Source organism: Silene latifolia, chromosome Y (assembly GCF_048544455.1).
Source record: "Silene latifolia isolate original U9 population chromosome Y, ASM4854445v1, whole genome shotgun sequence".
Classification (NCBI taxonomy): domain Eukaryota; kingdom Viridiplantae; phylum Streptophyta; class Magnoliopsida; order Caryophyllales; family Caryophyllaceae; genus Silene; species Silene latifolia.
The window spans coordinates 365,291,133-365,363,221 of record NC_133538.1 but is presented as its reverse complement, the minus strand read 5'-3'; the positions used below and the strand labels follow the sequence as shown (position 1 = coordinate 365,363,221).

General features: G+C 37.6%; 3 protein-coding genes and 1 long non-coding RNA gene across 5 annotated transcripts; 1 reads left to right on the top strand and 3 right to left on the bottom strand.

Annotated features, from left to right (window-relative positions):
• Window positions 1-7,428: 7,428 nt before the first annotated feature.
• Window positions 7,429-10,754, top strand: LOC141627221 (uncharacterized). Of its 2 annotated transcripts, none has more exons than XR_012536783.1 (3): window positions 7,429-7,736; window positions 8,343-10,212; window positions 10,397-10,754. It is a non-coding gene; the product is annotated as an uncharacterized LOC141627221 (long non-coding RNA). The 2 variants fall into 2 exon arrangements; XR_012536784.1 differs by having other exon boundaries at window positions 7,448-7,736; window positions 8,343-8,459.
• Window positions 10,755-31,642: 20,888 nt separating this feature from the next.
• Window positions 31,643-33,603, bottom strand: LOC141631782 (uncharacterized). Its single transcript, XM_074444405.1, has 3 exons — window positions 33,301-33,603; window positions 32,549-33,223; window positions 31,643-32,212 (listed from the first exon to the last, which is right to left on the bottom strand). The coding sequence occupies exons 1-3, from the start codon at window positions 33,601-33,603 to the stop codon at window positions 31,643-31,645; spliced, it is 1,548 nt and encodes a 515-aa protein (XP_074300506.1).
• A 2,666-nt stretch (window positions 33,604-36,269) lies between these two features.
• LOC141631781 (uncharacterized) lies at window positions 36,270-37,655 on the bottom strand. Its single transcript, XM_074444404.1, has one exon. It carries the CDS (start codon window positions 37,653-37,655, stop codon window positions 36,270-36,272), a length of 1,386 nt encoding a protein of 461 aa, XP_074300505.1.
• A 14,543-nt stretch (window positions 37,656-52,198) lies between these two features.
• Window positions 52,199-53,602, bottom strand: LOC141631780 (uncharacterized). Its single transcript, XM_074444403.1, has 2 exons — window positions 53,085-53,602; window positions 52,199-53,003 (listed from the first exon to the last, which is right to left on the bottom strand). Exons 1-2 carry the CDS (start codon window positions 53,600-53,602, stop codon window positions 52,199-52,201), a joined length of 1,323 nt encoding a protein of 440 aa, XP_074300504.1.
• Between the last annotated feature and the right edge of the window lie 18,487 nt (window positions 53,603-72,089).

Sequence of the window (72,089 nt, the reverse complement as noted above, 5' to 3'; positions counted from 1 at the left end):
CGATATCTTCAATAGCCAAAGTTTTAACCACGTAGATGTCATGCTTAACCTCACTATGAATGGTTAAACCTCCTTCCAAAAGGGTATTTGCGAAGGATGCATTCTAAATATTGTTTATATTTGAAAATGACATTACTACACATCATTATGACATGAGTGTGTTGGAGATTTAAAATCTCTTTCCGTAAGGTTAAGATGAGACCACTTCAAAATAGGCATTTTGAAAGGATATGATGGGAACATATATGGTTTTTATCCTAATAACTTGGCAATGCAATTTATATTACAATTCTTGATAAATTTCGATTGAGAAGTCAATTTCGAAATGTGTAGAATTGAGTGGGAGTTAAGGAAATCTCATGTGAAGACATGGAATTTAGTGGGAGCTATCATCCTTTGAATGTTTACAACTCATCACTCATTAAAGAATGACGAGCTAATACCTTCTTTCATAAAGAAGCCTTTGAGTTTTCAATTCTGGATGAAAATGGACAATGATGGATCCAATTACATCAAGGGATGTTGGATTAGTATTAAGAGATACACATCACATCAACATACACATAGGTTATTCATATGAATGAAAATGGAATTACCATTAGCAGTCATGGTCGTCCATAGAACCCACGAACGGTTGATCTCATGATTATTAGTAACTAATGTTTCCGCCATTAGAATAATCATGTACATGTCCAATTATGAATCATATGCATAAGAGCATGATGATAGGATTGGTGAGCCATAATGGAAACGTCATGTATTCTCAAGAAGAATCCGATGAGCGATTTCGGTGTTTGACGGAATACTCCATTATGTGATAAGAGGTTGCACATATTGTAGAAAACCCGAGCACATATGAGGATTTATGAGAATCCCAATTCTTTCAAGCCTTGAAAGAGAAATGAGAAGTTTTGAAAGATGCTTGGTTGAATAAGAGGTTATTCAAAAATAATCTTTCCTAGTAAAGCTAGGACTTGTGAGAAGTACTAAGCTAATAATCTTGTCAATTGTTACAAGATTCTACAAAACGTATACCTAGTGCATTATGTGTGGATGGAATACTTGATCGGTACAAGTTATGTCATTCATCACAAATTCGTTCGTTATGTGATAGTCGATTAGAAAGTTCTTTCAAGTTAAAGAACCGAAACCAAGGTCGGGAACCTTGATGTGTACTTGGTAGGATTCATGCTATAAGAGAGAACATGAATGCAAAAGAAATTGCAAGTGCAAGAAGTTTGAACACATGGACACATGGGATGTTAAACTTCTATTGCAATCAATAAGTGTTTACACTGACGATATACATCACAAGGTTGTAATATGATATTGACTACCCGAGTGTGATGTCGACATTTGTCGTTTGAGTTATTATTAACTCACCTTGTACTTTGTTGTATCCAAACGGGTTGTGGAGACAATTGAACCCCGTTAAAGTGAACACGGATTAACATAGTATTTGCCCATAGTCACTTGTATGAGGTGACGTCTCGAAGTGACTAGAGTGTGAGGCGATTGATGGCAAGTTCAAGTGCCATAGAGTCATGTGAGATGACTAGTCGATCACATAGGCAGACTGTTAGGAACATTTTGTCGGGCCTTATGACCGCTTATAGAGTTCTGGCAAATTTATATAGCCTGGTCGTGGCGAGAGCTACTATAGTATTCAAATGAGTCGATTCTTTTGACTAAAGACTATTCTCCTAAGATGGCACAGTTTCAGATTAACTTTGATTTGTGTTACTACGACCTTCGTAAATGGGGTCAAATGGGCATATTTTGGGTTATGATGGTTGTGGCTAGACGAAGGGAATGAGTGCGATAGGAATTGTCCACCCCTAGTCAGGGTTATAACAATATTTCAGGGCCACTCGAGGAGTAATGAACTGGAAATGCGTGGCCACGCTCGGATGGCATCCAGAGTGGATAAATCCGGTCAATCAGTTATTCTCCAGATCGAGGAAACCACTCTCGATATGATCACTTGCAAGTACGACCTGAAAGACACCTTGCATTGAGTGGGAGATAGTAATAGGACAAAATAATTGGTGACGCACACTTGTCGAGGACAAGTGGGAGATTGTTGGAATATGTGTCCTCCGACAATAATGCGATCACAACTGTTGATCATGATGATCACATGTTTAAGTCTCATTATATAGAATACAATTGGGGAGTAATATTGTTTTGTCAATCTGGTCAACATATATCGGTAATGATTGGTCGACTAGAGTTTGACATTACTGTCGTGTGACGGTGGTGATCAGTTGACCCCCTAGGTCATACCTAAAGGGCAATACTCTTAATTGATTATTTAATTAATCGTATAATGTTGCGAGTTAATTAAATTACTTGAAAATTGACGGACGATTTTGGAAGTAAAATTTACGTATCATATTGAAATGTGATTAAATAAGATACGGTCTGAGTAATTGAATTGTATCATTACTCGGATGAAATAATTGTTTAATGTAACAATTAAATTGAATGAATTGTTATAAATACAATCAGTTGTAATTTATAAATGGTAAAATATTTTGGCACAAGTAATTATAAAATTACAAAGTCGATTTTTGTATGTGACGTATTTTTATTAATACGTTGATTTTTAATATGTTAAAAATACATAACAAATTTATATCACATATGACATGTGACATATTGACAATTGACAAAAATAATATGGAATCCATATTATTAAGTGGGCCGAAAATTAGAGGATTGTTGAGCTAATTATATGTTGATTGTAATTAGTGGAAGGCATGATGATTGCACTAGTCACTAGCCATGCAAGCCTATTGTTCATTGTGAAGAACAATTTTTCCATGCATTGGCTCCCTAAAGCCCTCCTCTTACACGGTTTTGGGAAGAAAAACCATCATTGTTTTTCTATAATTTTTACCTAATAATATACTAAGTGTAGTGTATTATTCATTCACTCTATCCATCATCCAAAATACAATTTTAGAGAGAATAAAAATCCTCCTCTCTTTCTCTCTAAAAACCGAAATATTCAAAGTGTTAAAAATATTTTGGTTCAATTTTCTACTTGATTAATATTATACTAGTATTTGTAATATTAATTAAATTAAGAGAAAGCCTTGGGTATTAAGCTTAGGGAGAGATCTTATACTTAGATCTTGTTCATCCATAAGGGAAAGCTCAAGATCAAAAGAGAAAGGTGATCTCTTTTGTGCCCTAATAACCGAAAATCACCAATGTAAGGACATGATTTCTCCTCTATTTTATTATTGTTTGCATGCATAAAATCCGCATTTAATTTTATGACAAATTAATTATGACATATATGAGTATGTTAGTATGTATATGAATCTACATTTCCTTCACTAGCAATCTTGGAGAAATCTTTCACGAACCGTCGATAATATCCTGCTAAACCCAAGAAACTCCTGATCTCAGCTACATTCTTTGGTGCTTCCCACTTGGTAACTGCCTCAATCTTTGCAGGATCCACAGCTACCCCTTTCTTTGAAATCACATGCCCCAGAAAAGCAACTTCCTCCAACCAGAACTCACACTTGGACAACTTTGCATACAACTTATGTTCCCTCAAGGTCTGCAACACAATCCTCAGATATTCTTCATGCGCCTCCCTAGTCTTAGAAAAGACTAAGATGTCATCTATGAAAACCACCACAAACTTGTCCAAAAACTGACTAAAGACCCGGTTCATCAAATCCATAAACACAGCTGGTGCATTAGATAACCCAAACGGCATCACCACTTACTCATAATGACCACACCTCGACGTGAAAGCTGTCTTTGGTATGTCCTCCTCTCTAATCTTCACCTGATGGTAACCCGACCTCAAATCAATCTTAGAAAAGACTGTTGCACCACTCAACTGATAAAACAAGTCATCTATCCTTGGCAAAGGATACTTGTTCTTCACTGTCACCCTGTTCAGTTCCCTGTAATCTATGCACAACCTCAGGCTCCCATCTTTCTTTTTCAAAAACAAAACTGGTGCTCCCCACGGTGATACACTAAGTCTAATGTATCCCCTCTCAATCAGATCATCCAATTTCTTCCTTAACTCCTCCAACTCCTTAGCACCCATCAGGTATGGTGCCTTAGAGATTGGCCCCGTCCCCAATTTCAGCTCAACACAGAAATCTATCTCCCTCTTTGGTGGCAACCCTGGAATCTCCTCAGGAAAGACATCTGGAAACTGCCCCACAACTGGTATCTGCTCAACTGTCGGACTCTCCACTCTATGATCCCTCACATGGCATAAGATCAACGGGCACCCCTTTCTCAGATAGGACTTCAAGGTCACTATTGCAATCAACTTAACTTTGGGTTTGACAACAAACCCACGATAAGATACACTAATCCCCTTAGGACCTCTTAGAGAAACTTTCTTTTGATGACAATCTATCTTAGCTTTGTACTTTCCCAACCAATCCATCCCGACTATCATCTCAAAACCGTCTAAAGGAAACTCTAACAAGTCTACAGGTAGATCAACTTGCCCAACTATCATGGATACACCCCTATACAACCTCCCACAAGATACAGACTCACCCGAAGGTATAAAAACTTCCTCTTTGACAGACTCAAACTCACTCAAACCCAACTGTTTAACATGACTCGAAGATACAAACGACTGTGACGCTCCCGAATCAAACAAAACAATGGTATAAACACCATTAACAAGAAATGTACCAGTGATAACATGAGCATTGTCCTCAGCTACTTTCTTTTCCATCATAAACAGCTTACCACTGGTCTTCTGCCCACCTCCCTGGCCAGTACTAGCTGAGGTAGTCGGCTTAGCACCCGACCCCTGGTTGTTGTTGGTGTTCGTAGCTGGTTTCAGATAAGAATTACCACCATTGCGGTTGCCCCCACCGTTGTTGTTCTGACCTCCCCTGTTGTTCCATGACCCAGCTGGCCTGTTACTAGCATAACTCTGTGCAGGACCCTGTGAAAAGCTCCCTTGTGGCGGTTTCTGGAAACCCCCACCCATCGCACTGGTGCACTCATGTCTCTTGTGGCCCACCCCGCCACAGTTAAAACAGGTCATACCCCAACTACTACTACCACTCCCTCGGCCACACCCATATGAAGCCCAGCACTAAACCCTAAACCAGATGAATATGCTCTCGCCTGATTATGATTACTCTTCTTATAACTGGACTGACCACCCCCTTCGCTCTCAGCTTTCCTCTTCTCAGCACCTCTCTCTTTGGTCATCTCAACCAATCTCTCAGCCCTCCTAGCTCGCTCATAAACTTCCTTCACATCTGTAAGGACTCCCACCGGTAGCTTCTCCATGATCTTGGGGGTCAACCCCTTCTCAAACCTCAAAGCTAGATTCTCCTCACTCAGCCCCATATTCTCAGCGTATCTGGACTTCTCATTAAACTTACGGTAGTACTCAGTCAGCGTCATATCAGATGTCATCTTAAACTCATCGAACTCCTCCCTCAGCTTACTCATCACATGTTCTGGCACAAACTCACGTCTCATAGCTCTTCTGAACTCATCCCAAGGTATTGCAGGTAGTCCCTGCTTCATGTACATCTCCCTAGCACTCACCTTGACCTTATCCCACCACTCACCTGCCGCTTCCCTCAAGTAGAACGCAGCTTGTTCCAGTTTCAACTCATTCGGGAAGTGAACTAACTCCAGGATATTCTCGATCTCCCTATGTCAATTTTCTAGAAGGATTGGCGCCCCAATTCCCTTATACTCTTTAGGATTGAACCTAGATATATGGATGCTGATATTGGAGTGATCAATCTCCTTATCCTTCCCCACTCTCTTCAAAGCTTCCGTAAGAGCATCTTGGTGCTCCAACATCTTTACTATGTCATCAATGTTCATACTCTCAGCTCTAGCATACAAGGCGTTTCTTTTCGGCGGCATCTTGTAACTATATAAGAAAAGGTAGACATAAATACTCATACTATAACCCAAAACACGCATAAGACCTGTATAAAACTCACTCGATCGAATCCCAAAACCCACTCGATCGAGTTGAGGCCACTCTATCGAGTGCCACCTACTCTATCGGGTGCCACCTACTCGATCGAGTGCCTCGACTCCAGAACCTGATCAGAACACTCCCCAAAAACACACTCGATCGAGCTGACTAGCCACTCGATCGAGTGCCCCTACCTACTTGATTGAGTGCCTAAAAACACGCTTCTGCCCAGAAAACACAAAACTATCTACTCGATCGAGTCAGACCCACTCGATCGAGCCTCTCACCAACTCGATCGAGTTTCCCCCACTCGATCGAGTCATGGAGACTCGTATAACTACCCGCATGCTTATCTTTCCTTTCCCACTATACAATACAAGCTTTATATATCAACATGAAACTGTTGGGAAATGTGTCCTCAACAATAGTGCGATCACATGATTTAAATATCATTATTAAATCTCATTTCAAAAATACGGAAGGGATGATACATAATATATAGTCAACTGGTCCACACATATCGGTAAGGATTGGCTGGCTAGAGTTTGACATTACTGTCGTGCGACGGTGGTGATCAGTTGATCCCTTGAGGTCACACCTAAAGGACGATTCCCTTAATTGAAAAGGTTAATTAATTGTATACCGATACAGATTAATTAATTCCTTAAAATTGAACAATTTTTATTATAAGAGAGAAAAGTGACATCTTATTATAATGTGATTAAATGAGATTTTATTTAGTAATTTAAGAAGTTATATTACTAATATTAATCGGTGTCTGCGAAACACGCGAGATGAGAATGATAAGTTAGTTATAATTACAAGATATTGTGAATTATACTAACTGGTAATTAAATGACCATTTTATGAGAAAGTAATTTTATATTACTAGTCAATTTGTTAAATATGATTTATTTAATTTGTAAATGATATTTAATTTGTTAAATATGCATTTTAAATTAAAACATGACATCAAATATGTCACATGTCACATGACATATAATTGTACAATTGACAAAAATAAAATGGACTCCATATTACACTATGTAAATCGAAAATTGGTGGACTATATGAGAAGTTTTGTCTTTTCCATTTGTCTTATTCATTTGTCCATAAGACTTGATAGTGACATGACAATGCAAAAGACTTACACCTAGTTGTCTTGTGAAGACAAAAAGAAAAATAATGATGGCCTATAATGGGAGCTAGTAGAAAATGTCTCATTGACATCGCCACGTTAACATCACTTTTTACTAAAACCGATGTAAATATTATAACCTTAACTATTTACATCAGTTTTCCTCAAAAACGATGTAACTTATTTTTTATTTTTTTATTTACATCAGTTAATAACATCGGTTATTTGAAAACCGTTGTTAATTTATTCCTGTTATATCAATTTTAGCAGAATCGATGTCAAGTTTTTAGATAACACGAAGTAGTATTAATGTTACATCGGTTTATTGAATTGATGTAACAATAACATTTTATTATTATTCCAAAACTCCAATACACGATTAGATTACTCGGCATATCACATGACTTCTCTTAAGATAAAAAACCCTTCGCCTCTCGAGAAGGAAACCCCTTAGCTGCAAACACCCTCGCACGCCGTCGCCGCCGCCCCCTACCGTCTCCCTACCACCCTCGACGACCATAGTACAGCCGCCTCCTCTGCCATCATCACGTCGTTTTCCTCACCATTATCGCGCTTCAACTGTTACTCATTGTACTGTCGTTCGAACACCTACGCCCTAATTTTCGACCATCAATATTCTCGGCGGTAAGAACCCTAATTTTCAACTTCTTTTTTATATGTAATTAATTGGGGATTGAATTTGAGTTTTTCGTATGTAAATAATTGTGAATTGAATTAGGTAAAACCCTAATTTTCAAATTGAAATGGCTCGTGATTCAATTTGAGACTCAATTTCTAGTGTAGTCTAAAATTAGGATGGTTAATTTACTGTAGAAGGATAAAGAAGGTATATTAGGATTGTTATGAAGGGTTCAAGTGGAATTAAGAGAAATGAGGGCTCTGGTATGTGAGATAACATGCTGAATCCATATTTCTGTGATGTTTTTTTTTGTATAGCTATTGTTTTTTGCCTGGTTTGTTTTAAGAGGTAATATTGTTCTCTTCAATAGCTACTGTCATATAGCTAAATAGTAATGTATTATGTATATATCATTTTGTTGCATCAGGCTTCATTGACTTCAACCACATTTATAAGAGAGATTTTGATTCCACTTATCTAAAAATAATCTCGTTTGTGACGCGTCATAAGCTTGTGATGTCTTACAATTGGTTAAAATAATGTTAAAAAAGGGAGGTGGTTGTGAGATATTATAAGTTACAATGCATCTAACACATTGTTGCTTTGGCCAGGATTCCATCAATTAAGTTTCTTTTATGCAACAACGGTCTTATTTAAGGATCGGTTAATTTGTAACTCTGACTCCAAGAGCTAGGACACCTCAAATGTTAAGGCTATTCAAACATTTGGTAAGTTTCGAGCATGTTTGCTTTTTCGCTTTTATGTGCAATCTCCATACATCAGCGTACATTGATTGCGGCTTGAAATTTTGAAACTATGTCGATATGGATATGTAACTGAGTAAGTGTTCTTATTTTGTTTGCAAATTGTAATTGTCAACATTGAATGTTTTCATGCAAATGTCTTCTTACTAGTGACAGACTTCCGTCTAGCTTTGTGTTAATGTTTAAGATACTATGCTCCCTGTTCAGTTAAATTTCATACGTTTGATTGAAATAAATCTCACATATAACATTATTGTTTGAATGATGGCAACATATTTAAAACTTGAAACTTGATTGATTACTTTGTATGACTCCAAAGGAAAAACAAACCATTTCATAGATAATTATATGATAGAGCCATTCCTTAAAATGCAGTTTCATGAGAATTACATGATTTGGTCTGTCTTTGGTGGTCTTTTTAATCCTACATGCATAAGACTTAATTACAATTGTTTTTTTCTTTTTTTTTCTATTCCTTGAACATGTTACTCTTTCCGTCTCAGTCAATTGTTTACCTTTTATATTCGTTAGAATTTTTTAATCTAAGGTAAGCAAATGTTTAGAACGGAGGGAGTAACAGTCTTGAAGTGAGTTAAGTAATATAAGTTGGGCTTTGTTGAAGATTTGTATATCAGATAATTTTGAAAATTCATTTTGAACATTGAGTAATTACGTTTTATTGTTTGACTGTTTGTTGTGGGTTTGTTTGGTGATGGAAAATGGACGCTAGCTGTTAGATGATCAAGATTATTATAGTATATTCGCAGGTATAGCTTATTTATAACAAAGATACATATGAGGTGTAAGTTTCATTAAGCTATGTGCACTTTGGTCTGTTCTAAACTATACGACTTTTGCAAAAATTGAAGGCTTACTACCATTTTTTTTATTCTAGAGGTAGCTCAACTTCAATCTGGAAATTATGTGTAATCGGTATATGTATAACATGGAACTTTGTTCATGGGTGATTTTAGAAAATATTGGATTTATTTGTTTGGTGCTTACTTGTCATTTGGGTACCGAATGGTTGTGGTGCTTGCTGCTGGTCTTTGGTCGCCTACTAGTTCTTGTTGTACATATTGGTCGACTGTGTTATAGCTATTGTCATGCTGCTAAACGCTACTAGTACTACAAGCTACTAGTACACATTGTCCTTTCTTGCTGCTATCCACATTTATAATGTTCATAGAAGCCTTTATTTGGTGAGTTTTCAATATTTTTTCATTCATACTATACCTTGATGAATAAGGATTACTCCGTATATTGCATTTAGAAACTGTCAATTTTGTTTTTGGCGACAGCGTACTCATGTATATTTGTTCGACCGCCTCGAGGATCGAGTAATGTTATTGTTGTATAACTTGATGATTTACTGGTTTGGAACAATGCAGAATATAAATTCTTCCCTTGTCTTTTTTTTCCCCTCAAAATAATGCTAGGTGAAAATAGAAGTTGTTTTTAGTCCAGATTGAAGCATAATTGTTATCAAAATGGTGTCTGCATATGATCATATTTCCTGAGTCGGCAAAGTTATAAAACAGCCACTTCATAATAGTTGTTAATGATACTTGCAGCTGAGTATGTCACATTTGCTAGTTGTTCAGGCACGACACTTGTTCATGCACGAGTTAATAGGGGATATAGCGTACTGCGATAATGATGGTTACTTTACATACTTGATTGGTTTAAAGGGATTGCTAAATACAAGGGTATCTAGGTACCATTCTTACTCATTGACATATCGCAACATTTGGCGATCCTTGACTATCTTGCAGTAGTACAATCTTTGAATTTTGTATGTAGATTGCCTGATTTGAAATCTGTTTTGATATTCTCCTGAAATACTTGATGCTGAGCTATACACTCCTTATACACTTATACATATTATCTATTTTACTTAGGTTCGGGACACGAGTCTGTTGAGCCTGAACTCGACATTACTCAGCTTTTTTAGGCATGGGTAGCCTGTCCTGAACTAGGTATGGTATACAGGTGTTGTGCATGACAGATATATTGTTGATACTGATGATGAGCTACGAGCCTTTCCAAGCTGAAAACTGGATGCAATCTTGTTAGTTAGAAGGAGCTCGGATATAAGGAACTAACGAGGAGTATTAAACTATTATGTTGTTTTTTTTTATGACATTTTGTATCTATAGGTATCTGTTTATGTGTAGATCTAATTATTTATGTTCAAAACACATGTATATTTATAAGTTTGGAGTATTTATTTATAAATTGTTAGATTTGGAAGTGTAATTTTTTTTAATTGATGGCAACTCTCATTTGAGGCGTTCTACCCATAAAAAACGCCTCACAATAATTTTTTTTTTAAATTAAAAACAGCCTATTAACATCGATTTTAGTTAATAAATGATGTAAATAAGAGATATTTACATCGGTTTTGCACCAAAACCGATGTAATTGAGACTATTAGCATCGCTTTTCACCTATAACCGATGTTAATAATATACTATTTACATCAGTTTTAGACCAAAACCGATGTAATTGAAACACAATTAACATCGGTTTTCACCTATAACCGATGTTAATTGTATACTATTTACATCGGTTCTAAAACCGATGTAAAAGTAAAAATACTAAATACGTCGCCCCCAGAAACATCGCCACAAAAGCGATGTAAATGGGGTAAAATAACCGATGTCAATGAGACTTTTTCTACTAGCGAGAGGCCAACCGGTTTTGTGTAGTAAAAGAGTGAATATTATTCTCTTAATTTTTACTCATAATTCATTCTAAAAAAACACATGCAAAAGGTTCATGTATATTTTCTCTCTTCTCTCTCTTTAATCTTCATCAAAAAGATGAGATTTTAATTCAAATTGTTCATGGAAGATTACTAAAATTATTAATGTAATATATGAGTATTAGTAATCAATTTTAAGGTAAACCACAATATAAATATCTTATACATATTAGTTTGTGGGTTTGAGGGATAGTCTTGGGTGCAACTAATTGGAGGGCTTCTATTTTGAGGTCATGTATGTTCATCCAATATGGAAAGCTCAAGAACTAACAAGAAGGAGATCTTGTTGGTGCCCAATATGACCAAAATTCATATGGTGAGAAAATGTTTTCTTATCTTCTTTTATTTTAGTTTGCATGCATAAGATCATTTATTAATTTTATGACAAATTAAAATAAAATATATATGAATATGTTAGTATAGAGATCTACTTTTTCTTCAATCGGTATCAAGAGTCATGGTTGTTTGCATGCAAATCGGTTAAAAGTTTTTCCGAGTTATAAGAATAACATATAAAACTTGTATAATTTGTGTTATTATGATATATCACGAAATAAATTCATGCATGTTAAGTTTCTGGTCCTAAAATGTTATTAGGATATTTTGGTTAATTTATGGATTTTATTGTTCATTTTATATAATATTGGCATTAAAATGTGATTTTTATGATAAAAATGTCATTTTTGGACGAAAATTAGCTAAACTTCGAATTTTCCAGTGGTTTTTGGATATGTTTTCACATATATTATTTTTAGTTGATCTGGAAATTTTCATAATTTTATGAGTTCTTATGCTCGAAATATGGATTTTTCATGTTAAAAATCGAATTTAAATGAAAAATAGGTTAATATGAGAAATATTTCGAATCTGGTCATAGAAATTTAGTATGTTATCACATGCAATTTTACAAGATGTGTGTAAAATAATAGGCTATAACGAAGTCTTCATGCATGATTTATGGATTTTTGATGAAAAATAGCATAAATAGTGACTTAATTAGTGAAAAATTGCTAAAACATACTTCATGACTAAGGAAAAACGTCATATGTTGCATTTTATTATCTTTTTCTGATCTAAAATTGAAAAGTTGATGAATATAATTTTTCTCATGTTTTTATGATTTTTATTGATAAATCCGATAAACCGCAACATTGTTTTTCCCGATAACTTTTGAAATTTTTTAACCTAAGTTTTTGAATATTATGAGTGTCATGGTATTTTTCCATAATGTTCATGAGTTTAAATTTCAAATTTCAAATTTATTTGAAATTTTTGTGATTTATTTGAAGTTTATGGCTTTATTTTGTAATTTTAAGTCCATTATGAACAATTTTAAGAAATATAAGTTAATTATAGTCAAATGGTTAGTGGAGACTAATTTTGAGTCCTAAGATGGTTAGGGTAATTAACTTGTGCATAAATATGAATTTATGTAATTATCGTGATTATAAAACGTTGAATCACGCAAATCCGTAAAACCGTGTAATATACGATATTGGCTCCTTAAAGGCGATTTAGCATAAAATTGGGCATGTTCATACATATTATAATGCTGCATTTTATTTATGATTGTCATAATTTTTATTTTACGTAATTTTTGAATTATGTAATTTTTGCTTAGTATGGCCTTAGTTTTTAATTGGTATTACCCGAAATGTATGGGAATATCGATTCGGTTGTAATTTATTGTGATCTCGTATCACCGTTTTGTAATTTAATAGATTTATTTTATTTTAATTACAAATGTATAATAGGAAATTATGTAATTTGTTATGTAATTTAATTATTCCGGAGTTCCATAAAGACGGAGTCATTCAAGAAGGCGATACATAAAGACGGTGTTACCTCGAGATGCGTGCCACAACCGAAGTTCAAGGGACCAATGGAGTTGGTTTCCGAATGTGTAATAGTTAAATAGTTTTCTATTTTAGGAAGGCCATACTAGGATTTTATTTTTATTTTTTTATGCTTTGCATTTTATTTATATGTCGCATGCATCGCTAAATCGCCATAACTAAAACATGCATCTTCTTTCATCGAGTTTATCGACCGTGTCAATTAGAATTATCGTAGTTCACCGCTTTAATTCACTTAAAACGTGATAGATAATAAATTGACATGACCTCTCGCTAAAACAATTAATTGAGACATAGCCTTACCAAATAGTAGAACCCATGAAAACCTATTTCGCGAGGGAGTGCACTCGGCCCTACCGGGGTACAAACCTTGTTACGTAGGGGAAGTGGGTGATAAATGTCAATCCAACGAATTCATGTTGATAAGGGATGTATCGGCCACACCGTGCCCAAGTTGATGTGGATTTGGATCATGGACACATTTATTCGAAATTTGGATTGAACACAACAAAAGTTTTTCGATAAGGGTTTTATCGGCCACACCGTCCCCTTGTTGAATGTGTTTTGGGCTAAAGATAAAAGTTAATGTAATTTTATCGACCAAGAGTTCTAAAAGTAGAATCGATTAAAGAGTTGATCCATCGAGTTATATTGATAAGGGATGTATCGGCCACACCGTGCCCAAGTTAATATGAATTTGGATCTTGGAATCATTTATCATAGTTGGGTAGAGGTCACTATGTAAATGCTTTACTTGTTGTTTACAAGTATTAGTAAAACGATAAATGTTAAGTTTTCCACTATTCCGTTGTTATATTGTTCTATTTCTTTACCACAATTCATATACGATATCATTTCGTTTTTGATTCAAAACTACATTAAAACATCGTAACTAAAGACAAAATTTGAATTTTCTTCTAAAGACCTCGAATTAACCATTGCTAAGGATCTCTTGCAAAGAGTATAGATTAAAGTTATTCATTATCAAACAGGTTTTTAATTCTAGACTAACACATCTACTTACAATGGATTGTTTTTCATGTACTTAAATGAATTAAGTACCTTGAAGCGATAAATTGTTTTGGCAATTAGTTTTGTCAAGAATTCGTAATTGACCAAAATAACGCAACCACTTCAATGAAAGTTTTAAGACTAAAACGAACAAATGAAGAGTGATCTTCATGAATTCAATTTTGCTTCTCAAAGCAAAGACTCATTGAAATAAGTGGGAGCATTTTCTTAAACCGTTAAGATGAGAACGAGGTTCAAGAAGTAAAGATTATAATGGAATTGATACAAGGTAATGTTAAAGGTAAAGTTGTTGAGAATGACGATACTAAACCTATCAATCCCGAACGATAAAGTTTCCATTGTCTTAAATGTTGGACACAAGAAAGGAAACTACCCCAAATTATTGAAGAATCAACAAGTTAGTTGTGGGACATCTAATGGGACCTTCTTTAAATGTTTATTTGATTAAACATAAATTTTGCTAGTACCACTTCGTCAATATTAGAAACCAGTGGAGGTTTTCATCATTGTATTCGACACATAAGATGATTAGAATATGACGACTAGCAACAATGAAGTCGAGAGATAGAGTCATTGTGTACTAAATCTAGTTTTTGGGTTTGGAGTTGTACTTAATTGTGACTATTAAGTACATAAACTCTAAATAAGAATACAAACTTGTTAAGATACAAAAGTTTCACTTTTGTGACCCTATACACCACGATTTGATGTATGGCTAGCCCATTATCAAGGTGATTATATTCTAAACCAAACTAGAATGATATATCATGAAGATGATGCAAGACTCAAATTGGTAACCCAAGATTAAACCTTGAATTTTGGAATGATGAACACAAAGAGTTATCGAGTACTCTTGAAACCATTAGATTGTTAATGGTATATGCGTATCTTGTATTCAAAGCAAGATATCTCGTGCCTTTTGGTTGAAAAGGAGATCGAGGTTTTAAATCATTGATCCAAAATAGGTTAATCATTTTCTTTTACCAACGATTTAAGTTGACGCTAATGTGTTCACTTAATAAGGTAAATAGAAAAATCTTTGAAGAAGTTTAAAGAGTTCAAGGAATCACGATTTAGTCGTGATGGGATTATCAAAGTGAAGACTTTGATATAAGCCAAAGGAAATGTGATATAGTATCACAAGTTAATCTCTCTTAGCACGCATTATGGAATAATGTGTGGTTGGATAAGAAATCAAACGCTATTCGATATGGTTTGGACTTCAATCAAGTTACTTTGAGTTACTTGATCCTTTTGGGGATTTTATCATTTTTTGTCTAAATTATTTTTCCACTAAATCGAATCATATGAGATATGAAATGGTAAGGGTACCATGTTTGTAAGTTTTCACAAGAAACAAATGCTCATTTTTCCCTCTTCAATTATCACGAGTACGACGGGTTTGCGGCTCGTGAAGCTGTCTTTCTAAAATACAAGTTTATTTTTAGAAGACAGAGTGGGAGAAATTATTCAAGAGCCACAAAGAATGCCACAGAGAATGTTATGTCGCAAGAAACTGGTCTTTCTTGGCTACATGAGACGTTTTGTGTAAGACATTGTTTCTTCAAAACCTAGGAGGTTAAATTCGTCACTTGTTAAAGATGATGAATTCATGCTACTTTTAAGAAAGTAAAGAGCTTATAACTTACAAAAGAAATAGTTTGATTCAAGTTGATTACTTCTGGAAAGTAATGAACATATGACTTACATAAGACATGAGAGTGTTTAAGTCACAACTCAATACAAGGCTTAGAGCCATGAAAATCCGAAATAAAAAGACTTGATTAGTGACAAAGGGTTTTGCACTAATAAAGAGAGATTTCAAAGCTTGATTGGTGGCAAAGTGTTTTGCACTAATTGAAATGCTTAAGTCTATTTGGATCTTCTTAGGGATTGTGTTTCATTATGAGGATACGCATACAGCATGTGAATCTAAAACCCACTTCTTCAAAAGAAGGAATGTATTCAATACATGTCATGAGTTTTATAGATTCTTGCAATCCTAAGATAATGTGCAACTTAAGAGATGGTATTAAGTAGGACATCAATGAGTTGGAATCAATGTTTTGATCATGTTATAAAACTTTTCTCGATATGTCGAGAAGTTGTGTTCATACATGGAGTTTAGTGGGAGTTACGGAAATTTTATTTAGTCCGATATGTGGATGACATATTGATCATTGAGAATGATTTAAGACTTTTGGAGTAATATAATACATCTTTAATATCCAGATTTATGAAGATAAATCTACATGATATTAGCGTCAATAAGAAGTCTTATGTTGATAAGATTCATGACTAGTTCAATTAAATTGAACATATTTGATTGATTCCATTTGCTTCCGCTACCGGATCAATTAAATGAGTAATGATGTATAACACTTCATATACCTTGAGTATGATGAATTATTTTCAAAATCGAATTTAAGTAATCTTTACCAAGTAAGCCATAAAGATTACCCTTAAGTGCTTGCAGAAGCATTAAGGCTATGATGCAAAGTGTTTATGATGCAATTTTGTGTAAGGGTGTTACACAAGTGACAATTGACAATTGAGATTGCGCATGGTTTCTGACAAAATCATAATCAAAACACATTAGGATGGTTAAGATACCATTGTGGCAATGTTAATTAAGAAGTAGATTTTCTAGAATCGTTCTAAGCAATAAAGAACAATGAGAGATATTTATAACGGAAATTGAGTACACTTGCAATCATGAGATGTGCAAAAGGATGAGTCCCGCACACTGTGAAAACAGTGGGAGCTATTCTTAGGCTAAGAGGGCATATGTCTTGATTGGATCTTGACACGTACTCAGAAAGTTTTGTGATGCAAATGTATACATTACAAAGGAAAACGAGTATGTAGTAAGGTTGAGTAAGGTACAAGAAGTTGATAAAACCATCGACCAAAGCCTTCTCATAGGCTTAACATGATGAGTCATGTCATTTCAATTAAATTGAGATGAATAACTACATTCAAGATCAAATTAGATTATAGAATATGAAATAGTAATCAGGCATTGACTATTCATATGTGATAATCGCATTTGTCGTTCGAGTTTTACTTTAAAACTCTTCTATTATACTTTGTTACATCCAAACGGGTTGCAGAGACAACGTTAAACCCCGTTAAAGTGAACCCGGATTAACATAGTATTAGCCCATAGTCGCTTGTATGAGGTGACGTCTCGAAGTGACTACAGTGTGATGCGATTGATGGCAAGTTCAAGTGCCATAGATTCATGTGATATGACTAGTCGATCACATAGGCAGACTGTTAGGAACACTTTGTCGGGCAGTGATCGCTTATAGAGTTCTGACAAATTTATAAAGCCTGGTCGTGGCGAGAGCTACTATAGTATTCTAATGAGTCGATTCTTTTGACTAAAGACTGTTCGCCTAAGATGGCACAGTTTCAGATTAACTTTGATTTGTGTTACTACGACCTTCGTAAATGGGGTCAAATGGGCATATTTTGGGTTATGATGGCTGTGGCTAGTCGAAAGGAATGAGTGCGATAGGAATTGTCCATCCCCTTGTCAGGGTTAAAACAATATCTCAGGGCCACTCGAGGAGTAATGAACTGGAAATGCGTGGCCACGCTCGGAAGGTATCCATGGTGGATAAATTCGGTCAATCGCTTATTCTCCGGATCGAGGAAACCACTCGATATGATCACTTGCAAGTACGACCAAAGACACCTTGCATTGAGTGGGAGATAGTAATAGGACAAGAGAATTGGTGACGCACACTTGTCGAGGACAAGTGGGAGATTGTTGGGAAATGTGTCCTCAACAATAGTGCGATCACATGATTTAAATATCATTATTAAATCTCCTTTCAAGAATATGGAAGGGATGATACATAATATATAGTCAACTAGTCCACACATATCGGTAATGATTGGCTGGCTAGAGTTTGACATTACTGTCGTGCGACGGTGGTGATCAGTTGATCCCTTGAGGTCACACCTAAAGGACGATTCCCTTAATTGAAAAGGTTAATTAATTGTATACCGATACAGATTAATTAATTCCTTAAAATTGAACAATTTTTATTATAATAGAGAAAATTGACATCTTATTATAATGTGATTAAATGAGATTTTATTTAGTAATTTAAGAAGTTATATTACTAATATTAATCGGTGACTGCGAAACACGCGAGATGAGAATGATAAGTTAGTTATAATTACAAGATATTGTGAATTATACTAACTGGTAATTAAATGACCATTTTATGAGAAAGTAATTTTATATTACTAGTCAATTTGTTAAATATGATTTATTTAATTTGTAAATGATATTTAATTTGTTAAATATGCATTTTAAATTAAAACATGACATCAAATATGTCACATGTCACATGACATACAATTGTACAATTGACAAAAATAAAATGGACTCCATATTACACTATGTAAATCGAAAATTGGTGGACTATATGAGAAGTTTTGTCTTTTCCATTTGTCTTATTCATTTGTCCATAAGACTTGATAGTGACATGACAATGCAAAAGACTTACACCTAGTTGTCTTGTGAAGACAAAAAGAAAAATAATGATGGTCTATAATGGGAGAGGCCAACCGGTTTTGTGTAGTAAAAGAGTGAATATTATTCTCTTAATTTTTACTCATAATTCATTCTAAAAAAACACATGCAAAAGGTTCATGTATATTTTCTCTCTTCTCTCTCTTTAATCTTCATCAAAAAGATGAGATTTTAATTCAAATTGTTCATGGAAGATTACTAATATTATTAATGTAATATATGAGTATTAGTAATCAATTTTAAGGTAAACCACAATATAAATATCTAGTACATATTAGTTTGTGGGTTTGAGGGATAGTCTTGGGTGCAACTAATTGGAGGGCTTCTATTTTGAGGTCATGTATGTTCATCCAGTATGGAAAGCTCAAGAACTAACAAGAAGGAATTCTTGTTGGTGCCCAATATGACCAAAATTCATATGGTGAGAAAATGTTTTCTTATCTTCTTTTATTTTAGTTTGCATGCATAAGATCATTTATTAATTTTATGACAAATTAAAATAAAACATATATGAATATGTTAGTATAGAGATCTACTTTTTCTTCAAAAACAACAACAACTCGTATATATACAAACAACTCTTTATATACTCAAGCAAGATAACTTTACTTCCATATTTCTAGCATGCCACATTATAAAACAAACAACATGCTTCATTCATCCAATCATACAAGTCACATATCTATCAACATTTACTCCGTACCTCCTATCCTCCACATTCACACATCCACAGTTCCACACCACATGTCACTATATAAATACTCACACAAGAAGATAACACATACAATCCCGACACGTATCCCATGTGACCGGTTCAAAGTTGTAAGGGCGAGTTCGCGACTTTAGGACGTCTCCCAAGCCTTTGCATTAGCTCCTACAACTTCTACCCTGGGTTCATTTTAATTTGACTCCCTATATTCATTAGATTCATTGGTTACAGGTTTCAGGATCGTCGCTCTGATACCACTTTGTGACACCCCCATACTCCAAGTGCTTTACCAGGACCACTCAGGTATAGGAACGTCACCATCTCGGTTACCCGAGGCAATGATGATCAAAAGACAATAAAGAAACGTACTTTAAAATTAAATATAGTTTAAGTGATTACATGTCTCAAACCAAAACTGTTAAATGAAATACAATCCTAAAACCAAAACTGTCTACTAGCAAAACTGAACAACTACAGACATCGTCTGACACAGCGGAAGACTCTTCTAATGGCAAGTGATGACTCATCCCAGCTAGCCCAAACGCATCGTATCAAACCTGCTCAACAACTGCTCACCATCCCCGAATGGATCACCACAGTTTTACAAAACAAACAATGGGGTCAGTACTAATTACACAATACAAATCAATACGAAACAAACGCCAAACAGTTTAACCAACACATCAAAACCCCAGTCTCCATCACCAAACTCCACACAACTGACTACACACTAAAGTGTGTAGCCCTGCCAGAGTACCCATCGCAACAGATACTCCACACTGCCAGTGGGGGACCGCAGCCATTCCCACCTAAGCCTCGCTCATCTCCATCGAGCGATAAACCCATGTTCATTAATGTGCACATCCCTCCTGTGGCGGGTTCTACAGAAGGCGAATCAAGGGTGTGAAGCCACTCCCACTAGTGACTCCACTCAGCCAGGGACGCACCCCGAAGACCGCAAACAGATACAACAATAATCAACGATATTAATCAACGATACAACCAACAATATAACCAACAACCATCACAACCACCAACAATATACTTTAACAATAATCACAATGAAACCACCAAACACATCATATAATTAATACTGAGTAGGGAAAACCTACCTGAAATGCAATCACAGAATCAGACGATCTAGCAGCTATCTCAAAACCTTTCTTCTACGAACCCTCCTCCCTTGACGTAAGGATCCCAACGGTATAAAGAACAAAGAAAACCGACACCTCTAGCTCCGGTATTTGCCAATAATACGAACAACGTAACTTGCAATCTCTCCTTTTTGTGTTTTTAGGTTTGTAAAAGTGTGTAGGAAAAAGAGGACGGAGTATTATATATTAATCCGCATTATTAATAAACCCCTCGCAAATCACCTGATAACCAACTTACTCGATCGAGTAAGTCAAGTACTCGATCGAGTGCCACTTACTCGATCGAGTGCCAAGGCTACTCGATCGAGTACCCTACAGGCAGACTACTGTTTCGTATACCAAACCTACTTACTCGACAAAGTAAGCCCCACTCGATAGAGTACCCAAAGACTCATAAAACCGTAGTATTAGAAAGACCAGGGGCACGGCCAGAAACTGGTCGAGGTGCAAGAGCAAATGGGGTGACAGTGACAGAGGGTGTCGACACCAAGGATGGTATAGAGGCAGCAGTAACAGTAGCAGCAGCTGTAATAGTGATAACGGGCGTAATGACGGTGGTGGCAGCAGGGACCACCATCTCAGAGCTAGACGGAGCAGCAGTAGAACTAGAAGCAGGCATAGAACTACTATCCATCCTAGTAATCAAGTCAGTCCTAAAATCAGAAAACAATCCAACCACAAAACGATTTTTCCCCTAATTTCGAAAATTTTGAAACCTAAATGCTAAATTAAGGCCGCAAAACTGCAATTAAACAATAGGAAATAGGGAGAAGGACTTACTTGTAAAGTACCCAAGAAGAAATGCAATTAAAATCAACAAATAAGCACCAAATAATCGGATTAAAACCCGATTTTTTGCAAACCCTAAAATCCTCAGAAAACCGCAAAAAGCACGAAATTTCAAGGGGAAACAAGGGGCTTTGGTCGAATTTATTGCAAGAAGTAAAATAGGGTAATTGATTTGGTAGAAAAGGGAAGAAAAATGGAGGATTTAGGGGAATTATTTGGGGTTTTCGTAAAAACAAAGGAAGAAGGAAGAGTTAGAATGAAAAATAGAATAGGGAATAGGAATACTCCCGTGTGTATAATCAGTGTTTTCACTCGATCGAGTGATTTGAAACCACTCGATTGAAACCTTTCTTCTTCATTCTGTTCGATCGAGGACTTGAGATTTGTTCGATTGAAAGGTTCCTTCTCCTCCTTGGATTCTACTCGATCGAAAACAGCAGAATGTTCGATCGAGGACTTTAGCTCCCCATTTCTTCTCGATCGAGTACAGGACAACTCGATTGAGGAACCTTCAATATGGGCATTTCGATCGAGTACTCTAGTTTACTCAATCGAAGGCTTTGGTTGGGCATTCTACTCGATCGAGTACAAAAAGTGCTCGATCGATGTCTGTTTCCTTTGGCACGCATCCCAATGCAGCATATCTTCCCCAAACCTGCATAAAAACACAGCAAAATACTTCCCAAAAATACCAAATCCAAAATACGCTGTCTATATTCGATCTTACGCTAAAAACTAACTACGCTATTGTCTAAAAGGCAAATAAAATGTCTAACAAAAATTCAAATTACAAAGTTTTTACAACAGGACATTTCTCGTTTATCTTCCGAAGCACTTTAACAGCCCAAAAGAGGGCTTCTGACTGAAGGAGGTCCCTTCAACCGTCCTCTTGGATCGCCATGAGCTTGAACTGATTGAAGAAGAATAGTTCACGTCCACATACGCCTTCACTTTCTTCTTCCCTTTGTCATTCTTTTTGGCACCTTCTTTTGCATCATTCCCATCATTGAGCTTGGTTTTCACTACACCTTTATCGACGTGATCTCCAATGTCCGCTTTGTCTATACCTGCAGTAACAAAAACGACAAAATGGTCCTCCATATCGCTCTCAGTCTGAGGCGGAGGTATTAAAATCGCAGCACATGATTCAATATTATCAGTTGGAGAATCTGTGTCAGGGTCTGTAAAGGGTAAGGCATTGCAAGGTTGAACCTGCATAGGAGCCCTACGAACAATAGACTGATAGAAAATCAGCTCTTCGTCACCTACCTGAGAAGCAAGAGTCTTCCCCCCGACATCGATTACTGCGCGAGCAGTAAATAAAAATGGTCATCCTAATATGATAGGAGTGTAAGAATCTTCGGGGATGTCTAAGCCTACAAAGTCAACGAGAATAAAAAATTTTCCGATCTTTACAGGTATGTCCTCTAAGATACCTAGGGGCCGTGATAAAGTACGGTCGGCCATCTGCACAGTCATGTTGGTACAGTGAAACTTGGTCAAACCCAGTCTCTTAGCGAGAGACAATGGTAGGACACTCACGCTAGCTCCCAAGTCACATAACGCATTATCAATAAAATGAGTCCCTATATGGCATGGAATAGAAAAGCTACTCGGTCAGACTGTTTGGGTGGTGTCTTATTCTGAATTAGGGCAATGCCCACTTCAGTCAAAGCTATCGCCTCGGAAAAGGGACCGTAATGGGAATTTCCAAGCCTTTATTTCTTTCTGCCAAAGTTTCAACACGATCATCATCATTTCTACTCGATCGAGCAACTTTTCCCTTCGATCGAGTAGTTTCTTCATCAATTTCACTCGATCGAGGACTCCCATCTATTCGTTCGAAATCTTCTTTTTCTACAGTACTCGATCGAATAATAGAGCCATTCGATCGAGCGTCTTCCTTAGCAATTCCTCTCGATCGACCACCTAAAATGAGTCGATCGAGTACTTTCTTTGGATTCAGCATATTTTCGTCAAAGGGCGACTGTTCATGAGCAGCAACATTGATTTCCGGGTCTGTTTTGTCATTATCAGTCAACATTTTAGGTCCTTCATAGGAGAGACCACTCCTTAGATTAATTAAATTCACCGTCTCATGATGTTCTTATCAGGTTGGGACGGTAAATGACCCGGCTGCCTTGAAGCTTGAATAGTGGCGAGCTGAGCTATTTGAGACTCAAGTGACTTTATTGATGCATCTTTTTGTTGGTCACTTTTCTGCAACTGAATTGTCAATGACTGAATCATCGACTTCAACTCGGCCATTTCACTTACGCCACAGGAAGAAGCACCTTGTTGTGGCTGTGGAAAAGATGGAGGCTTTTGAAAGCCTTGTTGAGCTTTATAAGGTGGAACATATGGTTGTTGCTGCTGCGGTGGAGGTGTAGGATTCAATACATTCTGACTAGTCCATCTCAAGTTAGGATGGACTCCACTCTGATTGTTTTAATAGGAGCCCCCTTGCCTATATTGTTGAAAGGCAAAACCCTGCTCCTTCTCAACTAGACAGTCAACAGTAGTGTGACCATCATTACTACCGCACCTCTCACGTGAAACGGTTTCTTGTCTAGTCAACAAGTGAATCGTTTGTTGATCTTCAGTGTTCTACAACTCTAATTTATCAAACCTGGCATTCATGGCTTCCAGCTGAGCCACAACTGCACTATTAATAGAATAAACTGTTCTAATTCCTCCTCTTGGGTTCCCATATTCAGCACAATGGGTAGCCATCTCCTCTATGATTCCCCACCCCTTGTCATCATCGATATTCTTTTGAAGCCGACCATTTGATGCAGCATTCAAAATAGCTCGGTGATCGTCATACAACCCATTATATAACTGGTTGCATAAAAACCACTGATCGAAACCGTGATGACGAACGGACCGCACAAGCTTCTTAAACCGACCCCATGCCTCGTACAAGTTCTTATCTGGCGTTTGCTTGAAACTTGTAATCTTTCCTCTTAGCTGATTAGTTCGTTGTGGAGGAAAGTACCTTTTATAGAAGGCTAGGGCCAGGGTCTCCCAGTTAGTGATCTCGGCTGCAGTCCTATCAAGATCAATGAGCCACTCTCGGGATCCATCAGTCAGAGAAAATGGAAATAAAACTTCCTTAATCTTGTCCTGCGTCACTCCCTTAGTAGCGGGAATGGTAGAACAGTAGTCAATGAAGACTTCCATATGTTTCTGCGGATCCTCACCAGCTACTCCACAGTACATATTCCTCTCGACCAAATTGATATAAGACGGCCGAATGTCAAATGTACTGCCATCCTCTATTGCAAGGTTGAAACCTTTAGGAATGGAAGCAGCTGTAGGCTCAGAGTGACTCGCGATATTTTGCATCTTCACGGAATTGGCTACAAAAATAGAATTGTCTTCTTCAAAAGACTGGTCTTCTGCAAATAAAAAGTGTTCAAGTTCGGGTTCAAAAGTAATCAAGGCTTCATTTTGATTCTTTCTCAGCAATCTTTGTCTATAGCGAAAAGTCCGCTCTGGTTCAGGATCTGCTGGCACTAATTTTGACATGTTAGACCTGGGCATAAACAACACTAGAGAAAATAAATAAGAACTGTCTCAAGGAATTAAAAATTCCCTGAGACGAAGACAAACGAAAAATGCAGACAAATAGGCTAATTGCCTCCCAGGCAACGGCGCCAAAATTTGATACCGTCGTTTTAGTACCAAAAATAAATACCTAGGACAACTAACAGAAGCTAGCTGAAGTAGGGTCGATCTCCACAGGGAGGCTATTATATCTATCCGCTATCTAAGTCTCTCTGGTAACAAATGGGGTTTTAAATTTATTTCTAACTACAAAAAGGATTAAAGCAAGAGAATAAGACAAAAGAGCAGTAAAAGTAAAGAGGATTAAAGCAAGAGAATAAAACAAAAGAGCAGTTTTTAACCCGTGCAAAATTGCACGGGTATGTTATTCAATAATGTAAATTAGCAAGATTATTTATAAAAAAAAAAACATAATTACATTTTCTATGTAGATTTGAATTATAAATTACATTTGTAATTATCAAACAGGACGTAAAATATATGATGTCTTAGGTTTATTGTCTGAATACTGATTAATTATGATTTGTCCTCTTGATAGTTAAAGTATAAATACCTACTTAATATAGTAATCAAGAGACTGAGTAAAAACCGAGAAATAAAATAAAAGGAGATTTTTGTATGAAGATTAACATCTTTTAATGCATTTATGTGAATGTGCGTGAAAACTAATTAGTGATTCTGTTTATTAAAAGTTTTATAATTGACAAAGTTAAACAACAAAGCATGTACTTGTTAATATTTAACCCAACTGAATATATTTTTTTCCTGGGTCTTGACTCGTGAAGCTTGATATGTCGATTAATTCTAAGTAACTCATTAACTTACGTCGAAATCTGATCCACTATATGTCTATATTTGAGGATTAAATATAAGTTTATCTTAATATAAAATATAGTATAAGTTACTGTGGACCATGGAAAAACGCTCCACTCAAATGCTTTTTCAAAACATTTTTAATTTTAAAAGAGTCGCCACTAAATTTTTAAATGGAATTTAGAAACCAATTTTAGAGATTTGAATTCGTGTGACTTTACGTGTTAGGAAGTTAATTTAATTTCATTAAAACAACACCCAACCCCGCCCGTTGCAATAACAGTCTCTACTAGGTGAAAGATGGCTATTTCGGAAAGATATCGCATGCGTATGCAACCATTGAATTTAAATCCTATCATGCGAATTTCATTCTAAGTCGTTTAAAATGCATTTAACTTCGTCGAAGTGGTTTAGCATGTGAGGTTCATTGATTAAACTAGAAAAACACATCCAAAGAGAGGGATAGGAAGGCTTACGCTTAGCATAAGATGTATTAACAAACATTAGTGGTTAGCTCATACATACAATATAAATTATAAATAAAGTAAATTAAAATCTAAAACATAAACTAATTAAACTAAGGATTAATCAAACAAAGTCAAACAAGGAAGCAAATTAAAACACAAAACCTGGACAAACCCGTGCACTGCACGGATCTGAAATTTTCGAAATATGTCAGAATTGACCCGTGCACTGCGCGGGTTTTGAATTAATACATTGCTAATTACAAAATAAATACTAAATCAATGCAATAAATTACGAAAATCTACCTAAATTAAAATTACAAATTATAGGTCTGGAAAATCATAAAAAATCAATTTTTATATGGTTAAAAATAAATACACGTAAATTAAATAAACTCGATTTATTAAATTGCCCTATTCCAACACGAGGATATGTAAATGAGACGGGGTGTACGACCAACCGATGTGGCGGATTTCTTTCCCATCTCAAGTCAACGCGGGTGCCGGAATGATACTTTAACTCATACTCAAACTATTCTAGTTTCGATATTAGTTAGACGATGTTAGACAACGGTTAGTAAATAAACAATTAAAAGACGAAATAAAAAAGGAGAGAAGGGAGTTTTAATGCACCCTCAACCTACATGTATCGTTGACACCGTCTTGGGTCGTAATCGATCGTAGATTTTATCTCGAGGGGCCGTCGTCGACGAAGACAATTGAAATTGAATTTTGAAATCACGAAACAAAAACGTTCAAAAGGCAGACTTGAGCAGCGATTTTCAATCGCTCACCACGACTTTGTTTCTCAACGATTTTTCAAACCGAAAGATGTTTTGGAAACTAGAAAGACTGAATTTTGTGAATATAGAAACAAATCAGAAGTTTTAATAGGATTTGTGCATGAGAATCAAGACCAAAGACCACGACAGAAACTCGAAAACAAAATTTGTGTCCCTGTTTTCGAGCGGCTGTCACGGCTTTAGTTTAGGGTTGTTTTGGACGATTGATGGTTGTTATTTGTAGTATGTTGTGGGGAGAACTTAGAGGAATGAATGTATGGTGAAGGGGGGTATTTATAAGGAGTTTCGAAGGGTAGAAGTAGGGCAACAAGCAGTCGGGCCTGTTTCGCATAGCTGCTGTCCATCAGCTAATTCGTGGGGTTTTTAGGGTTTGTATGGGGGTTTTCTTGGTGGTTAAGCTAAGGTAATATGGGTAGAATATTAGGGTATGGTGTAGGGTTAATGGGCACGGGTTTGGTAGCTGTTTGGAGCGGGTTTTGGGCTCGGGATTGAGCACGCAAAATGTGGGGGGGCCGCTTGTGTCATGGGCTGTTTGTGGAGTATTTGGGACGGGAATTGTATGGGTTTTGTGGTGTTCTAGGTGCTGGGTTGTTGTGGGTAATGTGGAGCGCTGGTTGGTGGTGATGGGTTGCGGGTTTGGACCAAGTTTGAGTCGGTTTAGAAGGGCTTTCGATGGGCTATACAAACACGGGTAAAGGAAGGAATTGGGCTGTGTTGGGGAGTGTTTAGGACGAGATTTGGGTGTGGATATGGGGGTTCGAACTGGGGTTGAATGGGTAGAGGCCTAGGTTGGTTAGTGTACTTGAGATTCGTGCCAACTCGTAAAGAAAACGGGCTTAAAAACCGAGCTAAAATCGAGCTCCAAAACGCGTGGTTGAAACGAGTTTTAAATTTTCAAATTCGATTTTTCAAATCAAATAGCACATTTAAAATAAATGATTTTTCACATCAAAGAAATATATTTTATTTTCAATAAAATAAATTTAAGAAAATAAATTCAAATTAAAATAATAAAATGAATTCACTTAAAAAAGCTTTAATTTAAATATCATTTAAATTAATAAAATACTCCGTCGACAACGCTCATTCCACATCGTAAAACGAGCCCAAATAATGACAATGACAACTAAAGAATACATGTGTCCTATCATCATCGGGTGTTTGTCGGGTTTTCTATAAATTCCAATATCGACAGATATGGGTATCTACAGAGCCCCCACTTTGACTGAGGCTTGGACAGGGCGAAAGTCAAAGTATACCCCAGGTCCCTCTCGACCTGAGGATTCTGCGGGTCGTTTAGAGTCCATTAGACTTGCGTATGTAAGCTCGCCAGCTATAAGAAGAGATCATACCTGAAACTTCGTCGGGGATTGACTCTTGCTTCTGTTGTGTCAAATTATCATCGTTAGTCATCGACCCATAAATTGTATATATGGTGGGTTGAGCCTTATCCTCGGGCGCCTACGTATCCGTTTCTGACGGAATCAAGCCCGCGTCGTAGTTCGGCTCGATGGCCTGTAGCTTTCTGCTGCTTCGGCTCGGATGCCCATATCCCATTGTTCATGTGAGTAAAGACAAAACTTGCGCTTTGCTTATCAATTTCGTTGTTCTGCTAGGGAGAACGATTCACTGAAACTGACGTTTCTGTTGGGGAAATGTCATTTCCGTAGCATTCTGCTGTCGATCTTTGTTAGGAGGATGCCATCCTGTCTGTTTTGTGGTGGTCTCTGGAGCCGACGGCGACAGAGCCCCCAGTTGGAGCATATTCTGCAAATTTAATCATAATATATAGCATGCGATTCACGTAGCGACATTTTGATACTTGAAATGGTCATCGACCGAATTTTGATGGGTCTCTGGAGCCGATGGCGACAGAGCCCCCAGTTGAAAGAAAAGGAAAATGGGTTATCGACCCGCAGACATGAACATTGCTTAGAAAAGGTGGGTCATTGACCCGAACTTTGAATATCTCGAAAATGATTGGCCTCTTTGAGGCGAGAATTTATTTCAGTTTTCTGGATCCAAATGATTTTTCGAATCAACACATAATTTTATTTTCAATAAAATTAATTTCAAATTTCTGGAGTTAAATGATTTTTCAAATCAAAACACAATTTTATTTTCAAAAAAAAAAAAAAAAAAAAATCGCAGAAGTTTATTCAAATTTCCGGAGTGAAAGCGACGGGTAGACACGACCTTTTGACGAAAAGACTCGGACTTTCTGACCCGTAACCAATGTGGGCGTATCCTAATAAAATCCGTAAGTGTGTACGGGATGTTAATTCAACACGGGACGCGCAGGGGATGAGATTGTAAATTAGTCACTTCGGTGCACGAACTATGACAAATTCCGCAAGAGAAATGAGCGGACAAAACCCGGGACGGATGGGGCCCACTTGGCGCGCCACACGGGCCATACACGGCCGAAATAGAGGAGGTATGGGACTTGCTTTCTTATTTCAAAAAAGCTACCAAACTTCCTAAAGCTAGTAGGCTTCCAAGTTTCCAAATTTCCTAGAAGATTTAGGTTTCCAAAACCTAAAGGAATTATACTTCCAAAATTCCTCATCTCTTTTCATATATAAGGAAGGGCTAAGGGTTGAGATTTCCCACAATTTCTCAAACAGAAATCTCTCTGCTTAAAAGAATATCTTTCTTAGAAAAAAACTAGTCATGAATTCCTTGTTTGGGACCATGAAGGGATGGGCGACAGAATTCAGGGGTTTAGAAATCCAAAATCTGAATGCGGCGGGAATTCAACAAATTATTTTCCTGAGGCAAGTCATGATTCAACCCGCATTTCTTAAAGAGTGCCTGAGAGTGTGGGATCCCGAGCATCATGTCTTTGCTTTTCTGGAGGGAGAAATCTGTCCCCTTCCTGAAGAATTTACCGTCTTGGGAGGATGGAGGACCACGCAAGAGCCTGTGGTTCCCGACTTTGTGTCCAACTGGACCCAAAAATACCGCGAATATCTAAATTTGTCGCGTGATGAAGCCGGTACCATCGTCGATGGTGGGAAGGTGGACCTGCTTGCGCTAGTGCATAAATTTCGGCGTGTGAATGACCCAGATATACCGATCATTTATCGACGCCGCGCCTTTGGCCTCATTCTATTGCATCCTTATTGTTTCGAGGGGGCGATAGAAATTCCATCTTATCGCGGCCAAGCTAGACTGATCCGAGTCGTGGAGCAAATGGAGAATGGTGCTAATCCTGCATGGATTATACTAGCTGAGACTATTAAAAGCTTGGATGCACAAAAAGCCAATCCGGATGCTGTATTCATGGGATCAACCCGTCTACTGCAAGTTTGTCTTTCTTCTCTTTTTTCCTTTTTTCTCTTTTTTCTTCGTCTTTTTTCCTTCTTTTTTTTCGTCTTTTTTCTTTTTCTTTTTTTCGTCTTTTTTTTTTTTTTTTTCGTCTTTTTTTTTCGTTTTTTTTCTCTTTTTTTTTTGACCTGCCTTTTTCTGGATGTCTAACAGGTATGACTCAGCGAGTGTCTTGGTTTGATTGATCCGCCATTGAAACCAGAAGATTATCATGTCAGAAGTCTCACTAATCGGCGACGGCGCTACAGTTCTGAGCAAGGATCCGACATCGGCGAAATATGCTGATTAGCGGAACAGGGTCTCACATTCGCTGGTCCTTACCATGGCTTCATTTGAGCTCACTTACCGGGCTCGCAGATACTGATCATACACGGTATGTCACTTTGTTGGGCTTGGATCACCCTGTCTATTTTTACCCGGACCGAGTGCTTCGCCAATTCGGTCGTCAACAAATTATCCCTGCGACGGAGGCTTCGCGAGGTCCTGCTTTTGTTATTTCTCAGGGTAGATGTCATACTTGGCTCCACGCGTGGCGCCGAAGGACCGTGTGGCGCATTCCCGAGCCACGCGAGTCTACTTAGGTTTCCCCTTCATATCTCAAATGGACTACAGAACCGGGCCTTAAAGCAAGGGAGAAACTACAGAAAGATGATGCTATTGATCGGGAGAAGCATGACAGGGGGTTAAAAAATCGACAATTCTTTACTGGGCCGATTCCGCGCCCGACTGAGACCGAGACTAGGCCTGACGAGAACCCTAGGGCTAAACCTGGTGCTCCTAGCGTGTGGGACCGACTGGGTACTACAAGTGGTGACGTTCTGACACTTGCAGAGAGACTTGGCCCTCGACCAAGCGTAAAAGAGAGATTGGGCCCGCGAGAAGACAGCATGGTCCCCCCAAAGAAACGAGCAAGAATGATGATGGGTGAGACATCGTCTCGTAGTGATGGGACACGCGACCCAACTAAAGATAGGTGGTAGTTACGGCTCTATTATTTAGTATTACTACTATGCTTTTATTTGCTTTCCTGTTAGTTTGATTTGTAATGGGCGTCGCCCGGATTTATCAAAATAAAAGACACGTATTATTTATTAGAAATCCTCGTTTCGCATTGAATATTTCATTTTTATTGTGGTTGTACCCTTTTCAAGGGTTGCCTACGTGATTCGCTTTTCAATCGAGAATCAAACCGAGGTCGTAGTTCTCTCATAAAACATTTCAGTGCAAAGTGGCAACAAATGCCAAACTTAAAACTTATTCAAATACATCACAATTCAAGTGTTATTTCATAACTTTGAGAGTGAGGTCTTAAGGATAGTACTTCTTCAACTGATCCAGATTCGTTGGATTCGAGAAATCATTTCCATCCAAATCTGCCAAACGTACCGCGCCTCCTGTGAGTATCTTCTTCACGAGATAAGGACCGGCCCAATTAGGCTTAAACTTCCCTCTTGGATCGACTCGTAATAGAGCCCTTACTGATTTGAGAACTAAATCGCCTTCATTAATTCCCATGGGCTTCACCTTCTTGTTAAAAGCCCGCTCTATCCTTTTTTGATAGAGCTGAACATGATACAATGCATTCAAACGACGCTCATCAAGTAACACCAACGAATCATATCTGGCTTGGACCCAATCCGCTTCCGGGACCTGGCTTTCGAGCAAGATGCGCAGGGAGGGTACTTCCAGTTCGACTGGTTGTACTACTTCCATCCCGTAAACTAGATAGTACGGAGTTGCCCCTGTGGCTGTTCTGATGGATGTTCTATATCCCCACAACGCGAAGGGTATCTTCTCCGGCCACTCCTTGTAATTGTCAGACATCTTTCTCAATATAGTAGCCACCGTTTTGTTAGCGGCCTCCACTGCTCCATTTGTCTGAGGTCGATATGGAGATGACTTATGGTGCTTGATTCTATACCTTTCAAGTATAACGGTGTGTCTCGGCTTGAAAGTGAGTTCCATGATCATCGATGAACTCGTGCGGCACTCCGTGCATCAACGGATGATGTCATTCTGAATAAACTTGGCTACTTGCTTCGCATTTAGCACTTTGTAAGACTTGGCCTCTACCCACTTGGTAAAGTAATCAATAGCGACTAGGATATAACAATGCCCTCCTGTTCCAGAAGGGTTTACTTTTCCGATGATGTCGATTCCCCAGGTTGAGAAAGGCCAAGGTGACGTCATGGTGTATAGCATAGAAGGTGGTACATGTTGAATATTCGCAAATATTTGGCAATTGTGACAATGCCGGACATATCTGCGACAATTTGTTTCCATTGTTGTCCAATAGTATCCTAACCTCATGATCTTCCGAACTAGCATGTGGGAGTTCATATGCGGCCCACATTCCCCGTCGTGGACTTCTTCCATGACCTTTTCTGACGTTGTCTTGTCGACGCATCGCAACAGGACACCCTGTGCTGTCTTCTTATATAATTGTCCATCGTTAGTTTTAACGAATTGGGCGGATAACATTCGCAATGCACGCTTTCCACGTGTATCGAGGTCTGCAGGGTATTCTCCTGCTTCTTTGAATCTCACAATGGATGCATACCAAGGTTCGGCTTCGCTTTCCTCGGCATCATCGACAGCGTTTATATAAGCTGGTGAAGACCTTCGTTCGACACACAATGGCATGCTATCCATATGATCAGGGATGTTTATCAACGCTGCCAGTTTTGACAGTGCGTCAGCGAACTGATTTTCCTCCCTTGGGAGGTACACGTATCGCACCTCTTCGAAGAGTTTTTCTAGCTCTTCTATCTTAGCCTGGTAGGGTGCCAGGCTGCTACTTTTGATCTTCCATGACCCCGTCACTTGATTAATGACCAAGGAGGAATCCCCGTGTACTGTCAACTTCATGACTCCTAACTTGTTAGCGCTCTGCAAACCAAGTAGGCATGCTTCGTATTCTGCGGCGTTATTTGTGACGGCGAAGTCCAATTTGATTGAAAGCGTACGTGCTCTCCTCTCGGTGAAATGATAAGGACACCTATTCCGCATCCCATGTTATTCGAAGCCCCATCGAAATATAGATCCCATACATCATCTTCGACATGGACAATATCCTCATCTGGGAACGACCAAGTGTCAACAATGTCAGTTTCTTCGACTGGATTATCGGCCAGGAAATCGGCAACGACCTTTCCTTTTATCGCTTTCAGTGGCACATATTTGAGATCGAATTCCGATAGCATGAGGGTCCATCTTGACATTCTGCCGTTTAGCACCGGCTTTTCAAACAAGTACTTGATGGGGTCCATTCTGGAATATATACTCACACTGTAGCTGAGCATATAGTGACGTAGCTTCTTCGTTGCCCAGACTAAAGCTAGGCATGTCTTTTCTAATGCTGTATACTTTGATTCATACTCCAAGAACTTTTTACTAAGGTAGTAAATTGCTCTTTCTTTTTTGTCAACGGTTTGTGCCAGCATTGCTCCCATCGTGGTATCTGTAACTGTTAAATACAGTGATAGAGGCAAGCCGCACAAAGCGGATCGAGAAGCGCGGAGAAGATAACACTTCCTTTATCTTATCAAACGCGGCTTGGCATTGGTCATCCCACATAATATGCTCCCCAACTTTCAATTTCTTAAAAATTGGTTCGCAGATCATAGTTAATTTTGAGACGAAACGGCTTATGTATTGCACTCGGCCCAAGAAACCTCGAATTTCTTTCTCGGTTTTAGGATGGGGCATTTCCATAATGGCTTTAATCTTTGATGGGTCGATTTCGATGCCACGGTGGCTAACGATATGACCCAAAAGCTTGCCAGAGGTGACCCCGAACACGCACTTCTGTGGGTTTAATCTCATATTATACTTTCTCAACCTCTCGAAGAATTTTCGTAATGCCATCAAATGGTTATTACGTTCCTTCGATTTTACGATCATGTCATCGACGTAGACCTCTCCTTCCTTATGAATCATATCATGCAACAACGTCGTTGCTGTTCTCTGGTAAGTCGCACCTGCATTTATTAATCCAAACGGCATCACCGTGTAGCAATAAGTGCCCCATGGTGTTGTGAAAGCAGTCTTGTGCATATCTTCCTCGGCCATTTTTATCTGGCTGTAACCGGCGTACCCATCCATAAAGGATAATAATGCATGGTTAGCGGTATTGTCAACCAATATGTCAATGTGAGGTAATAAAAAGTCGTCATTTGGACTAGCCTTGTTTAGATCACGAAAATCAACACAGACCCGAACCTTTCCGTCTTTCTTTGGCACTGGCACCACATTAGCTATCCAATCTGAGTATTCCGATACTCTGATGAACCCGGCCTTAAATTGTTTACCAATCTCTTCTTTGACTTTTAAAGACCACTCGGTACGCATTCTACGTGGCTTCTGCTTTACTGGTTTGAACCCTGGCTTGATCGGAATCTTGTGCTCTGCAATTTCCCTGTCAATACCCGGCATATCTTTGTAGGACCAAGCAAATACATCTTTGAATTCATTCAACAATTCAACAAACCCCTTCTTTTCTGCGGGATCTAAGGTTGTTCCTATCTTAAGCTCCTGAGGCTCTAAGGTAGTGCCCACATTAACAACTTCGGTATCTTCGATTACCGAGCTTCTTTGGTCGTATTCTTCCAACCCTTTTACTAACTGGGGAGGCGGTTCCACCTCCTCCTCTTCTTCTTCCACCTGTCTATCCTCGACCTCATTCTCAACGTTGTTAAAACAATTAATTGAATCGCAATATAAATGAGACAAGTCGTAAGCAAACTGATTCATCTTATTATTGATTCGAAACTGCGCAAATTGCGTTAACATTTGGGCCAACCGATCGAGGTCGGTGGCGAGATAGGAGCAAAGATTCGGGACAGCCCGGAATACCAAAGACTAGGGGGAGGTACGGGGAAAGGAAATACTGGGGAAGGGGTATCTTCGACACCTAAAACCCTAGACTTAGCCGTAGGACTTATGTCAGACTCAGACTCGGACTCAGACTCAGACTCAGAATCGTCATCAGGTTTGAACATTTGCCCTTCTCCAATGGTCATCTTGAAAAGAGAACCCTTGTTGTCGGTCCATTTCATGGTTTTCTGCCATCCAGATGTATTCCTCTGAGGATCTACATCAGTAATGAGGGTAGATGGATCGAAACGATCACTCCTTACGATCATGTTTACCAAGACTTCGTTTGGTATTTCCGGCTTCTTTTCCTCTCCAAAGAGGAGACCCAAAGCTTTCCCATCTTCGATCGGAACAGACTCCTTCTTTATTGTAGCTACTGCCATAATGTCTTCGGGAATATAGAAACAATCAGGGAATACTTCGATTCTGGGGACCAGCTTGTTGGCCTTTGAGTTGAACAGTGGTTCGGGGAAGTCTAAACTCGGCATTTCCTCCCCGGCTTTCACAAAGTGGCCGTTTAGAGTTAGCAAGTACGGCCCCATCTTGATGTCCCGGTCTTCGATCGAGACTCTCTTTCTCAGGGAGTCTTCTTCAGTTGGCTCATACCCAAGCCCATATCTTGTCCCCTTAGGCACTGGCGACTTCAATTGAAATGCGTTTTCCCTTCGGGGTATATGGAGTACCCGAAGTACTTTCCGGTCTTGAAGATTGTTTTACAAACACGGCTTCCCGTATATAAGTCCATATTTGGTGCCTCGAAAGTGGACTCAATTGCGTTTACTACCTCGAAACCACAAGACTCCAAGGCGGTATTATCAGTTTGCACTTCGGAAGTAACATCTCCTCCCATCACAATTATAGGAGTAGCATCGATGGTCACTACCTCTCCCTTGAGAGGGATTTTAATCTTGCGATGGAGGGTAGAAGACACGGCTCCAGCTGTGTGAATCCATGGTCTCCCGAGCAAAATGTTGAAAGATGAGGCAACATCTATCACTTGGAAATTGACCTTGCGCTCCACCTTTCCCACATTCACGCTTAAAGTGACGAGTCCGGACACTCAACGCACTGTGCCATTGAAAGCCCGAACCGTTTGCGTAGTGGGTGCGAAGTCGCTTTTCTCGAGTCCCAAAATGAAAGCGGTCCGTAGTGGGAGAACATTAACTGCAGACCCGTCGTCGACAAGGGTCATTGGGAGTCGCTTATGACGGCATTCTACCGTGATGTACATAGCGAGACAATGTTGTGGCCCAAATGAGGGCAGGTCTTCATCAGAAAAAGTTACGGCATTAGTGAGCCGAGGTTGGTTTTGAGCAACAAATAAGACCACGTCATCTGGAGTAGTGTGCGGTGACACGGTCATATTCATTAAGGCTTGAAGCAGAGCTTGTCGGTGTTCAAACAAGCTCAACATTAACTCCCAGATGGAGACATCTGCCTTAGTCTTTTGTAACTGCTTGATGAGGGAGGCCTCTAAGGTCGACCCTTCACCAAGAGCCCGGACTGAGGTGGCCTCCTTGGTGGGTGTCTTACTTAGACTGTCTCCAAAGATAGAGACATGGTTTTCCTTCTCGACACGATAGGGACGTCCCGATCGAGTCAAATGATTAGATTCGAGGACATCTTTCCTCAATTTAGAAATTTCTTCCTGAGTTCGGGGAATAATCGCACCTTCGGTGAGATAGATATCGTCTTCATCGTCAGCCCAGACCCCATTAATTTCATTCTCGCTTCGGAGAATGTATGGTGTGCAATCGATAGCAAAATCCCCAATTCGAACTTCGTTCTTAGCTTGAGGGATATACTCAGAGCAGCTTACATAGACCTTCCCCACGAAAAACCCAGTGAGACGGCAGATGGGTTGGATTAAGTGAGATACATCGGTATTGTCTTCGACGAATACTGCATTGGCATGGTCGCCAAAAGGATTGTTCAGGTTGTTAGGTCGGACGGTGGGGATGGGGAGCGACCCATTCTCGATCATGTCTTGGATTTCATGTTTAAGACGGTAACAATTTTCGGTATCATGACCTTTTCCTTGATGATAAGCACAGTAGGCGTTGGGCTTATACCATTTACCCTGTCGATCCGCAGGCGGGTCCGGAGTTGGACCAATTGGGTTTAGTTTCCCTTGGGCCGAGAGCCTTTGGAGGGCGAATGCGTAGGTACACCCGATGTCAGTGAACGCTCTTGGCCCATGGCGTTGCGATCCCTTAGGAGCTCCTCCCAAAAGACCGATGGCTTGGATATGATTGGCAGAACTGGATGCCTTAGCTTTGGAAGAGGAGGCACCCTGATACCCTTTTGGCTTTTCAGCCTCAGCAGAACGAACGTCGTCCTCAATTTTTCTTCCGACTCGAATAAGGTCCTTGAATGAGCCGAAATGTTGATATTTGATAGCGTCACGGTAGACAGGTCGAAGATTTTTGATGAACTTATCTACCATTTCAGTCTCCTCTGGCCTTTTGGCCAACTTCACGCTTTCAAGCGCACAATGCGGTTGAGGAATTCAAGAAATCCCTCCTTATCCTTCGTGTCATCACCTCGAGTGTGCGCATAGTAGTCGAATCTCAAGCATTATCGTAAAGTGTTTGCGAGAACTCCACCGCTATATCTTCGAAAGTGGGGAAATTCTTAAGCTCAAGGTTGTAGAACCACGCCTTCGGGTGTTCTCCTAGGGATTGAGCAAAAATGTGGGGCAACATCTCAAAGGGTACCCCTTTCAACGCAAGGTACTCCTTGTAGGAACGGATATGTTGCAATGGATCTTCCATCCCTTTGAACTTTGGGATATCAGTTAGGACAAAATTGGTTGGTAGCTTGTCCTGGACCGGCATGTACCCTCTGACATTCTCATAATGCACATTTTCCCCTCGGGATAGCTTCAACTGTTCCTCTATTAGTCGGAACCTCTTTTCGAATTCAGTTTCCGGGGGCGGTGGTATGGGAGCTTCCACCGCGATCTTGGCTTCCACAGCCGTCAAGCGTTCCATCATTGCGACCAAAGTGTCGTTAATCTGCTTCAGTGCCTCTGCGGTAGTCATACTTCTTGTTTGTAGTGGCCTTTCTACAATAAAATCCCGAGCGAGTATCAGTTATCGAATCAAAATCCCCTGCACAAACAGGACTCGACTCATAACAACATGACGGACTCTATGCGACTCGATATTGGGCTTAGACCCGGAGAACGAGCAATTGGGCCCCCTCGGTTTGGGTCATACACGACTAGGGACAGTTTTTCAAACCTAAAAACTGGCTATAACTTGACATGGATCCTACGAACGAACTATTCTGGCTCGTTGGAACGGGTCCTAACCGTGATACACACGTGGCTTGGGTTTTAGAATCAACGTGATCATAAATCCGACATGACAAACCCGTGTTCAAACCAGACATGGCTCTTGGGCTTTGTGACAAACGCCCTAGGTGGCCTAGTGGGGACGTTTTGGTGGACTGACTTGGACCAAATGGTCGACTTTCATGACTTAGACCCAAAGATCGGTTTAGGTGACTCACTTGACAAGTGTTCTAACCAAACAAAGGCTCACTCGAGCCTAAGGGTGGACTAGCTCGCCTATATCGAGCAAGCAAAAGCCCAACTCGACTAACCCGACCCCACTGACTCAAACTCTATTCTAGGTTTGGGTTGGACTGGGATACGATTCATCGAAATTTGAAATCGAGAAGGATTGAATTGATTTTTAAAATGGACAGCACTTCGGCTTGAAAGAAGGTTCAAAATTTCGAAATAGAGGGCCGAAATTTTCGAAAAGAAATGGACTTGAAAAAGAATCAAATTTTCGAAAGAAAAAGAAGATGGATTTGAAAATGCTATATTGAAAACATGACCCGGGATTCACATAGCATGTAATCATTCGCATTTTAGGGATTCAATGCATGAACTAGACTCTTCTAAGTCTCGGTCAGTCCTCTAGAATGGGTCTATGCCAGTGAAACCGCTTTGTCGGGGAGTCCACATACCGTCATATGCCCGTAGCAATATGCCTCGTATGCAGCTGCCTACCTCCACGGAATCACCTTGATACTTAAATCGGACATAGTGGACATCAATATCCTCCTTTGGAATTAACCCAAGAGATTCTTTGGCCCGCCTAAAGTCTCGGGGGTTTATGCATGATTAACATAAAAAATAATTGTGACAACAATCCTAATAGCCATCTTACACTTTTCAAGTTTCACGGTCCCCAACGGAGTCGCCAAATTGTGGACCATGGAAAAACGCTCCACTCAAATGCTTTTTCAAAACCTTTTTAATTTTAAAAGAGTCGCCACTAAATTTTTAAATGGAATTTAGAAACCAATTTTAGAGATTTGAATTCGTGTGACTTTACGTGTTAGGAAGTTAATTTAATTTCATTAAAACAACACCCAACCCCGCCCGTTGCAATAACGGTCTCTACTAGGTGAAAGATGGCTATTTCGGAAAGATATCGCATGCGCATGCAACCATTGAATTTAAATCCTATCATGCGAATTTCATTCTAAGTCGTTTAAAATGCATTTAACTTCGTCAAAGTGGTTTAGCATGTGAGGTTCATTGATTAAACTAGAAAAACACATCCAAAGAGAGGGATAGGAAGGCTTACGCTTAGCATAAGATGTATTAACAAACATTAGTGGTTAGCTCATACATACAATATAAATTATAAATAAAGTAAATTAAAATCTAAAACATAAACTAATTAAACTAAGGATTAATCAAACAAAATCAAACAAGGAAGCAAATTAAAACACAAAACCTGGACAAACCCGTGCACTGCACGGATCTAAAATTTTCGAAATATGTCAGAATTGATCCGTGCACTGCGCGGGTTTGGAATTAATACATTGCTAATTACAAAATAAATACTAAATCAATGCAATAAATTACGAAAATATACCTAAATTAAAATTACAAATTATAGGTCTGGAAAATCATAAAAAATCAATTTTTATATGGTTAAAAATAAATACACGTAAATTAAATAAACTCGATTTATTAAATTGCCCTATTCCAACACGAGGATATGTAAATGAGACGGGGTGTACGACCAACCGATGTGGCGGATTTCTTTCCCATCTCAAGTCAACGCGGGTGCCGGAATGGTACTTTAACTCATACTCAAACTATTCTAGTTTCGATATTAGTTAGACGATGTTAGACAACGGTTAGTAAATAAACAATAAAAAGACGAAATAAAAAAGGAGAGAAGGGAGTTTTAATGCACCCTCAACCTACATGTATCGTTGACACCGTCTTGGGTCGTAATCGATCGTAGATTTTATCTCGAGGGGCCGTCGTCGACGAAGACAATTGAAATTGAATTTTGAAATCACGAAACAAACACGTTCAAAAGGCAAACTTGAGCAGCGATTTTCAATCGCTCACCACGACTTTGTTTCTCAACGATTTTTCAAACCGAAAGATGTTTTGGAAACTAGAAAGACTGAATTTTGTGAATATAGAAACAAATCAGAAGTTTTAATAGGATTTGTGCATGAGAATCAAGCCCAAAGACCACGACAGAAACTTGAAAACAAAATTTGTTTCCCTGTTTTCGAGCGGCTGTCACGGCTTTAGTTTAGGGTTTTTTTGGACTATTGATGGTTGTTATTTGTAGTATGTTGTGGGGAGAACTTAGAGGAATGAATGTATGGTGAAGGGGGGGTATTTATAAGGAGTTTCGAAGGGTAGAAGTAGGGCAACAAGCAGTCGGGCCTGTTTCGCATAGCTGCTGTCCATCAGCTAATTCGTGGGGTTTTTAGGGTTTGTATGGGGGTTTTCTTGGTGGTTAAGCTAAGGTAATATTGGTAGAATATTAGGGTATGGTGTAGGGTTAATGGGCACGGGTTTGGTAGCTGTTTGGAGCGGGTTTTGGGCTCGGGATTGAGCACGCAAAACAGGGGGGGCTGCTTGTGTTGCGGGTTGTTTGTGGAGTATTTGGGACGGGAATTGTATGGGTTTTGTGGTGTTCTAGGTGCTGGGTTATTGTGGGTACTGTGGAGCGCGGGTTGGTGGTGATGAGTTGCGGGTTTGGACCAAGTTTGAGTCGGTTTAGAAGGGCTTTCGATGGGCTATACAAACACGGGTAAAGGAAGGAATTGGGCTGTGTTGGGGAGTGTTTAGGACGAGATTTGGGTGTGGATATGGGGGTTCGAACTGGGGTTGAATGGATAGAGGCCTAGGTTGGTTAGTGTACTCGAGATTCGTGCCAACTCGTAAAGAAAACGGGCTTAAAAACCGAGCTAAAATCGAGCTCCAAAACGCGTGGTTGAAACGAGTTTTAAATTTTCAAATTCAATTTTTCAAATCAAATAGCACATTTAAAATAAATGATTTTTCAAATCAAAAAAATATATTTTATTTTCAATAAAATAAATTTAAGAAAATAAATTCAAATTAAAATAATAAAATGAATTCACTTAAAAAAGCTTTAATTTAAATATCATTTAAATTAATAAAATACTCCGTCGACAACGCTCATTCCACATCGTAAAACGAGCCCAAATAATGACAATGACAACTAAAGAATACATGTGTCCTATCATCATCGGGTGTTTGTCGGGTTTTCTATAAATTCCAATATCGACAGATATGGGTATCTACAGTTACAATTATTAATAAAATATTAAAAGGAAATTATTTTTTTAATAAAAATAGCATCCCTATTTAAAAATGGGTTTTACAGTAAAAATAAATGGCAAAATAAAAGCGCCATAAACTTATTTACCGATCAGAATCCGTCCCGTCATGTAACTCATATTACAAATTTGCCTCATGTTATAGAGTTCCGAAATTTTGAGTTTTGACCCGAACCGTTTATATTTGAGTCTAAATAAACTGATTAATTATATATATTATTTGTCTTTACATTTTTTAAGTTCATAATATAGACCTATAAAAACTTAATTTAACTTGAATTAACCTGACCTGTTATTTCCAAGGTCAAAACCCATAAACCTTGACTCATAACTCGACACGAATGTAAAATGATTCGTTATTTTAGGGTCGAAACCCTATCCAACCCGACCTACTCTACTCGATACGTCATTAATTAATAACTTGATTTTAAATATGAATACAAAAAATATATATTAATTTTAGTACTTTAAATTTAACAACAATTTATATAACTTTGATATTATTTGATGATAAAATAGCTATTTTTTTTTTAAAACGAAAAAAAAGAAGAAGATAATTTACTTGCAAAACTCAAAACGAATAATTCCCATTTTAACTCAAACTATTATCTAACACTATTTTTTTATTGTTTTTACTTTTTTTTTATACTTTTCAAAATTTCTTTTCAAGAATTGGTGAAAAAAGCTTTATATCCGACTTAATGTAATTCAAACATTTAATAATATAATAGCAATTTTTAGTAGGTAATTTATTATACAGTTTAATGTAATTTAGATGTATAATGGCAATAAGTAATGAAAGCACATATATCTTTAGTAATATTGACTGTATATTTAGTAATATTGACTTTATTGATTAAAGGCCATAAGTTCAATCACATTTCAATTTCAATTTTCTTCAATTTATTTTTGATATGTATTTTTATGATTTTTAATGTCTTTATTTGCTAGTTGCTACATGCATCATATAAAAGTTAATGAATTATTTTTTATTTAATTATTTATTATTCGTTATTCGTTAATATTTATGTATGTATAAAACAACATAAACGTAAACATTTACGTACAAAACATAAATACAAAGTTTTTTCAGAAATTAAATCCAAATTCTTTGCTCTGCGGGTCTCACATTTTTTTTTTAATCTATGTGATGATGTGGCTTCATGAGGATGGGTTAAATGTTCTTACTTTTATAAAGATAAGATTTCAACAATGTGGAATTAAACAATGGAAAATCCACAGGAGGGTCCATATCAGACCCATGTGCGAATTTAATACCGCCATCTCCATCACCATATATTGATCCAAACCTGTTTCTAACCGCAACCCGACAACCAAATGTTACAGCAAACACAATCAGCAATAACAGACACAGTGGTCTAACCGACCTTTTCATTGGTGATGATGATGAAAAGGCGGTGGACCGCTGTATAATATATGCTATAGTTTTAGGCAGGGCCATCTTTGGGCCTGTGCAGCCCGTGCCACTGCACAGGGCCCCAAAATTTTGAGCCCAAAGTTGCTAAAAGTTGGGTAAGTCATTAATAAAAAAAAATGAGTAAATCAACTAGTACGATTATTTAGGGAAGAATTCCCAAATCCCTTCCAACTTCCTCTTTTAATTCTTTTTCTCTTTCCCTAGAATCAGTCATGACAAACAATTTTCCTAAAATATCTCCTTTCCAATCTTTCAATCTTTATTACTCCCTCTTATTCACCATTTTCTTTCTTATTTCCTTAAACGGATTATTCAGGTTTTCTTCCACTTTCCTTTTTTGGAAAACTTTACTCTTATTTTATTCATTCCTCTCTCCTATCACCAAACCCCACTCAACTCACAATTCCTTATTTAATTCTTATTTATTCATTCCTCTCTCCTATTACGAAACCCCACCAAACTCACAATTCCTTATTTAATTCATATTTATTCATTCATCTCTCTTATCACTAAACCCCACCCAACTCACACAATTCATACTTTATTCTCCTCCTAAAATCTTGTGCACACAACAAAGGGGAACAAAATGGAGAACAAGAGGGAGTATAACGGTTCAATTTTTGTGCATATAATCTCAATGATTTTTATTCTCAAACTCAATTACACCCATCTACTACTGGAATTTAAGGTATTTTTTTTCCTTTTCAACTTTCTGAAAGATTCAATTTTTTTCAATTCTTGTTATAGTTTGAATTTTGTGAAGGAATTCAGCCGATTTTTCGATCTTTAATAAACTGTTATAGTGTTTTTTTGAAAATAATGAAGAATATTTGCTGACTGTAAACAGCCGATTGAATGAAATAGAGTACAATTAAGATTTTAGAGGCTAAGTGGCTAACGGTGATTAGAAAAAAAAATTCTTACTTTTACAAGGCAATTATTCAAGTATTTGAGTATATTTATAATTTTGTTTGATGTTTCACATAACTGTTACTAACTTAGAGACTAATTTTGTTTATTTTTTTTTTGCAGAAACATAAATTAAATGTGAATAGTGATCTACAAAACTACGGTTCATTCAATCATCAAATAGGTGGTTTCTTACATCTTACTTATTGATATATGGTTGATTTATTTTTTATATTTTGTTGTATTGCTTGCTTGTTTTCTGATTTTTTATTTCATTTTTGGAGAGTCATGTCTTCAATTAGAAAATATGATTCCGGCTATGGACAACGTAAGAAAAAACAAAAAATTGAAGAATTAACTCGGTCTCAAAAAGGTGCTCTTGATAAATTTGTAATAAGAAAAGTTGATAATTGTGATAGTCGTAATAATGTGGGTTTGGATGAAAATATTGATAATATTGATGTTAATCTTGATGTTAATGTTGATGATAATGTGAATGACATACCTATTGAAAATGTTACTGAGCCGTCTCATGACAATGCTGAAAATTTACCCATTGAAAATTTGGACAACTTGGTTAATGAAACTATTAAGTTGATGTTAATGTAGATCCTCTTCCTTCTAGTGATACTGTAGAGTCTGATATTGCCATAGATATATATGATCCTAGAAACTGGGACAATTTGAATGCGAAATCGAAAGGTAGATTAGCAGTTAACGGTCCAAAAAGAGACTTAACAATTGAAAAAGGCCCCTATGATCAATCTAAAAGACAATTTTCGTCACAATTTTACACTAGAAAATTGCCTAATGGGGAAAAATGGGATAGAGAATGGCTTGTTTACTCAACTGATCTTGATAAGGTTTTCTGTTTTTGTTGTAAATTGTTTGGAACATGTCAAGGAAGGAATAATTTAGTAACAAAAGGATACAATAATTGGCCTCATCTTAGCGAAAGACTTAAAGAACATGAAGTGAGCGCTCGACATGTAAAAAATATGACGATATGGTACGAATTGCGTTTAAGATTAAAAACAAATACAACGATTGATGAAAAAGCCCAAGGCATATTTCGGAAAGAGAAAGAACATTGGAAAAATGTATTATTGAGAATTATTTCAATCGTTAAATTCTTTGGAAAGCATAATCTAGCATTCCGTGGCTCCAATAGTAAATTGTATAAGGATAGTAATGGGAATTTTTTGGGACTTGTTGAAATGTTAGTTGACTTTGATCCTATTATGCAAGAACATGTTAGCCGCATAGTAAATAAAGATACTCATGTTCACTATTTTGGTCATAATATCAAGCAATATCTTCGCTTAAGAGAAGGTTTGAACAATATCAAGAGTATGAAAATATATTTGGATTTATGTTCACAACAGATAAGTTGTATTCTTTGGATGATTTGGAATTAGAGTCTTGTTGTGTTAATCTTGAGAATATGCTTAAGAATAATGATGAGTCTGATATTGATGGAAAAGCATTATGTTTTGATCTAAAATTTTTTAGAGAGTTCATGCCTAAGAAACAAATGGGTCCTATTGCTATTTTGAATTACATGAAACAAATGGGTGGTTGTTTTCCTAATGCAGTGATTGCTTATAGAATTTTGTTGACAATTCCCGTAACTGTTGCATCCGCTGAAAGAAGTTTTTCCAAGTTGAAGTTGTTGAAGTCATATTTACGCTCAACAATGTTGCAAGATCGACTCAATGGATTGGCAATGATAGCTATCGAGAATAATCATTTGGAGAAAGTCACTTATGATGAGCTAATTGAAGAATTTGCTTCCGAGAATGCAACCCGAGCTTTACTTTTAGCAAGAAGTAATGAAACTTTAGAAAATATTTAAGAACCCATGTAATATTTTGCATTGAATGTATAAAAATAAAATATATAATGCATTTTGTAATAATAACTTTTTTTTAATATTACTAGGGGCCCGTTTTTAAATTTCGCACGGGGCCACCTAAATCGCCGAGACGGCCCTGGTTTTAGGTGATTCATTTGTATAAATTGTGTATATGGGTTTTGAATCATAATCTTCGTCTTCACTTACTAACATTCAAATAATCACGAGAGTATTAAAAGCTTAAGCTAATAAAAATATCACAAATATTTGTGTAAAGCGGTTTTACACAAATTAAATATCATGAAACGAGATATTTTAGTAACCACTAATAGGATTGTGTTTGGATCCGTAATCCGTTTGACAACTATATTAGGGTAAAACCGTCTTACACAAAGATAAATGGACCCCACCATCATTTCTATTAATTAATTACCCTCTCTCCTCCTTCCTTGTTCTAATCTGCTTTTTTTTTCATCTACATATTGGATATGATAATACACATTTATATAACCTAAATTATACAAAGTACAAATTAAATTTTACATAGACATAACTTAATTAAATAGCCTAAAAAAATAAACAAATAGAAAATTAAAAATAAATTTGGCGGATGATTACTCATATTTTTTTTTTTATTGATTTAATTTTGCGATGAATTTTATGAGATTTTTAAAAATTCTTTATAACTACATAAATTTAGAAAATAATTTTGAAGCCATAAAAATAATATTGAAGACATCAAATTAAATTGAAGGCAATAAAAAATTAGAAATGATAAAACAAAGAAAAGTAAATGCAACATAGAACAAAGGTTTTCAACAATAAAACAAAGAAAACATATTTTTTTAACAATATAACTAAACCTCATTATTTTTAAAACAAACTACTGAATAGTAGTATAGAATTTTTTCAAGAAATAAAGATATTACCAAAATACAAGATTATTTCTTCATTTATTGTAGCATGTCTAAATAGTAAGGCACTTTTTGAATCTGTGAGTAAAAAGGGGATAATTAAAGAAGTGGGGGATGGAGATAAGTTTAAAAGAAAGAAAACTTATGTAGAGTAAATCGAGAGAGGAGGGGAGAGACACTAGAATAGTAGATGGAGATGGATGCAAAAAATTGATTAGCTAGAGAAACGTATTAGGGTTTGGCAATTGGGAGCAACCGAACGTATTATATTTACATAGTCTTTGGGTCAAAATTGATGGAATATATTTAGGGCACATTTGCTTATATTATAAAAACAAGTTGACCTAATATAAAAGAAAATTAGAAATCCTTGATTTAACGGGTCGACAGGGGTCGATAAGGTCTCGAAATGGTTCATTTTGGGTTTGGGTCAATTCTAAATCACATATTATAATATACACTTTTTAAAAAATATTACCAATACAATATAAGCCAATAAAAATTACAAATTGAATAATTAAATAAATAAATAAGTATTTCATAATTAGCCTTTAAGATGAATAAAGTACTATGTATTTTTTTTGTTCAACGAAGCGCGGACTTAATCGCATTGCACTAGAGTCTAGAGGGGAGGGGAAATCGAACCGGAGACCTATTGTCAAGAATAGCTCTGTCTTAACCATTAGACTAAGTACTTAATGAATAAAACAATAATACATATAGCTAAAATAAAATTTTCAAAACCGATAAATCATAAGCACAAAATCTAATCTCAAATTATTATACATTAATGAATTATACAGAAGGAAAATAAGACGACGTATAACCTAAACCTATGTTATCTGCCATTAAAAAACTACATAAGATGGCTTATAACCTAAATCTATGTCATCTGCCATTAAACAACTACACAGTAATAAAAATCAAATCACAAAAATCATATTATCAAAATTTATGGTATACAAGGTTAATATTATTTTGTCTTGAGTTATGCAATTATCTATTATGATATAAAGATGATCATAAGCCGTATGGTCCAATATTTGTAATTTTATTATATTATTTATATTTTATACCTTGACGTACATTAGATGATTGATTAGTATTTAAAGTTAAAATATGTGGAATTGTCTTTTTAATTTTTATCCGTATTTAGTGTAATCGTTAAATATTCAATCCCGTGTAATTTTTTTGCACGGGTTTAAAACTAGTTACAACTAAAAAGCACAGATTTAGACAAAATTATGCTTCAAAATGAAGTAAAGTTCCAAACTTTCTAGAAAAAAAAGCTAAGCTAATTAACAATAACAATTATAAATTACTCAAAAACTTATAAAATGTTGCAAAGATTGAAACTTTAGCTCAAATTAAAACTACCAACATAGATTTAAACAATATTATGCATTAAAACGACGTTAAGTTTCAATCATTGAAGAGAAATGTAACATACAGAGATAATTAAGCAAAGTTGCAACAATAGGTCTTGGTATAGACGGGTGGGGCGTATAGACGGGTAAAGACCTCTAATAAAATGGGTAGAGGGGACAAGGTGGGGCACTCCCCATGTGCTTCCCACTTTATGGCAAATGGATATTTTGTGAGGGGAAATGGTATCCGTCTATACGTATAGACGGATAATGTCCATCTATAATGAGAATTTGTGAAGTTGCAAAGCTATTTCTTGTAATTTCAAGGGATTTTTTTTTATGGTGTATAGTTGAGTGAAGAGATTATCAAAGAGATACAATAATGGAGTTTATAACAATTACCTTTTATTTTATTTTTGGCTTTTAACTACTTTTAATTTCTTCTTTTTGCAAAAGACTACCAGAATTTCACATCCGGCGAAAAAAAAAGTCATCTTTCCGGCTTTGACTTTGTCATTTTTATATTAAATTTAATTTTTTAATTCATAAACCTAATAATCGACGATAAAAATTGATTAAACACAACATTTATCACCTCAATTTGTCCATCTCTTATCCGAAATCCTAATTCATCAAAACAAACCACCATCGACATTTATCTGAATATGTACGGTAAATTATTCTTCAATAGTAATGATCTATTATGGACAAACAACGCCTAGTGTTAATTATTCGAGAATAATCATTGATTCACTCTTAGGATCACTTGTTTACTATGAGTACTATCTCATTAGTTTTCTTATACCCACCATCTTCGCTATGAAGAGAGAAAGAGGGTACTTTAATATGTCTGAGATGGACATTAGGTTGATGAATCGTGAGTACTCTATAAGCTAAGGTTGTCGAAATATAAAGGAGGAGGTGAAGATGACAGTAAACGTGATTTTACGACGGAGATGGAGAGGGAGATGGAGATGGAGAAGACTTTTGATAAGGTGTTGGGCATGTAGAGGGGCCTTTTCACATTTTGTAGGGTAAACCAAGGGGACAATCTTGGTTATATGTGTAAAAGGGGAGAAAAGAGCAAGTCAACACCAAAAAAGTTGACTTTTATTCGCCGGAAGTGGAATTCCGGTAGTCTTTTGCAAAAACAAAAGAAATTAAAGGTAGTTGAAAGCCAAAAATAAAATAAAAGGTAGTTGTTCACAAATGACCCTAAATAAAAAAATCACTAGCCTCCATCAATCAAATCTGGGGCTTACATCGACCATTGATCGATGGTAAGCTCCTCAAATAGTTTCATTTATCAATTACTATATGAAATATTATGAATTAATCAATAAAAGTATCTCTTTTGGTGAGATCCGTTTTTCCGTCTCTAATTTCGGAGTTTTTTCAGTCCTTGTCTTTCTAGGGTTTAGTATTATTATTGGAATTATAGATAAGAGCAGTTTGTTGATGATTCATCATACGACTCTACAATGAATATGCGTTATTCGTCAGCGATCTATGGTGCCAGTAGAAGGTAAATTTTCTCCATCAATGAATCAAACGAAGGATCCCCTTAAAAGCTACATGAAGAGAGCGATACAAGGACGAGCCGAATTGTCATATCATGTTTTGAGATCCGTAGTTTTACAGGAGAAATTTGTCCTTTGATTTCTATTAGAATTGTTTTTTATTATACCTATCTTTTGTAAGTGTCGTTTGACGTTTTATTAATGAATTAATCTTTTCCTTAAAAAAAAGGTAATTTCTGACAAAAAACTCATATTTATATATATAAACTAGTTTTATACCCGTGCAACAAAATTGCACGAGATTATATATTCAACAATTTAATCAAATGCATAAATATTAAAAACAAAATTCCAAATAATTATAACTTAAAATACTAATATAATTACATTTCTCGAAAAAATTTCTTTGAAAACTATCCCGTCCATATAGCTATATAAGAATAATTATTTATGCTTTTAATGTATTCATTTTATAGTTATACATTAATCTTTTTATAATACATTAAGAAAGCATAATATAGTGTAAGGTATTTATTTAAAAAAGGTAGGAAATAGAGAGTAGAGTAATTAATTAAATAAAATAGGAAAGATAGTAATTAAATATATATGAAGAACATGGAGGACTACAAAAATAAAAGTTTTTTAAGTCTTGAAAGTTATTGGCCAATAGGAATGCAAGAAATAACTTGCCTTTTATACAATGTATATATGCTAGAACTTTCTACCTCACTAATTTATCTATTTCAGAGCTTCATAACAAATTTCAACTTTCTAGCTCAAGTTTTCCCTGATACGGTTTTCATCACATTGTCAATGAGCCCTTGCAAAGTTACACGGGCATACATAAAAAAATATGTAGACAATTTTTAAAAACAATATTATAAGTATTTTATATTGGCTTTGAATTTACCATCTTACACAAACAATGTACATAAATAAATGATTATAGACAAATGTAAAAGAGCACGTGTGATATTATCGTGACATTTGAGCAAATGATAAAAAAATACTCTCATTTTTTCGCCCAACCGTTCATAAGCAACCATGATTATGCTCATTACTCATACCAGGTTGATAATTTGGAATTGTAAACAAATTATACTCGCCCGCACAATATGAAAACTACTAATAGAAAAATCATAAAATTCTTAAAAATGAATGTGTAAACTAAAACTTTGAATTTCACTGGGAAGAAAATCCACTGCAAATGATCTTTCGAAGAACATAACTTTACATGTATACTAATTTTACTCCTGTGCAAAAAAAAAAAAAATGCACGAGTCGGTTTTAAATTATCATATACTACCTTGTATGAATATAATTAGAATATTTATTTTATCAACAATTAAATAAAAAAATATGAATTGAAATTAAATTAGAGAATTGACATTGAATTAAACTGAAATTTAGTGGTAATAAATTAAATAAATTACCCAAACTTGTAGATAATTTGTTGAAAATTTTAATTAATTGCTGTTAAAATCATCGGTAGGCCCCATATTAGAAAATTATTTTTTTATCCCTAAAATCAGCGGCCAATCACAATTCACCAAAAAACTTGGCTTTTATACTATGTAGATTATTAAAGATTAAATATGGATAGATAGATAAAACCTTCCTAACTTTTTTTTTTCATTTATTTAAATGGGGTTATTGCCTTATTGTTATTATAATTGGGTAAATTGAACATTCAATACCTACTTCTTGACAAGATTGTCATAATGGCAATTAGGTCATTGAAAATGTGTTTTTTTTGGATAGAGTGATTACTGAGTATTCAGTCCGGTTTCCAATCCAATATTTTTTGTCATTTCAGTCCCGATTTGTTTGCATAATCCTAGATATTGGTAAGGCTGTCTTAAGTTAAGAACGTTTATAATTTTCTTTTATTTAAATCTTATTTGAGTTCGTCTTAACTTAAAACAGATTTAGGCCCTGTTCTTTCTAACTTATTTTCAGCTCAGTTCAGTTCAGCTCTATTCATTTCAGTTCAGCTCAGCTCTATTCGATTGATTCACCTCGATTCGGATTCATTTCGGCTCTATTCGATTCGATTCGGCTCATTGAAACTCGAGCTCCACCGATTCGGCTCACTCACTTGATTCGGCTCCACTAAATTCAGCCAATTTCAATTTTGTGAATCTTAAACTTAATAGTTTTTATTAATATTATTAATATTATATATTTATTATTAATAATATTATTATTTTATTATTATTTTTTTGTAAAAGGTTATAATTCCTTTCATTCATCCTCAAGGGGGAAGAAAAGAATACAAGACTTTACAAAGAATAACCACTTAAGCCTTTTTACAAAAAAGGCCAACCAAGCAATAAGACAAGCCCTAATTCACCCAATTGAGAGTAGGAAACCTATACAAAAGCGAAACACTGATGGTATATTTGATGCTAGATAAGACGTGCTCCACTGAAGTCTTATGCTCAGAGAAGAGCCTGCGATTTCTTTCTGCCCATACTCCATATATAGTTCCCATTAGACAGCAAACATACCAAGCATGCTTCCAATGCTTCTTATGTCTTCTACCCTTACACCATTTCAGCTCAGCTATGTAGCTATTACTACGGCCAAGGATCTTCATCCATTGCAACATTCCCTGCCAAAGAGCCTGAGAATAAGGACACTTAAAAAATAGGTGAGAGTGTGACTCATTTGCATTCCCACAAAGAATGCATCTGTTGACAATGATCAGGCCTCTTGCTTGTAGAGTATCCACAGTGGCTAAGCGTTTCTGAACAGCTAATGAGGCAATAAGGGCATGTCTAGGCTCAACAGCTTTGCCATAGACTGCTTTTAGGATAGGCAACTTGTCAAACTTAAGACGAAACCAGTGATAAGCAGACTGAATATGATATTTACCCCCCACACACCAGATTTGCATAAGAGCCTCAGCAGCATGAAGTGATCCAGCAGCCTTGATCATGTCATTCTTTACTGCAAGGATGCCCTTCATGCTCTCAGAAAACTGGTCCTTAGTTGTAGTATCCCAAATGGTACCAGACTTTAGGTTATAAGCCTTGGTCCATCTACTCCAAATCCCAACAAGAGTTAAGTCCAAAAGCCAGATCCATTTAGAGAGGAGGGTTTTGTTCCATGACAGGAGCTCCTTTATCCCAAAACCTCCTTCCTCTCTAGGGGAGCAAATACCAGTCTAACTTTTAAGAACCAGCTTTCTTCTATTTTCCTCAATGCCCCAGAAAAAATTCTTACACATCCTATTAATCAGCTTAATGACACTCCTAGGCAAAAGACATCCTGCACACCAGAAATTCTCAATGCCAAACACAATAGAGTTCAGCAACTGAACCTTCCCAGCATAAGAAAGCAATTTAGAAGACAAAGGTCTTTGAATAGCAGCCTGAATTTTGGTGATGAGAGCACCATACATGTCAAACCTATTCCTAGCTGTATTCAAAGGCAACCCCAGGTATCTAAAGAGAAATTTTCCCTCTGAAAACCCAGTAGTTTGCAGAATCTGACACTTGATATCCTCCTTTATCCCTCCAAAATAAATTTCAGTTTTACTTGTATTGGCATGAAGTCCAGTCCATCCAGCAAACTTCCTCAGAGTGTCTAAGACAGCCTGGACAGAGGGCACATCTCCTCGAGTGAAGATCATTAAGTCATCCGCAAAAAGTAAGTGGGTTAAGTCAATCTTAGAGCATTTAGGATGGTAAGAAACAGAGGGTTGTCTGCAAATCACTCTCAGATGTCTTGAAAGAATTTCCATACTAAGAACAAACAAATAAGGTGAGAGTGGAGCACCCTATCTAATACCACTCTTACCTTGAAAAAATCCATAAGATGCTCCATTAAGTTTCAGAGAGAACCAGGAACTAGAGACACACCCCATAATCCATTTGATAAAAATTGGAGGGAATCTAAGAGTGTGAAGCATATTCTCAATGAACTCACATTGGAAAGAGTCAAAAGCCTTTCTGATATCTACCTTGATAAGGCATCTGGGAGATAAGTGCTCCCTATCATATCCTTTGACCAAGGACTGAGATAACATGATATTTTCATGAATATTTCTCCCTTTAACAAAAGCAGCCTGTTCAGGCCCTATGATATAAGGAAGAATCGGCTGCAACCTACTAGATAGGATCTTGCTGATGGTTTTATAATAAGTGGTACAGCATAAAATGGGCCTGAAATCCAAAACTGATGCACTAACCTTCTTCTTAGGGATAAGAGTAATAAGAGTGGTATTAGCTTGTTTACTCATTCTCCCAGAAGAGAAGAAAGAACTCACAGCTCTACAAAAATCATCTCCCACCAAACTCCAGCTATGCTTGAAAAAAGCAGAAGAAAACCCATCAGGACCTGGGCTCTTATCTGAGTCAATGCCAAAAAGAGCTACTTTAATTTCCTCTCTAGTGATGGGCTTAGCTAAGTCAGCAAAATCAGAATCCTGCACACAGCTACTCTCTTGAATAAAATCAACATCCAAAGGATAAACTGCCTGACTGGTCCCAAGCAAGCTCTGATAATATTCAACAAAACCATCAGCTACATTCTCCAAACCAATCCTATCCTTCCCATACATGTCCTGAATATGCCCAATGATTTGTTGATGATGTCTCTCCCGGATTTTGGCATAGAAGAACTTAGAAGAGCAGTCATTGTGCTTGATGTTAGAAACCTTAGCCGTTTGCCTAAGAATGGATTTCTCAATTCTCTTAAATTTACAGTAGTTCTGTAACACCTCTTTTTCCTGAGCAATAAGATCAGCAGAGAGTGGCTTGGCTTGCAAAGCGATCGACAATCCGAAGCTCTTTTTCAGGGTAGCCACTCTAGCCTGGATACCAGTATAATTTGTCCCATGAAGCTTTTTAAGAGCTTTCCTGACATTTTTAAGTTTTTCAAAGAATTTAAAGGTGTTGGAACCAGAGACAGGAAGCTGCCAAGCTTGCTGGACAAGGTTATCATAATCAGGATCCTCCACCCAACAGTTGAGAAAACTAAAGGTGGGCTTCTTGACTGGATCATCAAATATAGTAACCACAATAGGAGAATGATCAGAAATTCCTGGAGCTAGGTAATTTGCAGAAGTGATAGGGAACTTGGTAAGCCAAGAGGAGTTCCCTAGAGCCCTATCCAACTTCGACCAAACTCTAGTACCAGTGTCCTGCTTATTGTTCCAAGTAAGATCACACCCAGTGCTAGGAAGATCCTCCACTTCACACTGATAAAGGCAGTTATTAAAGTCCAGAATATCAACCAAGACAGGAGGAGTGTCACTAATCCTCTCAGTCACATCTCTAACCACATTAAAATCTCCCAAAAGAATCCACTGATCAACAGCGGACTTCAGCTGAACAAGATGTTGCCAAAGGTCCTCCCTTTCCCGAGCATCATTGCTAGCATATATCATAGTAACAAAAAACTTCTGACAAGTAGCATGATGAAACACCTCAGTATGAATAAACTGAGCATGGGTTACTAGAGTAGTAACAGTGACACTAAAAGGCTTCCATATGAGCCAAATTCTCCCATTGTAATGATGACTGTAATTGCAAACAGTGCTATAGGCAGAAAAATAGCTATTTATAATTTTCTTTGCCTTATGTTGCTTGATTCTGGTCTCAAGAACACCCATAAAATCCAGTTTATGAAGCCACAGAAAGTCCTTAATTTCCTGCAGTTTAAGGGGATCATTACCTCCCCTTATGTTCCAAGAGGCAAGCTTCATTGACCACCCCTATCATGAGGATGACCTTCCCCTAAGTTATTATCAGACTGTTGATTATCAAGTCCACTGTGCTTCTCAGGAATACTCACAGCAGTACAAGTACCCTGAGTATCCTCATTTTCCATTTCCCCTTCCTCTAAAGTGGCCAAGGATTCAAAAACATTCTCTGTGGTAATGAGTAATTCAGGAATTGGTTCAACTGAGACCCCTCTCTTCAAGGCTATTTGAGGTGGACTCAGCTCACCCTTCTTGCTGCATTCTGAATGCATTCCAACAGGTGCTAAAGATGGATCTAATCTTGATGCCTTCCCAGAAGAGTTTGGCTGAACCAGACTCCCTTCCTGCATCCCAGGATCAGGAACCACCTCAGGAACTGTTAGGGTACCACCTAGCAAGCAAGGAGTAACTTTCTTGACAAATTTGACCCCTGGACCAGTTTTTGGATCAGCTGCCTTAGTGATCACCACTGGTTTGGGCTTATTCTTCTTACAGGTTTTCAGTAAATGACCCATTTTACCACACCCAGAACAGTAGTGAGGTATCCACTCATACTCAACCCTTTGAGTTGAGAGACCAAAAGGAGTATTCAAAGAAATCTCAAGGGGAAGATGGCCAGAGATATCCACCTCAATAAGAACTCGAGCAAAAGATAGTTTCTCCTTGTTTGTAGTAGGAATATCAGCAAACATGGGTCTACCTATCTTACTAGACATTTTACTGAGGACAGTGCTAGACCACAAATAAGGGTCCAGATCAGGGAAGAGGATCCATATGGGCATGACAGACACCTTTTCCATTTCAAAAGAGAAGGAAGGATGCCATTGTTTGAGAATTAAGGAATAGGATCCCATCTTCCAAGGACCCTCCCTAAGAACACTATTCATTTCCTCCTCAGTAGAAAATCTAAAACTGAACCACCCCTTCTTAAAATATTGAACTACAGGAGAAGCAATATGGTGCCAATTCTTAGTAACAAAATCAGAAACATTTTTCAAAGAGGGTTTTGATCCAAGTAAATGACCCATTAAAGTATATTTCCAGAGAGCTAATTCACCAGCAATATCATCAAGAACCACATCAATTTCCTCTGCATTCTTACAATTCTCATGGAAAGACAAACTCATACCCAACTGTGTCTTAGGTTTAACAACTTCAGACCATTTTTTCCCCGTTTCATGGACCTTAGATGTGCCAGATTCATCTAAAACAGGAGAATCACCAACAACAGTCACGATAGGGATAACAGTAGCATCAGAATTAGTTTGATGATCAGAATCAGTTTGATGATCAGATTCTAGAGAAACAGAGGTATCAACACTATCCGTAGAAATCAAAACAGGCTCCACAGAATTATTATCAATATTCACCGAATTAGTAACAATTTTCACAGAATTAACATGTTTTCCCCTAGAGGAATGAACAGCATTAACAATTATATCATTTAACAAAATGGGTTGACGAATTGGGGAAGTCCGCGTTTCATCAATTGGAGAATTTAGGTCAGAATTAGGGGTAAAAGTAGTACCAGAAGATGCGGGATGAGGAGAGGAATCCATAGATGATCTTGCTTTTGGAGGGCGACCTCTGCCGCGTGCCATGAGAGCTAGAAAATCGGAGCTGCGTAACAATGGAGGTTGTTACAGAGGTTGTTATTTTCTAGAGAGAGAAACTTCTTTCTAAAACATGGCTATTTCTTTTTTTTCTATTTTATTATTATTTTATTATTATTACTTTATTATTATTATTATTATTATTGTTGTTGTTGTTGTTGTTTACTTTTTTTATATTATTATTATTATTATTATTATTATTATTATTATCATTAATTTATTATTAATTAATCATCCTCATTATTGTTATGATTATGAATATTATGGTTATTAAAATCAATAATATTCATATTAATATAATTAATACTATTATTATTAATAATAATATAAATATGAATATTAATTAATAATAATATTATTAATAACATTGTTAATTTTAATATTACTATTATTAATACCTAATTATTTTTTCATATATGAACTTTACTCTTTCACTTACACTTTTTCATAACGTTCTATTTTGTACCCTTTAATTACACCTAAAACCGAACCAAGTGAACTCTTAAATCAATATTTTTCCCTAAAACTTAATTTAATTGCTAAAATGAATTAAAAGTTACAAGATGGATTCTAATTTATCAAATAATAAATTAATTTACTTGTTATCAATTATTAATACTATTTGTTGAGTTTTAATTAATCAACCAAATTTTCTATATTTGTTAAAGATAAAATTAAGGTCTGTCGATTTTTATTTATCAAATTAATTAAATTAGGATTGTTGGTGCTTCGTGGTGGCTACTTAATAAGTCAAATTAGGATGATAAACGGGCAGACTTTCTACATCAATCTAGCAAATCGGTGCTCCATTATTTCATCTAATTAGATTGATGGTTAACCGTGGTTCATGGTGGCTACCTAGTTAATCACTCAAATTAGGATAATTACTAGTATTAATATTATTATTATTATTATTAATATTAATATTATTAATGTTTTTTCTTATTCTTCTTCTTCTTCTTCTTCTTCTTCTAATAATAATAATAATAATAATAATAATAATAATAATAATAATAATAATATAATAATATTAATTATTATTATTATTAATATTAATATTAATATTATTTCAGTTCAATTCAGCTCAATTTAGTTCAGTTCAGCTCAGCTCCATTAAGTTGATTCACCAACAAGCTCGATTCGATTAATTCGGCTCCATTGAGTTCAATTGGCTCGATTCGATTCGATTCATTCATTCGATTCGATTCAACTCTAAAAAGCCAGAAAGAACAGGGCCTTACTAAGAATCTGCGTTGATATTTAATAACGAGGTTTTGTGTGTTTGTCATTTAACTGTTATTATTAGGGAGGGCATATTATACTAGTGGAAAATTCTCTAATTTCTTGTGTTGTATGGGAATTTTACGTTATAATATTTGATTACTTTAAATTTAAATATTTTATAAGTTTAAAATTCCTCCAAATTGAATATCTGGACGACTAAGTGGGTTAATGGGGAGTGTTCGGAACCAAGAAATGAATTGCTATCTTTGGAGTCTGTTGTGTTCCGCAACACTGAGATTAGAGATCTTCAACACTCGTCAGGTTCTGGGGAGAATATTACTTGGTATGAAGATATAGTGAGACAACTTTTTAAGGAGGAAAGTGCAACCAAAATTTTAGCTATGCCTATTAGTGGATTGCAGATGAGTGATAAAGCTCTATGGTTACACAATAATAGTGGGAATTATAGTGTTAAAAGTGGTTATGGCATTATTCAAAGTTGCTTTATGGAGCGGCATGGGTTGAACAAGAATAAGACAAGATTGGATAATGAGTTTCGATACTTTTGTAAGGGTAGGTTGTGGCAATTGCCTGGACCACTGTTGGAGCTTGTGTCCTCCACAAATTAGTGTGATAACATTTATAAATCTCTTATAGGTTCACAAGGGTATACTTCGTATTTTATCAGTTGATTAACGATTACTTAATAACGGTTGGCTTGCTAGAAAGTTTGACGTTATTATCATACTGATGACGGTGATCAACTGGTCCCTAAAAGTCACACCTAAAGGATGTGTTTGAGAGATGTGATTATGGAAATGTAATCACATTGATGCCTTATATGACTAAACAGTTAGTCAACGTGTTGATGAGACGATTATTTAATGCCGATTAAATAATATTAGCTGAGACGAATTAACTGTCAATTCGTAAATTGAATATAATAAGTTATATTTAATTAATGTATATAATGTTAGCTTGGACGAATTAATATGTTAATTCGTAATTAAATGTAATCGGTTATATTTAATTAGCTAATTATAAATATGCGATATTTATAGTTAAAGTATATTTTACACAAGATTGTTATAATATATGTTGCCAGACCGGATTTAATAAATCGACTAAAATCAGTTATGTATGGACTTATTAAAACGGGACAACATATATGACAATCAATAAAATGTACACATTATATATAATTTTAGAATAACCGAAAGTAAGAGGATTTTAATCCTGATTTGTGGTTGTTAATAAAACCGAAAAAAGGGAAAGAAATATCTCCCATATATACTCCAACCTACACGGTTTTAGAGGGAGGTGAAGGAGATCATTTCTTAACCTAATTTTTCTACCTAGCACACTCTCATCAAAATACACACAAAACCCTAAAATTAATCTGTTAATTGGGGATCTCATTCTAGCAATTTGAGGGGCATTTCTCGGAGCATCTTGGGTGCAACTAATAGGCGAATATCATTGCGATATTGTTCTTAGGCCGAATTTGCTAGGACCGAAGGTTGATTCTTCATCCTCTTCTATTTTGTTTATGTAATTTTCTTTTATGACTAGTTATCATCATTATAAATTCGTTATAATCCTTATTATTAAAGGGAAGCATATAGATAATTCCAACAAGTGGTATCAGAGCCAAGGCCACGGATTTTATTTTTGATGATTTTCATAAATTTAATTTAAACAAGATTGTTGAATCGAAAAAAAGAAAAAAAAAAACATACGGCTGAAAAAAAAAAAATTTGCCGAGGAATTTTTTTTCCAACCGGTTTTGTTCTTGCTTTGTTGTTTTGATTCCATTTGATTTATTCATATTATTATTTTAATAGGTTAAGATGATAATATAATGAATTTGTAGATGTGTTGATTTAATAAAAATTAAATTGATATGTAAATGGAATTGCTTTGTTTCATTGATGATAAATTGTTTTTTTGCTATATAGTTTTTGGCATTAATGGTTCTAAATCGTTGTTTAGAATCATGTTTCATAAATTTACATGTTTAAATTATAAGGTGATTATGCCAATCTTGTTCATAGCAACTATAAACGATTTTGTTCATCAATATGTTTTGATTAAAGGGCATTTTGCCGCAAAAGAAAAAAAAAGGGTTTCTGTTTTCTCGGTTTTGTGTTTATGCCGAGATGAATTTTTTTTTAATTTTGGCTGCTATTGCAACGACCTGGAATAAAAAAAAAAAAAAATTCTGTTTTGTTTAGGTTTTTATAGAAAAACCGTGTTTAATAATTTTTTTTGGCACTAAGCCGTGAGCAAAGAAAAAAAGGAAAGCTGTTTCTGTTTCTTTAGTTAAGCCGAGCTGAAAAAAAATTCTGTTTTTTTTTTCTTTCACGGTTTTGCCGAGAACAAAGAAAAAAAGGGGATTTTGTTTTTTGTATATTTTGGCCAATATTGATTATACAAATCAAAAATGTATGATTAATTGTTGTGAAGAAGTTCACAATTTTAGATACCTAATTATTTTAAAGAAATTTAAAATATTGATGGATTAATTCATATTACAAGATTAATGTGAATTAAGATTGAATTATTGTGATTAATTGAGGAATTGTCACATAATTTGATCATTAAAATAGGTGGCTTGGGTAAAATTAATCTACATAATTAAGGAATTATATCTTGCATGTTTAATTTATTTAGTTGATGCATTTTTTTTAGTTGAATGAATCGTTGAATGGATTTATTTACGTATTTTTGCAATCGGTTGTAACTTGTAATACCTAGTGTGGCCTTAGTTAAATTATGTTTTCGTAATGATGGAAACATAATTTTTAATGTAATTTGAGATCTCGTATCTCCGTTTGATTTTCTTTATTTATTACGGTTTTGAAATTAGAATGTAAATAGGTTTATTATGTAATTTTATATTGTAATTTTAAAGAAGACTAAAGATGGATATTGGAGCTCACTCCCGCTACATGGACCAAGATGGAACATCAAGACAAGCTTCTCGGATCCAAGGATGGATTCCAAATTTGTATTTAATGTTCATTTTGGTAGATAGGTCACACTAGGACTTTATTTTGTTTTACGTTTTACCGTTCTTATTGCTTTTCATTCACATGTTAGTTAGTGCATCATTTTCCGCCTAAACCAAACCACCTACTAAAATGTATGAAAATTGATTCATATAGATTGTATGTTAGTTTTCATGGACATACAGATGTCACATATTTATTAAGCCATCACCTTAGTTTATTCATTCACGCATGCTAGATATTAGTTCACTTAAAATGAATTAAAATAAAGTTGATGGGATCTTCCTCTAAAACGGAAATTGAGAATAGTCTTTATAAGGGCAAACATCTATAAATCCCTTCTTCGTCAGTAGGCATAATATGACCCCTTCTACGTTGGGTAAGTAGTTTGTGTTGACTTAGTTTATCTCAACATTATAGTCCGAAAAGTTTCTCGTGATTATGATGGACTAAAGATAGAATTTACAGAAATTTATCGACCAAGAATTCTAACAGTAGAATTAGCTAAAAAGTTGGCTTATAAATTTACAGATAATTGAGTCTTGGGATCATTTATATAATTCTTGAGAGAGGTCAATTGTATAAATGTTTGAGTCTTCGCGTTATGACAGTAGTTCTTTAGACTTAAAATCATAACGATGCACATGCTTATTATTTTTATTTTTATTTTCGCAGTGTAGAACACGTTTATTCTGATAATACTGTTACAACAAAATGGCTGGAAATAACGCAATTCCAATGCCTAGTGCCACACTTGGACGCGAGTCCTGGCTGAAAGCTTTCATGGACCACATGAATCAGTTCACACGTCTAAAAAATGACGGGTCCAATTTTGCGGACTGGGAGGCATCATTGCGGAATGCTGCCATTGCTGACGGTAAGCTCAAGTACTTAACTGAGCCAATACCGGTAAACCCAGGCCCCAATGCGGAAGTTAACGAGTCACTTGCTTATAGTGACTTCGTCATGGAAGCGGGTGCGATAAAGAACGTACTCATCTTTGCAATGGAAACCAATTTGCAGAGACGCTTCATTGCCCAAGGTGCAAACAAGATTTTCACCACGCTCACTAACGAATTCTCAAAAGCACCGAGAATCGTTACTTATGAGCATACCTGTCGCTTCTTTGATGCGAAACTCCAGAAGGGCCAACCGGTTAGCCCACACATTCTTCACATGATTGAGAATGTCGAGAAACTGGAGTCACTTGATTGCAAAATCAGTGAGAGCATAGTCATTGACCGTATGCTTCATTCACTTCATGATGGCTTTGCCCTCTTTAGGGCAAATTACTATATGAATGACATGAATAAAATTCCTCATGAGCTCCACTCACTTTTCGTACAGACCGAGAAGGATATGAAATTGAGTGGGAGCATGAAGCAAGATGTTCTCATGATTTCCAACAAGAAAGGTAAGGGCAAAGCTCCAGGCAACCTAACTGTAGGTAAGCCAAAGTTTAAGAAGCCAGGAAACGGTAAGAGTGGGCCTGGTGAGACTAGTGGCTCACGGGGAAAGGGAAAGAGCAAGGGCGGTGACATTGAATGCCACCATTGTCACAAGACTGGACATTGGAGAAGGAACTGTCCCGTATACCGTGAGGACATAAAAGCAGGCCGCGTCACTCTTGTTGGTATGTCATCTTATATTCATATGATTGAGATTAACCATGCAAGTTTCGGAACTTGGGGTACTAGATACTGGTTGTGGTTCTCATCTGTGTAATAATTTGCAGGGCCTAAAGAACATCACACCTCTCGCAAAGGGTGATGTGGACCTGCGAGTTGGGAATGGAGCACGAGTTGCTGCAGTCTCAATGGGAACATATGTAATCCAGCTCCCTAGTGGTTTTGAGTTATAATTATATAACTGTTACTATGTACCCAGTTTATCTAAGAACATTATTTCTATTTCCGTACTCGATATATACGGCTTTGCATTTTCAATAAAGGATAATAGCTGTATTTTCTTTTTAATGAAATGATTTATGGCAAAGCAGTTTCCATGAATGGAATTTACATCTTAGATCAAACCACGGAAGTGGGTTTAATTGTGAGTTAGTAGGTAGGGTATGTAGTGGCATTTTATGTAAATATCAAATGGGTATAAGAATAATTTGGTAATGTTGTGGACCAAATAAGGAATGTTACCATTAGTGTGGTACAGCCGTATTAGGTAAGTGTTACCATTGGTCTGATACGGAGGGAGTACATCATTCTCAAATTCTCGTTCTACAACACAGCAGATTCTTTTCCACTTCCTTCTTTGAACATAGGGCCTTCTCCAGTTGTGATCTTAAGAATGCGGCATCGGCGATCAGTCCACTTGACGGTTTTCTTCCAGCCTTGTGCGACTTTCTTCGGGTCAGTGTCGGAGATCAAAGCAGTTGGGTCAAATTGATTGTTCTTCAGGGCGATGTTGATAATGTCCTCATAGTCGAGGTGCTTGATGTTATCCTCTCCAAAGAGGAGGGTGACAGCTTGTCCATCGAGGCATGACGATGGCTTAGACTCAGTTGATGCAGCTTCGGTGTTGTCAGGGATGAACTAGCAATCCTGGAAGACTTCCACACCCGGGTACCTGGCCTTGGCTACAGAGTCATAGATCGGCTCCGAAAAGCCATGGTAGAGTTCTGATTCTCCCTCAGAAAAGTATCCATTGAAGGTCAGATGATAGGGACAGAGGATAACTCCGTGCTTCTTGCGTTTTCGAACTAGGAGGTTCATCTCCTGGATATCTTCATCGGTAGGCTCATATCCCAGCTCGAAGGGAATGTTGGGGACCTTAGCCTGTTTCAAGGGAGGTAAGGTGCTCTTCAGTGGATTGAGGGGCAAGCCCGGGAAGTAACCCTGAGGCATCATGATGCGGTTGACCGTGAGGTTGGCGAACGGGTCACAATCAAAGGGTGGTCATTCATCAGTTATGGCATTCACAGCTTGGAATCCCCACATTTCATTATAATCTTCCTCAATAGTCTGGGAGGCTATTCCCTTCCTCATGACAGCTTTGATCGGGGAAGCAGGAATTTTGATCGTTTTCCCGTTGAACGGGACCCTGATCTTCTGGAGGAGAGTTGAGGGAACTGCCTTGACGGCGTGAATCCAAGGACGTCCCAGGAGCATATTGAAGGAGGCGTCGATGTCGACCACCTGAAAACTGATTTGCCTTTCCAGTGGTCCGGTTGCGACAGTCAGAGTGATGATCCCCGCGACCTTGCGATGATTGCCGTCATAGGCGCGTACTCCTTGATTTTTTGGGACCAAATCAGCTTCCTTAATACCCAGCTTATGAGCAGTCTTAAGGGGAATGACATTTACCGCGGATCTGTCATCTATAAGGACCATGGGTATATTCTTCTTCAGACATTGTAGGTAATGTACAGGGCAAGGTTATGATTAGCTCCGAAGGGAGGGATGTCTTCGTCAAAGAAGACGACTGGGTTTTTCAAGTCAGGGGCGTCCCTCGTCATATGTGCCACTATTTCTTCAGGGGAAGAGGTTGAGGGCACAGTTAATTTTCCCAAGGCCTGTAGCAAAGCCTGTCGATGCTCAAAGGATGTCGCGATCAGTTGCAAGATCGAGATCTCGGCTTTTGCCTTCTGAAGCTGCTTGAGGATCGAATTCTCAGGAGCTCTTGGTTGAGTGTCTACTTCCGGGATGACTTGGTCATTTGAAGCGACCGCTGAATTGTTCGGTTTCTGATAGGGGCGTCCGGACCAGGTAAGGTGACTGATCTCTTTCCCCTGTTTCTCTTTCCCTGGGACAAAATAGACATGCCATTGATTTCAGAATCTCAAAGGCTCCTTGGAGGGGTATTCTTTGGTAGGCAATTTTTGGGAGGGATATTTCTGTGAGGATAGTTTTTGTAGGGTTGATTATTGTGAGGGTGATTATTGTGAGGATAATTATTGTGAGGTGCATGCCAGAATGGTCGTGGGAGCAATCCGTCCTGGTGAGAGTAGTTTTGGGCGCTCGGGGGACTCTCCCTCGGGCGTGGTGGTGGAGGATTGAAGATAAGCCGGCGGTAGGCATCGTCAAGTCGGGTAATCCTCTTGGAGAGGCTGGCTATGGCTTCCTCAACCTGTTAGAACATGGTGAGCATAGTTGCGGCACTAAACACAAATACCCCGTCCGAGGGATCTTTCTCCAAGGTGTTCACCTCGTCATCAATTGGCAGGATGAGGTGAGAGTAGTCCAGAGTTAGTTCATCATTGGAGATAGCATGGATTCCGAGAGGATTTGTTTTGTTGTTCGGCTTAGTTGGTGGGGTTAAAGGTAATTCCCCTTTCTTAATCATGTCTTGGATGATGTGTTTGAGTTTGAAGCAGGTTTCTGTATCATGTCCTTTACCTTGATAGTACTGACAGTAGGCATTGCGGTTCCAGAAGCGGAATTTCTTAGCATCGGTCGGATCCGGGGGGTTCCGATTGGTTGTAACTTTCCCTGGTCCATGAGCCTCTTCAGGGCACTTGCATAAGTTGACCCTATATTAGTGAACACTCTCTGGGGGCGCTCAACTCTCTTAGCAGATGGTTCAACGAGGTTGAGCTCATCGATCTTATTCGTTTGACCATAAGGGCGAGATCCGGTTGAGGTGGATCCCTGGTAGCCTCTGCCAGTAGTCTTGGCCAAGATACCCTTTCGGAGGTCATCTTCAATGCGTGTCCCCAGAATTTGTAGATCCTGGAAGGTCTTAATATTTTGATACCTCAGTAAGTTGGCATACCCTGGGCGGAGATTGTTGATGAACTTTTCCACCATAGTTGATTCACTCGGCTTGCTGACCAGCTGAGTACTTACCCTCCTCCAACGGGTTAAGAACTTGGTGAATCCCTCCTTGTCGTTCTGGGTTAGGACCCTTGGCTTGGATTTCAACATTGTCAGCGTATTACTTAGCAAATTCAACCGCGACCTCATCCCAGGTAGTAAGGTTTTTCGGGTCAAGGGAGTAGTACCATTGGCGAGGGATCGGTTCCAAGGATGGTGGGAAGATCCGGGTGAAGAGCTTATGTTTGACCCCTTTTATGGCCATGTAGTCTTTGAAGGCACGGATATGATTGAGCGAGTCCTCCACTCCTTTGAACTTAGGTACATCAGTCAGGGTAAAGTTGTCAGGTAGTTGATCCCCAACAGGTTCAAACCTTCGGTTGTTCTCAAGATGGATATTGTTACCCCGGGCTAGGAGCTGTTCTTCCAAGAGCTTTAGCCTCTTCTCAGTTTCAGTCAGAGGTGGAGTATTATGTTCTCCAGCCTCTTTATTTTCCAGGGTGTCGATACGGGTCTCGACACGATCCAGGGTGACCTTAAGAGCGGTGAGCAGGCTCGCTAGTTGAGCAGTCGTGACATCTCTGTTGTTATCATTGTTGTTGTTGTTGACAGACGAAGTTGAAGACTGGGCCATCGCTCTGAAGCAGAAAAACGGCTCACATTACAACTCAATCCGACGCGGTTCGAAGACTAAACGCGGAAAACACAAAGGATGAGACAAAGATCAGACTCAACAAGACGAGGATGACCGTGTGTGGTTCCTCGAAGCTGACCCGATTTATGACGTGACGGTGTTGACCGAACCTTTAACACGTGTCCAATGTAACGGTGTGACGCCATTGGACAAGTCTCGTGGTGAGACGACTCATATGTAAAGATCCATATGTACGTTTGCTTCGATTCGATAGACACGAGGCGGAATTGGAATGGTGGACTGAAGTTTTCGAAAATTGAAATTTTCAAAAAGATTCATTCGTCGCTTTGTGGACGGCTTCCGAAAATAGAGATCTCCGCAAGTCGGTCAGTTGAAAGGGTTGTCTTATGTTTATTTGCAAAAGACGGTTTGAGTTTGAATCGGCTCGGAAAACAAGGCACTGCCTCCCAAGACGGTTTTTTGAAATTCAAAATTGAATGTTTTGAAAATCGAGTTGAAATGTTTGAAGAGGTCTCGGGGACGGTGCATGGTCCTGGGGATCTCGAAAGTGTCTCGAGAAAAGGGTGTGTGCTTTTATCGGGCTTTGAAAGAGCCATTGTCGGCGCGAAACGGGTTAAAATCCGTGTCTAGACGCGGCGATTATAACGGCGTAAAAAGGTGATTTGAAATGGTTGTAGAAAATAGAGTTTGAAAATTGTCATTACGACGGCCTAAAAAGGAGTGTTGAAATGCTTAAAAAACCGGGTTTAAAAATCGTCATTACGACGGCCTAGAAAGGCGTGTTGAAATGGTTATAAAAAACCGGATTTGAAAATCGTCATTACGACGGCCTAGAAAGGCGTGTTGAAATGGTTATAAAAACCGGATTTGAAAATCGTCATTACGACGACCTAGAAAGGCGTGCAACGGTCGGCAAAAGACCGAGGTTTGAAATGGCCATTTTAACGGCGCAAAAGGGTGATTTTGAAAGTTTGAAAATGACACAGAAGGACTTATGATCAAGTAGCACATAAGCACTCACAGTTCATTATATTATGCATTATGCTGACACGGGTTTTGGCTTAGAAGGGTGGGTTACACACTAAGCAATCAAACCCCAATTTGCGAGAGGGATACCAATCCAAACAAAATGTGTAAGGAGGGTGCCCTAACCTCGTGCTCGAAAGTGATAAAAACTCTTTGACGAAATAGAAATTTGTGACGTCAATGGTATGCTTGACACAATCAGGATTCGAAACGCGGGGATGAGAAAACTCACGCCGACGAGACGAGCCAATTGGCTGATGAAGGTTAGGTTGTGGGCCCGGACAAGGAACCCGACCGTGACCGTAATATCAATTAATGCATTCCAACCAAGACCTCGTTCGAGTCTCACCATCTAGGGATCACAAAGACGTAAGTGTCCTAGTTTTCCCCAGCGGAGTCGCCGATCCATGGACATGGCCCACCTGCGGGTCCGGTTCGATATGCGGACGTGCAGCGGTCTTTTGAAAGCCACGCTCAGCGGCGTAAAAATGCTTTTGACCGGATCATTTTGGATCGGTCGGTTTTGTCTCGGTAAGGGTCTCGAAACGATTAGAGATGTTCGGAGTCGCCACCAAGCATTTGTGGGATGCTTGGAACACGTTCGAAATCCACTTTATACCTTGGTTAAATCGTCACTCTTTAGCATCCTATCTCTAGAATGACTCTCGTACGCCCTAGATAAGGTCGTCCACTATCCAAAGTTTCTGAGTAAGAGGTGAAGGTACGCATTGTGAAGCCCTTTAATCAGACACCCAATCCCGCCCGCGGTAGCGGCCTCTACTGATCGATCTTGGTTGGTTGAATGAAAAAGTTGATAAAACGGTTTAAATGCATGAATGCGCATCCAATATTTTAAACCTAACATGTGAGAGCTTTCTAAGTCGGTTGATTTAATCCAAATATCAAGTATAAGATGTCGAGTTGGATTAATGGTTGATTTGCATGCAAGACGGAAATTAAACATCCATTTACCGTATTAGGTTTATGGTGCATAACGTGATCCATTTGTCTTAGTGAAGCATTTTGCAAATATGATTTTGAATGAGCAAATAGTCATATGATCCATCCTATATCCGGACTAACCGGAGTCGGGATCGTTCTCGACCGATGCTGGAAAGGGAACAGACTCTGCACCAGGCGGCCACATGAGGCGCTAGCCTATGGGCAGTGCAAGGGGGTCTCCCCGGGTTTTGGAAATAAGAAAGAAGGTGCATGTTTAGGCGCGGGTCAACTAACGGTTGTATGCCATGTTCTGACCTTTTGAAAAACGTTTATAAAACGTATTGAGAAATGGGTATTTAACCCGATTTGGTTTGAAAGAGTCGTTTAGACCGCATTTGTTGATTCGAGGAACGAGACTCGAATAATCATCATTATTTTGATGATATTCGGTGTGGGTTTGACTTTGACAAACTTGACATGAATGGTTTTGAAAATAATTATGAACTAATTGTTTTAAGTTCATTTGAATATCATTAGTCGATACTCATCATCGTACCCGGGTTAAAATCCGACATGGTATGTAGAACCAAGGATGACTTTGTGTTGGTGACTAATATGCTTGTTTTGAAAATGTAAAGAAATGATGAAAGGCTTTAAAATACCTTTTAAATGTTATTAACCAAATATTATCACCGAACCACGGATTTAACCGTCATGGTATGAGGAACCAAGGGTGAAAATTGTTTTATGGTTAAAACAAATGAAATAAAATAAAAAAGGGTTTGAAAATATTTGGAATGGTAAAAACCGATTACAAATATGAAAATGAATTAAAGGGGAAAGACGAGAACAAACACGGTTGAATTCTGACATGGGCACCCCATTGAGGTGCGAGCCTTTGTGCACAATAAGGGGCTTCTGCCTCAGGCCAAAACTCAGTTTTGGCTCGTTGATCCCATGTTTTGGATCATGTTATACATGTTTTAGCATGTTATAGTCATGAAACAAATGAAGACATAATAAAAGAAGGAATTTTACACCCTCATACTTACATGTTTGGTTATGGGGAGAAACCGACGTAAGTGTAACAACTCGTTTGGTCGGAAAAGACTCAGTTTAAAACCGTTTTGGTAAGTAAAAAGAATGTTTTATTAAGATTAGTGACAGTGTAGTGGTCGAAGTGGTCGGTCAAGTGATTTAATGCACGATGACGGTACCAAACAATGTGTAACGCTTGTATTTACGATCGATAGGTCGTAAATACGCGTTGGATTGTGACTTAAGAAGTCGAGTCGAGAATTTTAAGGGAGAAAAGAGGGGGCGGAAACTCGCGTAAGTTCTCAAATGGGGGCATTTGAGGGGTATTTATAGGAAAATGAGTGGTTGTGTGAGTTTTGAGCGACGTGGCCACCTGGGCTGCTCAAAGAGGCGCGAGCCACGTCGCGGGTCTTCGAGTTGTCTTGTCACTATCACACGAGGAGATCATCATTTGTTCTATCCTAGGATTTGTAGTCACATGTTTGGTATAGAAGGTTTGAAATTGTTTGTTTTTTGTCGTTGACTCGGTTTGACTCGTTGTTGAAGTCGGGATTTGAATTTTTGAGTTGGTTTTTGGTCTGGTGTCGGTTTTGATTCTAGTTAGTCTCATTGCGACCCCGTCGTCGTGCATTAAACACTCCAGGTACTTTTGAAAAGTTTTGAAATGTTTTATTTTCGAAATCGTTTTAAGTTTTCCGACGTAAAGTTGTACACAAACTGTCGATCAAACGTCGCGATTGCAAAACATGTTATAGTCCGATAATCATCGGGTGTTTGTTGGAGTCTCAGCAGATATTGGGTATCTACAGAGCCTCCACTTTGACTGAGGCTTGGACAGGGCGAAAGTCAAAGTAAAGTCCCCAGGTCAATCGAAGATTACAACTTGGAGACCCAAGCGACGTCGAGGCGGCTCAAAAGGATTCGGGCACAGGACCTGCCGTCGGGAAGGGCGAAACCAAGGCGACTCGAGGGTACGAGCCAAGGACCTGTTGTCGGAAATAGTTTAGAGTCTATCGACTGTCCGTGCTGGTCGTTTAAAGTCCTTTAGACTACGTACAAAGGCTCGCGAGCCACAAGAAGGAGTCATACCTGAGGCATCTTCGGATACGACCTTTCATGTTTGCGGATAAAGGCTCGCCAGCTGTGGAGCGTATGTGAGGAGGGCTCGCCAACCGCGATGCGTAGTAAGGCTCCCCAGCCATGGTGCGTATATGAGGAGGGCTCGCCAGCCGCGACGCATTTAAAGGCTCTCCTGCCATGGTGCCTATATAAGGAGGGCTCGCCAGCCACGATGCGTAATAAGGCTCGCCAGCCATGGTGCGTATATGAGGAGGGCTCGCCAACCGCGATGCGTAATAAGGCTCGCCAGCCATGGTGCGTATATAAGGAGGGCTCGCCAGCCGCGACGCGTTGTAAGGCTCGCCAGCCATGGTGCGTATATGAGGAGGGCTCTCCAGCCGCGACGCGTTGTAAGGCTCGCCAGCCATGGTGCATATATGAGGATGGCTCACCAGCCGCGATGCGTAGTAAGGCTCGCCAGCCATGGAGGGTCGGTTAATTGATTGTGAGAATAGCCGCGTCGAATGGGCTTGTTTTGAAAGTAGCGGACTCATGATGCCGCCGTGAAAATAGTGAATTTTGAATTTCACAATCAATGTTGTTGAAATAAGCGGGTTCCGCGAGGAAGCCCCCTGTTGACATTTATAGAAATAGTGAATTTAAACTTCCACTACTCGTTTGATTGAATTTTTGAAGGAAATAGCAAATTTTAAATTTCGCTATTACGACTGAGGTGACGGTTTATGTGCCGCCATTGACATGTGATAGAAATAGTGAATTTGGAATCTTCACTATTATGTTTGAAGTGACGGTGTATGTGCCGCCGTTGACATGTGAAGGAAATAGTGAATTGGAAATCTTCACTATTACGTTTGAAGTGACGGTTTATGTGCCGTCGTTGACATATGAAGGAAATAGTGAATTTGGAATCATCACTATTGCGTTTGAAGTGACGGTTTATGTGCCGCCGTTGACATGTGAAGGAAATAGTGAATTTGGAATCTTCACTATTGTTTCGAAAGTGACGGTTTTAATCGCCGTCGTTTGAATTTTGACGAAATAGTGAATTTTTGAATTTTTCACTATTATTCTTGCAATTGGAAATAGAAGAAATAGTGAATTTTGAATTTTCCACTATTATTTTGAAGGGAAAATGGCGGTTTTGATCGCCGTTTGTTTGAAATTTGAAGA

Coding starts and splice junctions, on each gene's coding strand:
- LOC141631780 (XM_074444403.1), bottom strand. CDS start 53,602: ATGGAAATTCTTTCAAGACATCTGAGAGTGATTTGCAGACAACCCTCT. Junction 53,004..53,084: donor ATTAAGCTGATTAATAGGAT/GTGTAAGAATTT, acceptor TTGCTCCCCTAG/AGAGGAAGGAGGTTTTGGGA.
- LOC141631781 (XM_074444404.1), bottom strand. CDS start 37,655: ATGGTAGATAAGTTCATCAAAAATCTTCGACCTGTCTACCGTGACGCT.
- LOC141631782 (XM_074444405.1), bottom strand. CDS start 33,603: ATGGACCCCATCAAGTACTTGTTTGAAAAGCCGGTGCTAAACGGCAGA. Junction 33,224..33,300: donor TTTCACCGAGAGGAGAGCAC/GTACGCTTTCAA, acceptor CTTGGTTTGCAG/AGCGCTAACAAGTTAGGAGT. Junction 32,213..32,548: donor TATTTGCGAATATTCAACAT/GTACCACCTTCT, acceptor TATCGACCTCAG/ACAAATGGAGCAGTGGAGGC.